The 63,715-nt window shown below is 44.3% G+C and overlaps 2 protein-coding genes across 2 annotated transcripts; one reads left to right on the plus strand and one right to left on the minus strand.

Moving 5' to 3' along the window:
* The first annotated feature begins 6,904 nt into the window (after positions 1-6,904).
* On the plus strand, positions 6,905-20,477 carry LOC122565408 (sphingosine 1-phosphate receptor 3-like). Its single transcript, XM_043721354.2, has 2 exons — positions 6,905-7,201; positions 17,778-20,477. The coding sequence occupies exon 2, from the start codon at positions 17,968-17,970 to the stop codon at positions 19,087-19,089; it is 1,122 nt and encodes a 373-aa protein (XP_043577289.1). The 5' UTR covers positions 6,905-7,201; positions 17,778-17,967; the 3' UTR covers positions 19,090-20,477.
* Positions 20,478-52,476: 31,999 nt separating this feature from the next.
* LOC122565110 (WAP, Kazal, immunoglobulin, Kunitz and NTR domain-containing protein 1-like) lies at positions 52,477-58,080 on the minus strand. The gene is made up of 2 exons (XM_043720744.2): positions 57,820-58,080; positions 52,477-54,937 (listed from the first exon to the last, which is right to left on the minus strand). Exons 1-2 carry the CDS (start codon positions 58,078-58,080, stop codon positions 53,447-53,449), a joined length of 1,752 nt encoding a protein of 583 aa, XP_043576679.2. The 3' UTR covers positions 52,477-53,446.
* Between the last annotated feature and the right edge of the window lie 5,635 nt (positions 58,081-63,715).

The raw sequence follows: 63,715 nt of genomic DNA on the forward strand, positions 1-63,715 counted from the left end.
ATCAGGTGTGAGGCACTCTCTCTGTTGTACATGGTGCAGTTCTGGCCCATTCCCAGAATCTTTAATAGAATCTCTACGGTGTGGAAACTGGCCCTTCGGCCTATCAAGTCCACACCAGCCCTCCGAACAAGCTCCCACCCAGATCCATTCCCCTATTACTCTCCATTTACCTCTGACTAATGCACCTGTTTGGATTGTGGGAGGAAACAGGAGCACCCGGAGGAAACCCACGCAGACATGGTGAGAATGTGCAAACTCCACACAGACAGTCACGCAAGGCTGGAATTGAACCTGGGTCCCTGGTGCTGTATCAATCACCTGAGCCAGCGTCACTTCATTTAGAGGTCTAAGATGGACTGTGTCTGCAGGGACACCACGTACAAAACTCTGGATAACGAGGGGGGAACAAACGTACCCAATGATGTCCTCATTCTGACAGCCACCTTTGTGTGCAGCTGCATCAAGCTGTGTGTAGACTCTCAGCATGCAAACACCAAGTGTCTCTATGTAGTGAAGCTCTCCCTGTACCTGAGGTTGTGAAGGATGGGGCTGGCTTCATTGCCACGGAACACTCCAAGCAGTCGGACTACTCTGTATCACCTGTCCTTCATGGAGAAATCTGCAAAGAAAAACACCTTTTACCAAAGTCCATCAGGAAGTGGTCTGCACATAGTGTCCTCAAGACCCTGTGGGAAAAGGAGAGGGCGGATCCTGTTGGATTGTTCCCAGAACAGACTGTTAAAGTCATTTGGCAGAATACCTCATTGCCAGAACTTCCAAATAAATACCAAGACATTGCTTGGCTGGTGGTGAGAGGGCACTGCCTATCAGATCCTTCATATATGCCCAGACTCTCTGTGCCACAGCAAGCTGCCCTTGAAGGAGCTGTAGGAGAGTAGAGACTCTCTCACATCTGCTGCTGGAATGTGCCTTTACAAAGGAAGTTGAGAGAGAGATTCAATGGTTTTTTTGCTGAGGTTCATCCTGAGCATCTCCATGACACAGGACTCTGTGTTCTACAGTCTGTTCCCCCGAGACAAACATTTACTGTGCCTGGAGGACTATCAACTCAGTGAAAGATGTGCTTTGACCTGTCTGAAACATGTTGGTCTTCCAGAACAAGGAGTTGACCTCGACCGAGTGTTTCTTTCCAAAGGTCAGGACTACATGCTGTGAGACACACTAAAGCTTGGGGGGACTGCTGCCAAATCACATTGAGGAAAGGCCCAACGTCTTTCAATTGAAGTTAAGTGGTGGTCCATTCAATTATTAGACCCTCCTGATGCTTCAATTATATGATCTTGTATAAGTAGGCGATGTCTTGGGTTTGTTTGTTGGATAGAGTCAAACTCCAATGTTTGTCTGTTTTTTTCATATGCTACTGTACAGAACTAAACTACAATCATAGGGTCATAGAGACGTAGATGGAAACAGACTCTTCAGTCCAACTCGTCCATGCTGACCAGGTATCCCAACCCAATCTAGTCCCACCTGCCAGCAACAGGCCTATATCCCTCCAAACTCTTCCTATTCATATACCCATCCAGATGCCTTTTAAATGTTGCAATCGTACTAGCCTCTGGCAGCTCATTCCATACACGTACCACCCTTTGCGTGGAAAAGTTGCCCCTTAGGTCTCTTTTATATCGTTCCCTTCTCACCCTAAACCTATGCCCTCTAGTTCTGGACTCCCCCACCCCAGGGAAAAGACTTTGTCTATTTATCCTATCCATGCCCCTCATAATTTTATAAACCTCTATAAGCTCACCCCTCAGACTCCGACGCTCCAGGGAAAACAGCCCTAGCCTATTCAACCTCTCCTTATAGCTCAAATCCTCCAACCCTGGCAACATCCTTGTAAATCTTTTCTGACCCCTGTCAAGTTTGACAACATCCATTCAATAGGAAGGAGACCAGAATTGCATGCTACATTCCCAAAGTGGCCTAACCAATGTTCTGTAGAACCACAACATGACCTCCCAACTCCTGTACTCAATACTCTGACCAATAAAGGAAAGCATACCAAATGCCTTCTTCACTACCCTATCTATCTACGACTTTACTTTCAAGGAGCTATGAACCTGCACTCCAAGGTCTCTTTGTTCAGCAACACTCCCTAGGACCTTACCATTAAGTGTATAAGTCCTGCTAAGATTTGCTTTCCCAAAATGCAGCACCTCACATTTATCTAAATTAAACTCTATCTGCCACTCCTCAGCCCATTGGCCCATCTGATCAAGATTCTGTTGTAATTCAAGGTAACTTTCTTCGCTGTCCATTACCCCTTCAATTTTGGTGTTGTCTGCAAACTTACTAACTATACCTCTTAAGCTCACATGCAAATCATTTATTTAAATGACAAAAAGTAGTGGACGAGCACTGATCCTTGCTGCTTCAGTGACTATGTATGTACATAAAAATATGTTTTATGAGTAAAAGCATATTTTTTAAATAAAAAGAAACAAGTGACTATGAAATACTTCGTAACTGTAACACTCTTTTAATTCATGGAAGATGTGCTACAGATGCAAACATTTTCTTTATTTCTTTCCAGATTTCTTATTAATGCTCTGCTTCACTCAGTCATCTGAGCCCTAGGGCTTGGCAAGGTTTCATGTTCCTACCATTGGTGAATAATTGAAGTCAGAACACCAAGACCTGTACCAACAAGCTGAGATAAATGCAAATTAGCTTTCAACCTGAATTGTTCTCCAATAGAATCCCATTATTACAGTCAAGCGGCAGGTGAATCCATTACATTCCAGTGGCCTGCAACACTGCTGAGTGTGACAAAAAGGAACCTGTAGATCCTGGAGTCCAAAGTACACAGGCAGGCGGCTGGAAGAACATAACCAGGCAGTCAGCCTCAGGAGTGTGGCATTGAGGAATTGCAAGAAAATTAGTGACAAACCTCAATGGATAGTTAAAAAGTCAATGTATTGAAAACATGGCAGCTTTACACTGTCATATCAAGCATACAATCTATGCACACAGTTACAGATAAAAGCAGTGCCAGGCATTCAAGCAGGTTTGTCAGTTTTATTTGATATTTCAATTTTGTGCATTGTCTTCTGATGTTCATTAGTTAAGGAGAGCTAAGACATAAGTGCAAGTTTTCTAGGTGAGGTCGTTGGATGTGCTCCTTTTGTTGAGGGATTGTCAGGAACCTGTCCAACAGGTTGTGGCTGGTGAAGAAATTCTTTGACAGTGAATGAGAGAAGAAAGTGAGGACTGCAGATGCTGGAGATCAGAGCTGAAAATGTGTTGCTGGAAAAGCGCAGCAGGTCAGGCAGCATCCAAGGAACAGAAGAATCGACGTTTCGGGCATAAGCCCTTCTTCAGGAATGAGAGAAGGTAAGTGTGCAAGGTAATTTGTAGAGATGTAATATATACAAGGAGTTGGATGAGGAGGAATGTTACCAAATGGTAAGGGATTAGGTACCCAAGTGGGTGGGTATGGGTTTGGGGTGTCAAGATGGTAAGTGAATAGAGTAGTAAGTAGCTGAGGAGTTAGGGAGTTAGGTGAGTGATGGTGTTTGTTCCAAGTGAATGGAGGGAATGTGTTGGTAGGTGGCTGAAGGGGGTACAGAGGGTAGGTGGAGAAGGTGGTGAGGTAGGAAATAGATGAAAGGTTAGGAAGGTTGTGGGGGTGGTTGAGTGAGTGAAGGGTTAAGGTGTGAGATCAGGCAGTAGGGTAGCAGGTTAGTGCTGCATGTTGGGTAAGGGGTTACAGATGGCAAGTAAATGACTGAGAATTTGGGGTGGCTCAGGTGCCTGGAAAGGACCTAGATGTTCTGGGGGTGAGCATCAGGTGGGGGTCAATTGAGTGCTCATGGTGGTTGGGAGGTCAGGTGTCATTAGATGGGGTGAGGTGCTGAATTCCTGAGGGAACATAGAAAGTTCTGAATCACTTAGCTTAATAGCTGAAACAAACACTGAGAATATTGGAGAAACTCAGCAGGTCTGGCAGCATCTGGAAAGAGAGAGAAGCAGAGTTAATGTTTCCAGTCTGGTATGACTCTTCTTCTGAACTTAATGATTGAGCAGGAAACGTTAGAGGAACTAAACCTTCTCTAAATTCTGACAAAACTGGACCCTCCCTCCCCTCCCATTTCTCACTGGAACTCCCACAGTGACTCTGCTATGGAAGTTGACCTCTGACTAACTTGGAGTTGTGGACTTTATTGGAAGACCAGTTTACTGCTGATTGGCAGCTTAAATTTCCCAGGTGATCACCATTTGGCCGGTATACTGAGACTTCCAACAGGTCCTGAAACATATCTTTCTGTTTAATTCATGTCACTGACTCAGAGATACCAAAACCAGTGACACGGAATTTCCCAAGTGCACAATTACTTGGCCAGAGATTGCGGACGATGGTGACATTAATGATGGTTGCTGAATCTCTGGAGAATGGAAGATTTGTGCCATTGGTTGAAGTCCATTCACCTGGGATCCTTTCTAACAACGTGAAATATAGAAACATGGAAAATAAGTGCAGGAGTAGGACATTTGGCACGAGCAATCAATATGATCATGCAATTTCGGTCTCCCATTCCAGCTGTCTCTCCATACCCCGCGATCCCTTTAGCTGCTCGGGCCATGTCTAGAATCTATCTAATGAACTGGCCTCAACAGCTTCCTGTGGGAGAGAATTCCACAGATTCACAACTCTCTGAGTGAAGAAATTCTTCCACATCTCAGTCCTGAATGGCTTACCCATTATTCTTCGACTGAAGGGCCCTGTTGGGTAAAACTCCACTAACGCAACAAATATCATCCTTCTTGCAGCATTGTGGGAGACAAGTCAACTCATTTTGTGATAGAGGTAAAAACAATGACTGCAGATGCTGGAAACCAGATTCTGGATCAGTGGTGCTGGAAGAGCATAGCAGTTCAGGCAGCATCCGAGGACAGGCAAAATCGACGTTTCGGGCAAAAACCCTTCATCAGGAATAAAGGCAGAGAGCCTGAAGCGTGGAGAGATAAGCTAGAGGAGGGTGGGGGTGGGGAGAGAGTAGCATAGAGTACAATAGGTCAGTGGGGGAGGAGATGAAGGTGATAGGTCAGGGAGGAGAGGCACTTTTAGGGATTTAATGCTTGACCAGACAAGATCCCCCACCCCCCCCCCCACCCCCCCCCACCCCAAGGGGAATGGCTGTTGCTAGCTAAACCAGCATTTATTGCCCAGAGGGCAGTTAAGAGTTAATCATTTTGTTGTGGGTTTGGTGTCACTTGTAGGCCAAATCGTAAGGACAGTAGATTTCCTTCTCTAAAGGACATTTGTGAATCAGATGGCTTTTTGGATCAATTGGCAGTGATTACATGGTCAGGGTTAGACTAGCTTTTCACATCAGCTTTTTATTTAATTTCAATTTTACCCATCTGTTACAGTGGGATTCAAACCCACATCCCCAGGGTATTAGCCTCGAGTTCTGGATTACTAGTCTGGTGGCATTAATGCTACCTCCTTTGATTCAAAGCATAATATTGTGGAAGCTGGAAATCAGAAATAAAAACTGCAAGTGTTGGAGAAACTCTGTAGGTCTGGTAACATCTGTGGACAGAGAAACAGAGTTAACATTTCAATATGATTCCTCTTCGGAACCCCTTTGAATGAGCATTTCTAGAAAACTGCCATCAACATTCCTATAATTAGGAAGGTCACTTACTCTCTTAGCACCTCCTGTCTCTGCCAGAGGCTCCAAAGGAAAACGAAAGACTTGCATTTATATAGCATCTCATTCCCATGCACGTGACACTAAAATCTAATTCTAAATCACTAGACATCTCAAAGTGCCTTACAGCTTTTGTAGGATTGTCACTTATGATGAAGAAAGTGAGGGACTGCAGATGCTGGAGATCAGAGTCGAGAGTGTGGTGCTGGAAAAGCACAGCAGGTCAGGCAGCATCTGAGGAGCGGGAGAATTAATGTTTCGGGCATAAGCCCTTCCAGCGCCACACTCTCGACCCTTATCACTTATGATGTAGGATGTGCAGCAAGATCTCACAAAATGCCAATTGAGGAATAAATGTAGCCCAGGGTACTTTAAATTAGATTAGATTATTTACAGTGTGGAACAGGCCATTCAGCCCAACAAGTCCACACAGACCTTCTGAAGAGTAACCCACCCAGACCCATTTCTCTCTGACTAATGCATCTAACACTATGGATGGGGAGACGTCTCACTGACCCACATCCCCACCTCCCCCTCAATTGCCTCAGCCTCTTTTGTAAAAATGATGGCAAGGAGCTTGTTTAACAGCTACCCAAACTGGGAGAGAACATCTGTGGGCGGCACGGTGGCACAGTGGTTAGCACTGCTGCCTCACAGCGCCTGAGACCCGGGTTCAATTCCCGCCTCAGGCGACTGACTGTGTGGAGTTTGCACGTTCTCCCCGTGTCTGCGTGGGTTTCCTCCGGGTGCTCCGGTTTCCTCCCACAGTCCAAAAGATGTGCAGGGTCAGGTGAATTGGCCATGCTAAATTGCCCGTAGTGTTAGGTAAGGGGTAAATGTAGGGGTATGGGTGGGTTTCGCTTCGGCGGGTCGGTGTGGACTTGTTGGGCCGAAGGGCCTGTTTCTACACTGTAATGTAATGTAATCTAATCTAATCTAATCTCAGACAGTGCAGCACTCCCTCCTTCCTGCACTGCCAGCCTTGCTCAGATTCTGAAGGGACACTTGAAACCAGATCCCAGTGTCTGAATACTCAGAGCCACAGCTTTACTTTCAAAGTTTCTCCTGCAGGAAGTAAGCATTTCACTGGAAGGCGTGTTTAACTATTCACAAGGGCTCTGGGCTGGAGATGAACATCGTCCTGAGTGAATACCTGAGACCGAAATGATTGGGCTGTCTTTTGATGAGTGGAGCTGTGTTTTGTTTTGAGGATTGCTCCCATGGGATGTCCCGCCCCCTTCAGACAGAATAAGAAAGAGCTGACGTGCATCCTTTACAATTATTCACTGCGGTCCCTGCTCCCTGTGAACAGGAAACTGCTCAAAAACCATGTAAGGCATTTAATTTGACCGCGACTCCACAACCAGAGGACAAGAAAAGCAGCACTTTGGCGGATCCAAACTACCTGGAGTGAGTGTGCTTGTACTCACAGTGATCCCTATTGTAACCAGCAGACTTTAAGAGAAGAGTTTGGTCGCCTCTCAACAGTTCTGAGGCTGCGTTCATCGTGCAACTTTCTTCAGGTACGTCTGAACTTATTAGCAGTGAGTTGGCGACAGAGCACTCTCCAGTTATTGCAATATACCTAACTTTAATTTCACTGGAAGATAAATGGGGTGCTATAAGTGCGGGTGTCATAGCAGAGAAGTCGGATAAAACTCTAAACAGTAGATGCATTTAATTATCTTCTCTTGGCCGGTAAAGTTCCTGCCTTTGTAGGGATTAACATTATCGTGAAAGAAAAAAAACAGCCAGATACACACACACAAACAGAGAGAGAGGCACACACCAGAACAGAAAGATGAGGAATAGACCGAGGAGGAAATCGCGACAGATAGAGACATAGGCACAGTATGAGAGAGGGATACACACACACGCGGACAGATAAAAGGGGAAGTAAGAGAGGTGAAAGTGAGGGAAATTAATCCATAAGGAGACAGAAGTGAGATGGGGAAACTGAGGAGAGAGAGCGGAGGCGGTGCTGGGGACAAAATGCTTTCCAGGACTCAATCTTAGCTGCTCGACGCTAGAACTCTCCTCAAGCGGCTGGCGGGTAAAGAGAGTTTAGAATTACGTTTTGATCACCGGTCCTCAAAAGGCGGAGTAAATAACAAAGATCCCTGACCCTTTTAACTGGTGCCAAACGAATTCATTTCCATGTGTGTTTTGTGATGGTACTATAACATCACTAATAGTGCTGAAAATGCACAGGTTACTTCGCCTGGTTAATGCAGATCCCAGGGTACAGCGTGTTGAGAAATCCCACATTTTTGTTTTTGTCTTTGCAAGGGCTGGTCATTTTCCATCGCACAGTAATAAGTGGAGCCGCTCCCTCTCTAAAACTGCTTCTCCCTCAATTGCCTGGGACACGTTGTCACTTTTCCCAATCTCACTCAAATTCCCAGTTGAAAGTTGCCCCAACATGATGCCATTTCACGCCATGAGAAACGGAGTGGAAATTCGCAGGAAAACAGCGTTGGATGAATACTCGAAGGCAGATGCCCACTGTGTCTGTTAATAAAAGCAAAATATTACGGATGCTGGAAATCTGAAACAAAACACACAGAAAGTGCTGGAGAAACTCAACATCTGTGGAGAGAGAAACAGAGAGCCGAAACGTTAAATCTTCTTCTCGCTCCACAAATGCTGCAGGACCTGCTGAGTTTCTCCAGCGCTTTCTATTTTTAGAGGCTACCCGCCTTTATGCTGACCCGCGCCTCTCGCGACTGCCCCGCAGAACTGGAGGCAAGATTTTCATTTATCAAGCGCCTTTCACGACTATGGTACCTTCACAAACGCTTTGCTTTCGTGGGAGGAATGAAATGGGCGCTGTAGGAAATAATCTTCGAGGGGAAAGTGAGGGCTGCAGATGCTGGAGATCAGAGCTGAAAATGTGTTGCTGGAAAAGCGCAGCAGGTCAGGCAGCATCCAAGGAGCAGGAGAATCGACGTTTCGGGCATAAGCCCTTCTTCAGGAATCCTGAAGAAGGGCTTATGCCCGAAACGTCGATTCTCCTGTTCCTTGGATGCTGCCTGACCTGCTGTGCTTTTCCAGCAACACATTTTCAGCTGTAGGAAATAGTCTTGCAGGGTCATAGGACTAGAGCAGGGCAATGGGTCTGACTGGATATCTCCAGACGGACAGAGTGTAGACTCGATGGGCCAAATGGTCTCCTTCTGTACTAGAATGAGCATGTGACTCTAGTTTTTTTTTTAAAAAGTGGTCAGTTTTGTGATGCAGATAATGGGAAGAGCATCAAATCGTAATCTAGCATCATAAAGTGTCAACCAGAGAGAAAACGGATCATTTAGCTTTTAATGTTAGAAATAAAATAGATTAAAAAGAACATTAAACAGAATCATTGCACAATAGACCCCAACCCTTTTCCTCCCTGTAACTCTGCAGGTTCTTCTGCCTTAGATAATAATCCAATTCCTTCCTGACTGCTTCAGTTGAATTTGCCTCCATCACATTTTCATATTCCAGCTGCTAAATGCTCACTATGAGAAAGCATCTTTCCTCATGTCTCCATTGTTTCCTTTGTCAAATATCATAAAACAGTTTCCTCTGGCCCTGTTTCTCCTTTTCCAGCCTGTCTGGACCCCTCATGATTTTTAATCTACTTATCAAAACTGTGAGAAAGTGAGGACGGCAGATGCTGGAGAGTCAAAGTCAAAAAGGGTGGTGCTGGAAAAGCACAGCAAGTCAGGCAGAATCTGAGGGGCAGGAGGGGCCATGTTTTGGGAATAAGCCCTTCATCAGGAATGTGTGTGTGTGGCGGGGGGTGTGCGGGAGGGTGGGGGGGTGGGATGAGAGATTAAATGGGGTGTGGGGGTGGGGCTGCAGTGCAGTTGCTCTTCTCTCAGGAAAGCAGTCTAATATTCTCCAACATATCCATACAACCAAAGTTCCTCATCCCTAAGATTACCCTGGTGAATCATTTTTGCACTTTCTCTCTAATGCCATCACGTCCTCTCCAAAATGTGTTACCTGGAACTGGATGCAATACTTCATCTGAGGGTGACACTGTGTTTTCTATAAGCTTGGCGTAGCTCTCCTTTTGTATTTTGTGTCCCTACTAATAAAGCCCAGGATGTCATATGCTTTATGAGCCACTGTCTCAACTTGTCCTGGCAACTTCAATGATTTATATACCAATTGACTCAGGCCAATTGATCCTGCAGCCCCTTTACAATTGTACCCCCATTAACTTATTTGACTCTCTGCGTTCTTTGTATCAAAATAATCACTTCATACATCTCTGCATGAAATTCTGTCTGTCACTCATTCCCCCTTATCAATAACCTGTATTTGTTTTTATTTGTTCACTTGTGGGATGTGGGCATCGCTTGCTGGTGAGTGTTCATTGCCCGTCCCTAGTTAAGGTGGAGGTGGGCTGTTTTCTTGAACTACTGCAGTTCACTTGCTGTACAGGTACCCACAATGCACATAGGGAGGGAATTCCAGGATTTTGACCCAGTGACAGCGAAGGGACAGCAATGTATTTCCAAGTCAGGATGGTGAGTGGCTTGGAGGGGCATTTGCAGACTGTGGTGTACCCAAATATCTGCTTTCCTTATCCTCCTAGTTGGAAGTTTGGAAAGGTGCTGTCTGAGGAGCTTTGGTGAATTTCTGCAGTGCATCTTGTAGATAGTACACACTGCTGCTACTGAGTGTAGGTGGTGAAGGGGATGGATGCTTGTGAATGTGGTGCCAATCAAGCATCCAGCTTTGTCCTGGATGATGTCAAGTTTCTTGAGTATTATTGGGGCTGCTCCTATCCAGGCAAGTGTGGATATCTATCACACACCTGATTTGTGCCTTGTAGATGATGGATCGGCTTTGGGGAGTCAGGAGGTGATTTACTCATTGCAGTATTCCTAGCCTCTGATCTGCTCATGTCGCCATTGTGTTTATGAGGCAAGTCCATTTGAATCCAAGCTCAATGACCGTTTAAAGTTCTACACCTTATGGTCCACAATGCTTTGTATAATCCAAATTTTTTGAAATTGTGTCCTGTACACCAAGATCATCAGTCTGTCTCAGGATAAGCAAAAACACTAATTTCAAGCCTGGAAGAAATCCTCTGTGAACCTTTCCCCAGTCTGAAAAAAAACAACTACTAGCTGCTGATCTGTTTCCTGTCTCTCAGACCATTTTGTATCCATGATGCTATTCTCCCTGATATTCCCTGAATTCCAATTTGCTGTTACGTCTGTGTATGGCATTTTGTCAGATGTCTTTGGAATGCATGTAGAACAGATTTACAGCATTATCCTCACCAACCCACTTTTGTTATCTCATCAAAGAATATACAAATTAGTTAAATATTAAACAGTTAAATAAATCTGTGCTAGCCTTCATTATCCTGATTTTTTCCAATGTGACTATTCATTTTACCTTGAATTATTGCTTCTGGAAGCTTCTCAACCACCAAGTTTGTTGGGATTCTCTTTTTCTTAAGCAAAGGTGTAATATTTGCAATTTTCGAGTGCTCTGGCATTACTCAAGAGTTTAAGTAAGATTAGAAAATGATGGCTACTGACTGCAATTTTCATTCTCACCTCCCTCACTATTCTTTAATATATTTCATCTGGTTCTAGAGCCTTGTCAACTTTGATTACAGCCAGCCTATCTCGTACCCCCTCCCTATCAACTGTAAACCTTGTGACTGTCTAAACAACCTTTTCTTTTACTGTGACCCATGCAGCATCTTTTTCCTGCTGAAGATTGATGCAAAGTATTAGAGTCATAGAGTAACACAGCATGGAAACAGGCCCTTCGGCCCAAATTAAACTGTACTGACCATGGTGCCCGTTCAGCTAGTTCCGGTTGCCCACGTTTAGTCTATATCCCCCGAAACCCTTCCCATCCATGTACTTGTCCAAATGTTTTTAAATGTTTAATGTACAATTTACCGTCACAGCCTTGCCTCCAAGTCTCCTTTTGATCCCAGTCTTACTGTTTACCACCTTTAACAATTTAAATTCAAAACAAGACTTCTGGATTTCTTTTTGTGTTAGCTACCAGCCCTTTCTGTTGCTTCTCTTCTTTGTTTTTTCAATGCCACTCTCAATGTACCATATTTTGTCTGGTTTTTAGTTTTATTATCCACCTGACCTCTGGTCTAAGCATAGCTTTTCTTTGTTTGTTCTTCATCTCAATCACTGTGTCTTTTGTCATTCCAGGGAGCTCTTGATCTCTTTGCCTTCTGTAGGAATATGCTTTGACTGTACCTGAACCATTTCACCTTTAAAGACATTACGTTATTCGATTATCTGTCAACTTTTTGATTCTGATTCTTCAGGGTCACCTTCATTCTTACACCTTTTGAAGTTGGCTTTCCCCCAGCTAATTATTCTCACTGATTTGTTCCTTATCCTTTTTGGTAACCAACCTAAACGTTATAATACAACGATCATGAGCTCATTAATGGTCTCTTCTTGAGACTCAAGCCACTTGGCCTATGTCATTCCCAAGAATCATACCTAGCAATGTTCCCTTTCTCATTGGACTGAACATATTGCTTTAAAAAGTTCTCATGACCATACTCTTGAATCTTTCCCTTCTTTAGCTTTTACACCCACTACTTTCTTCCTCTATATTTGGATAATTAAAAATACATTATAATGGCTATATTACGTTTGCACACCTCTCTGAAATTTCCATGCAAAATTGTTTCTCGACCGCTTGTTTGTGACCTATAGACTACTCCGAGCAGCGCTTTTCATTCCTCAGCTCTAGCCAATTGATTCTGCCCTCCAGGGTGTCCACTCCACTGTCTTTTGCTCTCCTTAATCACTGTCACTACCTCTCCCTTCCTGCTGTTCTTATTTTCCTGAACATATTCTAAGCAATATATTTTTTCTCACCCAGTCCTGCCTTGCTTTGAGTTAGGTCTCTGTTATAGTTACAACATTATGTTTCTGCATTGATATTTGTCATCTGCAATCCACCAAACTTTTCTACCACATTCTGTGCACTCACATGTATGCAGAGTAAACCTTGTTTTAACTTAATTGCTTTTCCTCCACCTACTTCTTGACTCTGACTTTACCAAATCAACTTACTATCTGGTTCTGTAGTGTAACTATATTTCTCCGTATTTTGTGCACGTTGAGATTCTAGTCTACAGGATGACTTCCTTGTTCTCACAACCCTAAACTCTCCCCATTTGCAGCAGCAAACTTCCCCTTGATGCGTTGGTTGCATTTTTCCTTTGCAAGTTATCAAATTGTGATTTTAGTTGAGTGTGAAACTGTAAAAGACTCTGAGCAATTTATTGTGGTTGGATCTGGCTACTTGTTTGAAATCATTATCAGCTTGACGTCATTTAACAACAGCATGTTATGTATAGCTCTGCTCGCACTTGTCCAAACAGCGGTGCAGTCAAACACTTGCAGAGGACTAAATGCCTAACTAGGCTAGGCTCTGGTAAAACCTCACTGACACGAAAGCAGAATGTTGTGGACACTAAACCACTGTAGCCATGTGCAAGCTGAAATCTAAAAATGGAAACAGAAAATACTACAATTACTTAGCCACCTGAGTAATATCCTTGAGGAACTAAACAAGTTTCATGTTTCACCTTAAGCCTCTTTGGTCAGAGCTAGTAGATATTAGAAAGATTAAAAAAGGGTGGAGGAAATGATGCTTTCCTTCTCTTATTCATTTTAATGTCCTTTCAGATGGATTCAGCATCCCACCATTCACAACAACTCTAGGTGTATATTTTGTTTCTTTCCTGGTCCTGTTATCGCTCCCTTTGGCCTTACTTCATTAAATCTTTAGTTATTTAATCTCTCCTGCTTTCCACTGTGCCACAGAATTGCCCTTTCACTCTTCAGTGTGCCCTCTTCTCCTTTCACTTATTCATAAAATTCCTACAGTGTGAAAACAGGTCATTCAGGTCCACAGTGACCCTCTGAAGAGCATCCCACCCAGACACTCTCCCCTACCCCATCCCTGTATTTCCCAGGCCTAATCCACCTGGCCTATTCATCCCTGCATACCATGGGCAATCCACCTAACCTGCACATCTTTGCACTGTGGGAGGAAACTGGAGCACCTAGAGGAAACCCAGGCAGACACAGGGAGAATGTGCAGACTGTACACAGACAGTCACCTGAGGGTAGAGTCGAATGCAGGTCCCTGGCACTGTGAGGCAGCAGTGCTAACCTCTGGCCAATCATGCCTACAACATTTCCCCCTCTGGAATCATGAATTTTCTTCTCCTCTCCACATCTGAGTGCCGACAGCAGATTTTCTTTCTGTTAAATCTTCATTGAGTTGCCTTGTCTGAACCTCTTCAACATTGCACATGGCTTCAATTCTAGTGTCATATCTGGATGACATTAGGCAGCTTATGCTGGTTTGAAGGCACATTTCAATTGGCATGAACTTTGTAGTATGTAAACCATATAAAGTGTTATGGAGTTTTAGAATTGGAGGGGTAATGCTCAGTTGTACCAAAACACAACACAAGCGTTATCATATATAATGAAAATTAACTTGGATAGGCACCAAGACCTCAATATAATCCCTGCTTTAAGAACTATTATTGTTTTTTGAAGTGCATGGTTCAATTTTTCAAATATTATAATTTGGGAAATTATTAGTGTTGGGATATCAGCTGTCAAGCATTAGTTGAAATTTAAAAACAAACCTGAAATAAAATCTGAAGATACTGCATGTAGCCAGCAGGTTAGTTAACTGCTGGAGAGACAGATTGTTTCAAATGTAGCCCCTAGTCAGAACTCAATTCTGTCAAAGACTCCAGGGCACCTTTACTCTTTCCAAATGCTGGAAACTGCTCTGTATTAACAGAATTTTGTTTCAAAATCACTTATTATGTTGGATGCGACTAAAGGCAGTAGTGTACAATGGATAGAGTGACCCACTAACTCCACTGTAACTGTTACCTTTGCTGACTATCTCAGTAGGCGGAGATAGTGGTAATGTCACCTTTTTGTTCATCCAGGCAAATGGTAGGGGAATTTTGTGGTGCAGTGGTAGTGTCCTCTCCTCTGAGCCAGGCTATAGAGGGAATCATAATACATCTGAGTAGATTATCTTTTAAAGAAATAGATCATGGAGTATGATTCCCATTTGGGGCCATATTATGAATTAAAGTGTGAGAGGTCTTGCATTCAATTCTAGACAAGTCCTGCTATACTAGTTCAAGCCAATAGCTATACTAGTCTGAAAATACCCAATCTTGGAAGCTGTGTAGACTCAGGCCTGATTAGGACTTGGGAATACCAGGGCTATTGTGGCACAGCGTCCATAGTTTAGCCTATGTTCAAGTCTCACTTCCTCCAGAGGGAAGAGGTTGATCAAAAATATCTGCAATTCTAGGGGGGTCCACAAGATTCAACTTTAGACGATTTTATGTCCTTCAATGAGATGTTAATTCAAGGCTCCCTTGTATCTTCTTGAGGATACATAACAAATTCTATGGCGAAGTTTTGAAGAATCATGGAGGTGGGCTCCCTGGAGTTATTGATGAAGGGCTTTTGCCCGAAACGTCGATTTTGCCTGTCCTCGGATGCTGTCTGAATTGCTGTGCTCTTCCAGCACCACTGATCCAGTCCCTGGAGTTATTGCTAAACTTACCTCCTAATCAACATTTAAGAAGGCATTATCTGTCCACTATCGCATTGCTATATATGGGTCCTTGCTGTGTATGAATTGCCTATTGTGCCTCCTGCACTTCAAAAGTACTTCCTCACCTGGTAGGGGCGTTGAGAGTCATTTCATACATACATGTGAATTAGGAACTTAAATAGCCCATCTGTCCCTTCAAGTCTGCTCCATCATTCAATAAGATCTGTCTGTGTTCCAAATTCCAAACTTCCATTTAGTCCAATTACCTCTGATTTCTTGGCCTACCAAAAATCTCTCTACTTTCACCTTGAAGATATTCAGTGATCCCACTTCCAGAACCTACTGAAGTACAGGGTTCCAAGGCCACAGAATCCTCTGAAAGAAATGTTTCTCTGCATTTGTTTAATTTAATTCATTTTAATGTTTCCTACATATTTGTACATTAGTGAGCTGCTTTCTCAAGTAATGGTACATAGGATATTACAGTGTGTATGGACTTGAAGTCAAATATGTTGAGTCAGATGCTATAATGTATTCAGCAAGGAAGTGACCTTCACTGACAGCAGATTACAGGATTGAGTGTTAATAAGGTTGACCATATTAAAGAAATTATCTTCCAAGTTAAAGATTAATTACCTGATCATTCTGCTGAGCATTCATTGAGGTATTTATAGAATCAGAATCATACTGTACAAGAAAGGCCCTTCAGCCCATTCAGTCTGCACTGACTAAAACAAATCATCAGCTACTTACACTAGCCTACTTTCCAACACTTAGCCAATAGCCTTGAGTATTACGCCATTTCAAGTGCCCATCCACTTTTTAAAGATTGAGGTTTTCCTGCCTCTAGGTAGTTAAAACAAATATTCTCATTTTATTTATTTGTTTTTTTTTGACATATTAGTTTTATAAAAGTATTGGAATTGGGGGAAATGCTGTGTTGATGGGACAGTAGCAGGAGGGCTGTGGGGGTATTATTGGGGTTGCTGTTCTCAGATTGGGCAACCCTGGTCTCAGAGTGGACAATGGTTAGTTTTCAAGGGAGCCCAGTGTTTGAATAGATGAATTGCTGAGTCAGGGTTTGGTCAGGTTCTGAGGAAGAGCCATATTGAAATGGAAAGGTCAGCTTTTACTTCTCTCCACAGATGCTGCTGCTGACTTTCCCTAGCATTCTGTGTGTTTGTTTTTGGAGCTGACCAACATGTTGTCTCTTATTGAGCAGGATGCGATTAAAGACAGTGGTATACAATGCATAGAGCAACCCACTAACTCCGCTGTGATTGTTACCTTTGGTGACTATCTCAATGTACAGCTTGGGATAGGTGGAAATAGTGGTAATGTCACCGTTTTGTTCATCCAGGCAAATGGTAGGGGAGTTTTTGGTGCAGTGGTAGTGTCCTCACCTCTGAGCCAGGCTATAGAAGGAATCATAATACATCTGAATGAATTAACTTTAAAAGAAATAGATCATGGAGTACGATTTCCACTTGGGGCCATGTTATGAATTAATGTGAGAAGTCTTGCATTCAAAGAGTTTTGGGTGTTCATTGTGTCACATAGCTAGTCCCTTTTTTTCTAAAAGCTGTTCCTTGGCTCAAGGAGACTCTGTCCTTGATTTTTTTTCAGAGGGGCAATAAACCAGGCCGGGCTCTGATCAGTCTGGTTTTGTGCAGAGTTGAAAAGGATTTTGAGAGGTCTTTTGTTTATATGTAAACAAATAAGACTTCAGGCCAAAGTGGTCATGTTTTAGAAGTGACCTGTATAATGAAAGGGGTGTGGTCAGCTCTCTAGCTGAGCTGAAATGAGCAGTTTTAGTTCAGTCCTGAACTGGGAAGTTCAACAGGGAGCTGTATGGAAACTCTCTCTTTCTGCCCTTCAACTTCAACCTGGAAGCATGTGTTCCAGTTATATCGGGTTTTAAAGGGAGTTTGCTTATTGGGACTGTTGTGTATATTCAGAACATCATAATTAAGTCTAGGTGGATAGGTTGAGTTCCGTAGGAGTTCTTTATTCTGTTGTGTTTCATTGTGTAATTTTGTGAATACATTTTTTGTCTGTTTTAAAATCTAGTCATGATTTGGAGATACCGGTGTTGGATTGGGGTGTACAAAGTTAAAAATTACACAACACCAGATTGTCAACTACCTGATGAAGGAGCAGCGCTCCGAAATCTAGTGCCCTCCAATTAAACCTGTTGGACTATAACCTGGTGTTGTGTAATTTTTAACTTAAAATCTAGTAGTCAACCTAGCTATCTTACTCCGGGTAATTTTCACTGTACACTCACTGAAACAAATTGTAAAGCCAGGTCTAGGGCTGCCTGCTTCAGAAGATTTTGAGTGATCTGGCTTAGTCCATAACAATTGCACTGTTTGCTTATTTTTCCTTGCACCAGTTAATCATTTTAATTGTGGATTCTGAAACATTGAACTTTTGGCATTACAAAGATCTGACATTTTGTCTTAATACAACTTTTTACATATTTTCCCCCAGGTTAGAGACTCCAATTGAAGAGGTGTGACTGAAAGTCTATGTGTGATTCCCCAGCTCCTCCTTGGACAGGCTCCAACAGTGAACTGGGCCAGACGTACTGACAGCGCCCTCTATTGTTTAAAATGCTTCAGTACGCAGAGTAGACACTGGGCAGTCTCTTTGGGACATTCCTGGTAACTCAGTGGTAGCAATGGCTTTGTTCAGTGACTATGAGGGGGATGAGATCATCATCAGGCATTATAACTTTACAGGAAGATTGTTCAACAGGACAGAGGGTGTTTCCAGCAGTGCCAAGACTGCAGTCTTCCTCCTGGCCTGTATATTGATCGTCATTGAGAATCTGATGGTGCTTGTGGCTATTTGGAAAAACAAGAAGTTTCACACGCAGATGTACTATTTAATTGGGAATCTTGCCCTTTCAGATCTCTTGGCCGGGGTGACTTATGTGTTTAACATCCTCATGTCTGGACACCGCACTCTGACCCTGACACCGACAGAATGGTTCATCAGGGAAGGCAGTATGTTTGTTGCCTTGTGTGCATCGACCTTCAGTTTGTTAGCGATTGCCATTGAAAGGCACATGACCATGGTAAAAATGAGACCGTACGACTCTAAGAAGCAGTACAGGCTTTTCCTGCTGCTGGGTGCTTGCTGGATGATCTCCATTCTCCTGGGGCTCTTGCCGCAAATTGGATGGAGCTGCATCGACAGACTCAAGTCCTGTTCGACCATGCTGCCACTGTTTGCCAAAAGCTACGTGGCCTTTTGCATCACCATCTTAACCGCCATCTTGTTCTCCGTTGTGATCTTGTATGTCCGCATCTACCGGCTGGTCAGCTCAAGCAGCCGCAAGATGAAGGTGAGGAAGAACACCAAGGGCAGCCAATCGGAGAGGGCCATGGTTCTCCTGCGCACAGTGATGATCGTTGTGGGTGTCTTCATAGCCTGCTGGTCCCCTCTCTTCATCTTCCTGATGCTGGATGTCGCCTGTAGTCCCAGGCAGTGCAACATCCTCTACAAGGCAGACTGGTCCGTTGCCCTAGCGGTGCTGAACTCAGCCCTGAACCCCATCATTTACACCCTATCCAGCAGGGAGATGCGAGGGGCCTTCTTTAAGTTGCTCTGCTGCTGTTTGGTGGGCTCAGACGTAGCCAGGAGCTTGCCGATAGCACCGACTGCAGACAACAGCCGGAGTAAGTCCAGCGGGAGCAACTTTAACAAACCCCGGGATGAGGTGGACTCCCCGACAATGCTCATTTCAGCCTGTATAGTCAAGTCGAGTGAGATTTCACTGGAAAAGGGCAAGTCTTGAATTCTGTGGCGTTTCCCAGAATAATCCAAGGAAAGCATCTTGACTCCTATCAGGATTGTGAAGTAAAGACAGTTGATGTCAGTGTTTCTGTTTTTAATACATACAGACTTCCGTTATCTTGTACAAAATATCACCGTAATGTTGATAAGCACTCAATGACTATAGTGAAGGTTATTGGTTTGCTGCACCACAAATCCACAGAAGTCCTGATCATTGGTTTATTGTTAGATCACTGCCATAATTTACTTTCGTGCCCACAAGTTAGTGAAGGTAGGGGTAAAAAGCAGGGTGGGTGTTGTCTGGTTACAGAGAAGTAAGACAGTCAGCCAAAGCCATCTTGTTGAGTGAAACCTGCCCTAAAGTGTGGTCGGTGTATGAGAATCGGAATTGCCACTGTTGCCATCATTTCTCCTCCCCTGGGAGTTAATCACTCACCCACCCAGCAGGGCTCTGGGGAACTGGCAGTAAATGGGAGCCAGATCCCATTCCCAGCAGAAATCCCATTTGTGAGCTCCCTAGAGTTATTTCTGATCTGTCCTCAGATTGAGGGTCAACCTTTTCAGAAGCAGATGAGGAAGACTTCCTGCCACTAAAGACTTCCAATACTTTGGAATTCTTCCCCCAGCAGAGCTCCATCACTGACTATATTCAGAATGAGTATCAGACTGAAAGAACAGAGGAGTATGGGGATATTCGGGAAGGTAAAGTGAGTTAGAAAATCAGTCATGATCCTGTTGAAGCATAGAGAAGTCCGAAAGGGTCAAAGGCCAACTCCAGCTCCTATTTGTTATGTTCTGAAGGTTATCCTGAGATTTCTGTTCCTGCCTCCAAAATGTCCCCTACTCTGTCTCAGTCATTTCTGCTCCTTAACTTTAAAATGGCCTTGAAACCTGTTTGTTTTATTTTTAAAATACTTGCCTAAACTTGCTCCCTCTTAAGTCCTCTCTCTCTCTCTATGTATCTATCTCTCTCTCTATCTCTCTCTCTATCTCTCTCTCTATCTCTATCTCTCTATCTCTCTCTATCTCTCTCTCTCTCTCTCTCTCTCTCTATCTCTCTCCCCTCAGTTCTCTGCATTTTAGGTTACTCTGACACAAAGGAGCTTGCAAAATATCAGCATGCCTGAGGGCTGGCCTATCACCACTGCCAATAAAGGAAGGCCCAGGTTACCAGCTAACTCTGACCTTGGGTGCCAAAGCTATAACCTGTAGGTGATAGACTGGCGATGTAGCAATAGACTCAACCAACAATAGAAGATCAATGTAAATGTTTTTTATATAATCCGTTAAAGAACCTGTATTTTTGTGCACTATTTATTAAATATTGTGATTATATATTTTAAGTTGAGCCATGAAGAAATAAACCGTTGATGCTTTCATTAGAAAATGTATACTTTGATTTGTTTATGTATTATTAAATACATGTCACAAATTGATGGATTGCTGCTGTGAAACAAAGCACATGATAAATGGGCTGTCTGTGTTCCATATGTGGAGGACTGGAGGGTGTCTAATGTTGTGCCTGGGCAGTATTGTCAAGCAGAGACACCCAAGGGTTCAGGTACATTGGATGGTTAAGAAGGCATTTAGCACACTGATCATTGTTCAGATCAGTGAATATAGGAGTTGGGACATCATGTTGAGATTGTGGGTGAGGCCACTCTTAGAATACTGTGGGCAGTTCTTGGAAGAACATTATTAAATTGGAGGGAGTGCAGAGAACATTGAGTAGGACGGTGCTGGCTCAGGAGGATTTGAGTTGTAAGGAGAGGCAGGATAGGCTGGGACTTTTTTCACTGGAGCGTAGGAGGTTGAGGTGTGACCTTGAGAGGTTTATAAAATCATGCGGAGCATGGATGAGATGAATAACCAAGGTTTTTTCCCTAAGATGGGGGAGTTCAAAACTAGAGTGCATAGGTTTAAGGTGAGAGGAGAAAGATTTAAAAGGGATCTGAGGGTCAATGCTTTCACACAGAGAGTGGTTCAAATGTGGAATGAGCTGCCAGACAAAGTGGTGGACGCAGCCAAGGTTACAGCATTTAAAAGACATTTGGGCAGGTACATGAATAGGAAAGGTACAGAGGGATATGGAAAAATGTGGGAAAATGGGACTAGATTAGTTTGGGAAACCTAGTTGGCATGGATGAGTTGGAATGAAGGGTCTGTTTCTGTGTTGTAAGACTCTTATAGCAGGGTCTCTGGATTAACAGTCTAGTAGTTATACTAATAATGCCATCAACTACCTTAACATAACTTGGGGTTACCACAGCTCCCCATCTAGTAATCTCCAGTACGCTGAGCAGAATGGTACCTTGATTTCAAGGGTTAAGCAGAGAGCGCGTGGTGCTGAAAAAGCACAGCAGGTCAGGCAGCATCTGAGGAGCAGGAGAATCAACGTTTCGGGCATAAGCCTTTCATCAGGAAGGGCCTTTCCAGCACCATACTCTCAACTCTGATCTCTCCTTCAAAGGTTAAGCTCCAAGGAGTGAATCTGTTCCCCACTCATAAAAAGATCACGAACCAGAGAATGTGGACTAAAAATGATTTGTAAAAAAGAGCAAATCGGATGTGAGTAAAAACTTTTCACACAGCGAATAGTTTGGTTTGTTTTTATTCATTTGTGGGATGTGGGCGTCACTGGCTGGGTAAGTATTTATTGCCCGTCCCTAGTTGCCCTTGAGAAGGTGCTGGTGAGTTACCTTCTTGAACTATGGCAGTCCACTGGCTGTGGGTTTACCCACAATGCCCTTAGGCAGGAAGTTCCAGGTTGACCCAGCAACAGCGAAGGAACAACAATATGTTTCCAAGTCAGAATGGTGAGTGGCTTGGAGGGGACCTTGAAGATGGTGGTGTTTCCATGTGTCTGCTGCCCTTGTTCGTCGAGATGGAAGTAGTCATGGGTTTGGAAAATGCTGTCTGAGGGTCTTTGGTGAACTTCTGCAGTACATCTTGTAGATATTACACACTGCTGTGTTGGTGGTGGAGGGAGTGGATGCTTGTGGATATAATGCTAATCCAGCGGGCTGTTTTGTCCTGGATAGTGTCAAGCTTCTTGTGATGTTGGAGTTGCACCCATCCAGGCATCCATTCTGAAATGGATTCTGGAAATAAGTCGCATTTAAGGCATTCAAGAGGGGATTGGATGCTTAATTGGACAAAAATATTGTGCAAAGGTATGGGGGAGAAAAACAAGAGATTGGCACAAGGTAATGAAACTCATTTGGAGAGCTGGGGTAGACACAAGCTGAATGTCTATTTCTGTGTTGTCATGATTCTGAGAAATTGTTTAAATAGTTTCATGAAATTTAGAGCAAACGCCGAGAGTACTGGAGAAACTGAGCAGGTCTGGCAGCATCTGTGAAGAGACAAACAGTTAACATTCAACTCCAGGGTATGAGCACATGGTGAGGACAGTGCAGGAGAGAGAGAGAGAGAGAGAACCTGCACAGTTACTGCCTTTGCTGTTTTTGAATTCATGTGTCGCTGGACATCGGAGTGCATCTGGGAAAATTAACAAACAGTGAATTTCACAACTAATCTTGGAGGAACCGGTTTGGGCGAAGTTCACAGCACAGAATCAGATAAGTTCATTGTTGTTTTAAGTCTGTCCAAGAGAAAGGCTGTATTAGTGAATACAGTGGGTTCTTTCTTGGTTGGAGAGAAGTCTCTTGATTAAACTTATAGCTATGGCTTATATTTTTACTTTAACCTGGGACAGTGTTTGTAGAGGAAGAAGATGGTGTTATTTTCTGGGTCTGTAGATTGTGAAGGAGCAAAAATGGTCTTTGCAGTGAGATGTACTTCTTGTCAGATGTGGGAGTTTAAAGAGATTTTTAGGGTTACTGTGGATGATATCTGCCATAAATGCTGTTGGATGCGAGTGGATCGGTTGGAGAGACAGATAGAAGCGATGAGGAATTTGCAACAGCAACAGTATGTGATGGATGGCAGTTATAGAAAGGGGGGAAAATCTCAGATACAGTCACGTAGATAGGTTAACTCCAGGAAGGGTAAGAGAGGTAGGCACCTAGGGCAGGAGTCTTTTGTGGATATACCCATTTCAAACAGGTATGCTGTTTTGGAAAATGTAGGGGGTGATGGATTCTCAGGGGAATGTAGCACGAACAGCCAAGTTTCTGGGATTGAGACTGGCTCTAATGCAACGAGGGGTACATTGGCTACCAAGAGATCAATTGTGTTAGGGGATTCTGTAGTCAAAAGTACAGACAGATGTTTCTGTGGCCAGCAGAGAAAAGGCAGAATGGTGTTGTTTCCCTGGTGCCAGGATCAAGGATGCCTCAGAGAGGGTGCAGAATGGTTCTCACGGGGGAGAGGGGCCAGCAGGAGGTCATTGTCCACATTGGAACCAATGACATTGGAAGGGAAAAGGTTGAGATTCTGAAGGGAGATTACAGAGAGTTGGGCAGAAATTTAAAAAGGAGGTCTTCAAGGGTAGTAATATCTGGATTACTCCCAGTGCTACGAGTTAGTGAGGGCAGGAATAGGAGGATAGAGCAGATGAATGCATGGCTGAGGAGCTGGTGTATGGGAGAAGGATTCACATTTTTGGATCATTGGAATCTCTTTTGGGGTAGACGTGACCTGTACAAGAAGGACGGATTGCACCTAAATTGGAAGGGGTCTAATATACTGGCAGGGAAATTTGCTAGAACTGCTTGGGAGGATTTAAACTAGTAAAGTGAGGGGGGGTGGGGGGTGGGGGGGGGGGAGGTGGGACCCAGGGAGATAGTGAGGAAAGAGATTGATCTGAGACTGGTACAGTTGAGAACAGAAGTGAGTCAAACAGTCAGGGCAGGACTAATAATTAAACTGCATTTATTTCAATGCAAGGGGCCTAACAGATTAACTCAGGGCATGGTTAGGAACATGGGACTGGAATATCATAGCAATTACAGAAACATGGCTCAGTGATGGACAGGACTGGCAGCTTAGTGTTCCAGGATACAAATGCTACAGGAAGGATAGAAAGGGAGGCAAAAGAGGAGGGTGAGTGGCATTTTTGATAAGGGATAGCATTACAGCTGTGCTGAGGGAGGATATTACCGGAAATACATCCAGGGAAGTTATTTGGGTGGAACTGAGAAATAAGGGATGATCACCTTATTCGGCAAATATTCGCAGGTAAAGGGATGGCTAGAAAATGGGAAGCCTTCAGAAATGAGATAACAAGAATCCAGAGGAAGTATATTCCTGTCAGGGTGAAAGGGAAGGCTGGTAGGTATAGGGAATGCTGGATGACTGAAGAAATTGAGGGTTTGGTTAAGAAAACGAAGGAAGCATATGTCAGGTATAGACATGATAGATCGAGTGAATCCTGAGATGAGTATAAAGGAAGTAAGAGTTTACTTAAGAGGGAAATCAGGAGGGCAAAGAGGGGACATGAGATAGCTTTGGCAAATAGAATTAAGGAGAATCCAAAGAGTTTTTAAGAATATATTAAGAACAAAAGGGTAACTAGGGAGAGAATAGGGCCCCTCAAAGATCAGCAAGGCGACCTTTGTGTGGAGCCGCAGAAAATGAGGGAGATACTAAATGAATTCTTTGCATCAGTATATAGTGTGGAAAAGGATATGGAAGATATAGACTGTAGGGAAATAGATGGTGATATCTTGCAAAATGTCCAGATTACAGAGGAGGGAGTGCTGGATGTCTTGAAACAGTTAAAGGTGGATAAATCCCCAGGACCTGATCAGGTGTACCCGAGAACTCTGTGGGAAGCTAGAGAAGTGAGTGCTGGGCCTCTTGCTGAGATATTTGTATCATCGATAGTCACAGGTGAGATGCCGGAAGACTGGAGGTTGGCAAACGTGGTGTCACTGTTTAAGAAGGGTGGTAAAGACAAGCCAGGGAACTATAGACTGGTGAGCCGGACCTCAGTGGTGGGCAAGTTGTTGGAGGGAATCCTGAGGGGCAGGATGTACATGTATTTGGAAAGGCAAGGACTGATTAGGGATAGTCAACATGGCTTTGTGTGTGGGAAATCATGTCTCACAAACTTGATTGAGTTTTTTGAAGATGTAACAAAGAAGATTGATGAGGGCAGAGCAGTAGATGTGATCTATATGGACTTCAGTAAGGCATTCAACAAGGTTCCCCATGGGAGACTGATTAGCAAGGTTAGATCTCATAGAATACAGGGAGAACTAGCCATTTGGATACAGAACTGGCTCAAAGGTAGAAGACAGAGGGTGATGGTGGCGGGTTGTTTTTCAGACTGAAGGCCTGTGACCAGTGGAGTGCCACAAGGATCGGTGCTGGGCCCTCTATTTTTTGTCATTTACATAAATGATTTGGATGTGAGCATAAGAGGTACAGTTAGTAAGCTTGCAGATGACACCAAAATTGTAGGTGTAGTGGACAGCGAAGACGGATACCTCAGATTACAACAGGATCTGGACCAGATTGGTCAATGGGCTGAGAAGTGGCAAATGGAGTATAATTCAGATAAATGCAAGGTGCTGCATTTTGGGAAAGCAAATCTTAGCAGGACTTATACACCTTAATAGTAAGGTCCTAGGGAGTGTAGCTGAACAAAGAGACCTTGGAGTGCAGGTTCATAACTCCTTGAAAGTGGAGTCGCAGATAAATAGGATAGTGAAGAAGGTGTTTGGTATGCTTTCCTTTATTGGTCAGAGTATTGAGTGCAGGAGTTAGGAAGTCATGTTGCATCTGGACAGGATATTGGTTAGGCCACTGTTGGAATATTGCGTGCAATTCTGGTCTCCTTCCTATTGTAAAGATGTTGTGAAGCTTGAAAGGATTCAGAAAACATTTACAAGGATGTTGCCAGGGTTGGAGGATTTGAGCTATAGGGAGAGGCTGAATGGGCTGGGGCTGTTTTCCCAGGAGCTTCGGAGGCTGAGGGGTGACCTTATAGAGGTTGACAAAATTATGAGGGGCATGGATAGGATAAATAGGCAAAGCTTTCCCCTGGGGTCAGGGAATCCAGAACGAGAGGGAATGAGCTGCCAGAGGATGTGGTGGAGGCTAGTACAATTGCATCATTTAAGAGGCATTTGGATGGGTATATGAATAGGAAGAGTTTGGAGGGATGTGGGCCGGGTGCTGGCAGGTGGGACTAGATTGGGTTGGGATATCTGGTCGGCATGGACGGGTTGGATGTAGGGTCTGTTTCCATGCTGTACATCTCTATGACTCCATGACTGTTTAGAATGAGTTACCTTCAGAACTACATCCTGGAAATTTAGCAGGTTGGGAGTGGTTTGATTGTAGTTTCCAGATTAAACAGACTTCATAGTTTCTGCCTATCTTATTTCCGTTGATTGGAGACTCCAGGATTCACACAGCGTCTAAAGTTTAGATTCAGATCTTGTCAGGAGTGCAATTCTCAAACACAATAACACGCAAGGTGGTCGAAGACTGTCACGCCCCCACAAGTGACAACAGACGCTAGATTAATTGCAAAGCGTTTTAAAATGAGACATATAGATTTGGGCGGCTATTAAGAGATATTAAGGGATTCTGGATTGAAAGTGTGCATGTGAAACTAGGTCACAGATCAGTCACAAACTCATGGATAAGACTTGAGAACCACAAGGAAAAACGCAGGAAAGTGAAGTTGAGGATTATTATAGCAGCTATGATCTCATTAGATTAGATTAGATTACTTACAGTGTGGAAACAGGCACTTCGGCCCAACACGTCCACACCGTCCCGCCGAAGCGCAACCCACCCCTCCATTTACCCCTTTAACCTAACACTATGGGCAATTTAGCATGGCCAATTCACCTGACCCGCACATCTTTGGACTGTGGGAGGAAACCGGAGCACCCGGAGGAAACCCATGCAGACACGGGGAGAATGTGTAAACTCCACACAGTCAGTCGCCTGAGTCAGGAATTGAACCCAGATCTCTGGCGCTATGAGGCAGCAGTGCTAACCACTGTGCCACCGTGCCGCCCGCTCATTGAATGGCAGAGCAGACTCGATGGGCCAAATGGCCTTCTTCTGCTTCTATTTCTAATGGTCTGAACTAGTCTCCTCCTGCTTGTATGATCCCATGTCTTTCTTCTTACTGTGTAGGTGGTTGTGAAAGTGTGTGCACGTTCTGTGTCTGAAGGTGGGTGCATGTTCATTCAGATGTGTGTGCATGTTCTGTATGTGTCTGTAGGTGGGTGCTTGTGTATTCAGATCTGTGTGTACAGTGCTTAGGACACTCCACAAGCACAATAAGACAAAATACTGCAGATGCTGGAAATCTGAAACAAACATAGCAAATGCTGGAGAAAGTTCTGGAAGCATTGGGTTTCCTCCGGGTGCTCCGGTTTCCTCCCACAGTCCAAAGATGTGCAGGTTAGGTGAATTGGCCATGCTAAATTGCTTGTAGTGTTAGATGGATTAGTCAGGGGTAAATATAGGGGGGTGGGTTTCTCTTCGGAGGGTCGGTGTGGACTTGTTGGGGCGAAGGGCCTATTTCCACACTGTAGGTCATCTAATCTAATCTAATCTAATCTGTGGAAAGAGAAACCCAACTAACATCTGTTCCATTAAGGATGACGATTGGGTGTGAAACCTCCAGTGTCAAATAGCTTGCTAAACACCCTCTTTCCTGTTATGTGCAGAAATGGTCTTACACACAACTGACCTGTTTCCCCAAGACCAAACCACCTGTGTTTTCTTTTTCCTTGACGAACTACTGCCAGTAAGTCTCCCATGTTTGCAATTCACATGCAAAGCCTATTTTTCATTCCACTCTCAGTGTGAGACTGCAGGTGGCTGTACAGACTGATGTCGACTACCACAGGCTGTGTTACACTAGGGGTGTGTGGTGGTCATGGGATGGGGTGGGTGGGGCAGTGTGCTCCTTGAAGAACCCTTTAAGGGTAATCAGAGGTAGAGGGGGACGGGGCGAAATGAAAATGGAGTTGGAAGGGGAACACTCACAGTGTTGCCTGACACAGTTGTGCAGCTGACCCCTAAAGAAACATTGGCCAATGGGAATGAGCACTTTCAGAGGAGACCGAGGAAAGAAACCCCATAACTCTCTGTCCCTCAGGATGACTTTAAGCTGCATCAAACTCTTAAGGAGCAGAAAGGACAGCGGCAGAAATATTGCAACTTAGGGCTGAATATTCTTGTGATATTTAAGCTGTGGCATCTCCATCACATTTCACATTTCTCTCTGCTGGTATAGAATCATAGAATCCCTACAGTGTGGAAACAGGCCCTTCAGCCCAACACATCCAGACTGACCTTCCGAAGAGTAACCCACCCAGACCCATTCCTCTACATTTCCTCTGACCCATACATCCCTGAACACGATAGACAATTTAACATGGCCAATTCACCTAATATGCACATCTTTGGATTGTTGGAGGTATCTGGACCACCTTGAGGAAACCCACACAGACATGGGGAGAATTTGCAAACTCCTGAGACAATCACCTGAGGCTGGAATCTAACCCGGGTCCCTGGCGCTGTGAGGCATCAGTGCTAACCACTGAGCCACTGTACTGCCCATACTAGCGGGTTTCTCCCATGCCACCATCCCAGACACATTATGTATCCACCCTCCCAGCCCTAGGGCACCTCTCTCTTGTTTGATGCTAGCCCTGTGGCCCATTCATCACAGCTGGAAGAACTTGCCAGTTTTGGGGCATCCAGAATAGGTCAGGGTCACAGTGCCATCTTCAAACACTAGCCATGCACAAGGCCATTGGCAGTCTAGGGTTGTCATTCACCAATAGGGGCACAGCAGCCAGCAACGGGCAACATGGCACCACTAATAACTCCTTACACGTTCATTCCGCTCCACCCCTGGTCATCACTCAAGCTACCAAGGTGAATAACCTCAAAGTGGACCAATGTGATGGTCAGTTGCAAAAGCAGGAAGGTGATAGATTTTGTTTTTTAATTTATTCATTCATGGAATGAGTGCATCACGCTCTAGGCCAGCAGTTACTGCCCATCCCTAATTGTCCAGTTGAGAGTCAACCACATTGCTGTGGGTCTGCAGTCGCATGTAGGCCAGACCAGGTAAGGATGGCAGTTTCCTTTTTCAAGAACATTAGTGAACCAGATGGATCTTTCCTGACAATTGATTCATGGTCACTATTCAACTCTTTATTCCAGACTTAAAAGTGAATTCAAATTCCACCATCTAACACAATGGGATTTGAACTGGGGTCCCCACAACATTATGCAGGTCTCAAAATTAATAGTCAATTGACAATACCACGGGGCCATCATCTCCCCCTAGAATGGGGAAGGGGTAGGTACAATAAGACCTGGGTGTCCTTGTGCATCCATCACTGAAGCATGCAGGTGCAGCAGGGGGGTAAAGAAGGCCAATGATATATTGGCCTTCATAGTGAGAGGATTAGGGTACAGGAGCAGGGAGGTCTTGCTGCAAATATACAGGGCCAATTGTACACAGAATATTGTGTGCAGTTTTGCTCTCCTTATCTTAGGAAGGATGTTCTGGCGATGGAGGGAATAGAACAAAGGTTTCCCAGACTGATTCCTGGGATGGCAGGTCTGAGGGATGAAGAGATATTGGATCAGTTATACTCACTGGTATTTAGATGAATGAGATGGGGATCTCATAGAAACATATAAAATTCCAACAGGACTGGACAGGAACAAAGGAAGAATGTTCTTGATGATCAGGAAGTTCAGAACCATGGCTCACAGTCTAAGGATAAGGGCTTGGCCATTTTGGACTGAGATGAGGAGAAATATCTTCATCCAGATTGTGGTGATCCTGTGGAATTTTCTGCCATGGTGAGCATTTGAGGCCAAAACATTGCTTGTTTTCAAGGAGTTAGGTATAGTTCTTAGAGCTAACGAGGTCAAAGGGTATGAGAAGAAAGCAGCAACATGGACTGAGTTGGAAGATCAGCCATGATCATATCAAAGGGCCGAATGGCTAACTCCTGTTCTTATTCCCTTTGTTTCTATGAGGTGCCAGGGCACATTAATGCAGAGGGCCATCCCACCTTACAACCTTCTCTCTAAGTTACTGTTACTCTTTTCCAAATGTCCACTGTGGCCCAGAGGCTTCTCAATGTGGGGCTATCACATACAGTCGTAGAGATGGAAACAGACTCTTCAGTCCAACTTATCCATGCCGACCAAATATCCCAACCTAATCTGGACCCATTTGCCAGCATTTGACCCATATCGCTGTAAACTATTCCTGTTCATACACCCATCCAGATGCCTTTTAAATGTTGTCATTATACCAGCCTCCACCACTTCCTCTGGCAGCTCATTCCATACACACACCACCCTCTGCATGAAAATGTTGCCCCTTAGGTCCTTCTTATATCTTTCCCCTCTCACCCTCAACCTACGCCCTCTAGTTCTGCATCCCCCACCCCAGGAAGAAAACCTTGGCTATTTATCCTATCCAAGCTCCTCATGATTTTATAATTTGGAGACGGCGGTGTTGGACTGGGGTGTACAAAATTAAAAATCACACAACACCAGGTCACAACGCGTAGCCCTCCAATTCCTCTGCTCCAATCCCAACCTCACCATCAAGCCAGCGGATAAAGGGGGCGCAGTGGCAGTCTGGCACACTGAAGCCAAACGCCAACTCAAGTACACCTCTCCCTACTACCCCCTCGACCATGACCCCACCCCCCATCACCAAACCATCATCTCCCAGACCATACAGAACCTCATCACCTCAGGAGATCTCCCACCCACAGCTTCCAACCTCATAGTCCGGGAACCCTGCACTGCCCGGTTCTACCTCCTTCCCAAGATCCATAAGCCTGACCACCCTGGCCGACCCATTGTTTCAGCCTGCTCCTGCCCTACTGAACTCATCTCTACCTACCTCGACACTGTCCTAGCCCCCTAGTCCAGGAACTCCCTACATACGTTCGAGACACCACCCACGCCCTCCACCTCCTCCAAGACTTCCGTTTCCCCGGCCCCCAATGCCTCATCTTCACCATGGATATCCAATCCCTCTACACCTCCATCCGCCATGACCAGGGCCTCCAAGCCCTCCGTTTCTTCCTCTCCAGACGTCCCCAACAGTACCCTTCCACCGACACTCTCATTCGTGGAACTGGTCCTCACCCTTAACAATCTTTCTCCTTCGAATCCTCCCACTTCCTCCAGACCAAAGGGGTAGCCATGGGCACACGTATGGGCCCCAGCTATGCCTGTCTCTTTGTTGGCTACGTAGAACAGTTGATCTTCCGTAATTACGCCGACACCACTCCCCACCTTTTCCTCCGTTACATTGATGACTTCATTGGCGCCACCTCGTGCTCCCGCGAGGAGGTTGAGCAAATCATCAACTTCACCAACACATTCCAGCCTGACCTTTAATTCACCTGGACCATCTCTGACACCTCCCTCCCCTTCCTGGACCTCTCCATCTCTATTAATGACGACTGACTTGACACTGACATTTTTTACAAACCCACCAATTCCCACAGCTACCTGGATTACACCTCTTCCCCCCCTACCTCTTGCAAAAATGCCATCCCGTATTCCCAATTCCTCCACCTCCGCCATATCTGCTCCCAGGAGGATCAGTTCCACCACAGAACACACCAGATGGCCTCCTTCTTTAGAGACTGCAATTTCCCTTCCCACGTGGTTAAAGATGCCCTCCAACGCATCTCGTCCACCTCCCACACCTCCGCCCTCAGACCCCACCCCTCCAACCATAACAAGGACAGAACGCCCCTGGTGCTCACCTTCCACCCTACCAACCTTCGCATAAACCAAATCATCCGCCGACATTTCCGCCACCTCCAAAAAGACCCCACCACCAGGGATATATTTCCCTCCCCACCCCTTTCCGCCTTCCTCAAAGACCGTTTCCTCCGTGACTACCTGGTCAGGTCCACGCCCCCTACAACCCACCCTCCCATCCTGGCACCTTCACCTGCCACCGCAGGAACTGTAAAACCTGCGCCCACACCTCCTCTCTCACCTCTATCCAAGGCCCTAAAGGAGCCTTTCACATCCATCAAAGTTTTACCTGCACATCCACCAATATCATTTATTGTATCCATTGCTCCTGATGTGGTCTCCTCTACATTGGGGAGACTGGGCGCCTCCTAGCAGAGCGCTTTAGGGAACATCTCCGGGACACCCGCACCAATCAACCACACCGCCCTGTGGCCCAACATTTCAACTCCCCCTCCCACTCTGCCGAGGACATGGAGGTCCTGGGCCTCCTTCACCGCCGCTCCCTCACCACCAGACGCCTGGAGGAAGAATGCCTCATCTTTCGCCTCGGAACACTTCAACCCCAGGGCATCAATGTGGACTTCAACAGTTTCCTCATTTCCCCTTCCCCCACCTCATCCTAGTTCCAAACTTCCAGCTCAGCACTGTCCCCATGACTTGTCCGGACTTGTCCTACCTCCCTATCTCCTTTTCCACCGATCCACTCCACCCTCTCCTCCCTGACCTATCACCTTCATCCCCTCCCCCACTCACCTATTGTACTCTATGCTACTTTCTCCCCACCCCCACCCTCCTCTAGCTTATCTCTCCACTCTTCAGGCTCTCTGCCCTTATTCCTAATGAAGGGCTTTTGCCCGAAATGTTGATTTCGCTGCTCCTCGGATGCTGCCTGAACTGCTGTGCTCTTCCAGCACCACTAATCCAGAAAACAAGTTTATGTTCCAACAGGTTTAATTGGAAGCACTAGCTTTCGGAGCGCCACTCCTTCAACAGGTGGTTGTGGAGGGCTCAATCCTAACACACAGAATTTATAGCAAAAATTTACAGTGTGATGTAACTGAAATTATATATTGAAAAAGACCTGAATTGTTTGGTGAGTCTCTCATCTTTTAGAATGAGCACATTGGTTTCAATTCTTTCATATGTAAATTCCAGAACTTTCTAAAGATGCATTCTCAAGTGAGCTTTAACAATAGGTATCATGTCAGCCCAGATAAGGCATTGAAGTTGTGAGGTGCCCTGTGTGAGGCTGTCTGTGCCACAATGTTCAGACTGATTCTAATCTAAAAAAGGAATTTACAGAATCTTACATGGGTTCCTGCAGTTTTTAAGCAAAATATAGTATAATTCTGCAAATACAAATTCATCCCACAAACTTATGTGTGTGTTCACGTGGGTGTGGGTGTTTGGGAGGGGTGAGTATGAGTGTGTGTTGAGAGAGTGTGTGTATGTGTATCTGCGTGAGTGTAAACGGGTATCAGTGTCTGTGAGAGGGTGCGTGTATGAGTGTGGGAGTGTATATGGGAGCGTATAAGAGAGACCTTGTGCATGAGAGAGGGTCTGCGTGAGTGGGTCTGCAGGAGTGTGCGTGCGTGTGTAGTGCAGTGCAGTGGGGTCACCTGTAGTGTGACATGAACCCAAGGACCCCATTTGAGGCCATCCCCATGGGTACTGAACTTGGCTATCAGCCTCTGCTTAGCCACCTTTTCAATATATAATTTCAGTTACATCACACTGTAAACATTTGTTTTTAATTCTGTGTCTTACGATCTTATACTCCACAACCACCTTATGAAGGGGCAGCGCTCTAAAAGCTAGTGCTTCCAAATAAGCCTGTTGGACTGTAACCTGGAATACAAATCATGCTTTTTCAAACTGCGTCCACAAGGTGGAAGTATAGTTCAAGCATTATCAATTGTTCGGTGCCAGTATTTGTAATTAATGTTGCATGAGAGCTTGTATTTGCAGATAATCTATAGATATCAAATTAAAGCTGTTATCACTTTTAACTAATGCATTTCAGCCATTGTAGAATAACTGTAGTATTGCCAATTACAACTCAAGGCTAAACTATTAAAATATCAATTACAAACTGGAAACATTCCACAATATAAACTTGTCTTCCTTTAGTCGAACAGGTTTATTTGAAATCACAAGCCTTCAGAGCATAGCCCCCACATCAGGATGACGTTCATCTGATGAAGGACTGCACTCTGAAAGCTTGTGATATCAAATAAACCTGTTGGCTATAACCTGGTGTGATGTGACTTCTGTCTTTGTTCACCCCAGTCCAACACCGGCACCTCCACAGCTTGCCTTGTTTTAATTGTGATCCACACCATCTCCTTTCTTTGCTAACCTGCTCAGTCTTCCCTGAGGTTTCAGGCTTTCATGAGCAGCTACCAAAGTCTTTTCCTCACTGTCTATAAAATCGGCTGATCTTTTACCAACTCATGTCTAGTCCTGTTCACACATCACCTCTGGACTTGCTGGCTTACTTTGTGCTTTTGCTTGTCCTTATTGCCATGTGTGCCATCTTCAAGATGCATGGTAGCAACTTACCAAGAGTCCTTAGATAGCATCCTTTCAAAGCCACAACCTCTACCACCAGGGTGAACAAGGGCAGCAGATACATGGGAACACCATCACTTGCAAGTTCCCCTCTGAGCCACTCACCATCTTGACATTGTCATTCCTTCACTGTGGCTGGGTCCATGTCCCAGAATCCCCTGCCTAAGGGCATTGTGAGTCAACCTGCAGCACATGGAACTGCACTGATTCAAGAACACAGCTCACAAGGGCAACTAGGGATGGGAATAAATGCTGACCCAGCCAGTAACCCCATGAATGAATAAATTAAGTGCCAGAGCAAATTTGCCACTCACAATCCAGGTGCTGCACCTCCAACATTGCAAGTGATTGCACTTCAGAAAGGAAGTACTTAACCAGAACATTCAGGGACCATAGGCGGCTATATATAAATACAATTCTCTTTTTAAACCAACTGAGTCTTTCCTGAGAGAAAGTGAGAACTGCAGATGCGAGAGAGTCAGAGTTGAAAAGTGTGGTGCTGGAAAAGCACTGCAGGTCAAGTAGCATCTGAGGAGCAGGAGAGTCGATGTTTCGGGTATAAGCTCATCATCACATTCCTGATGAAAGGCTTATGCCTGAAACATCGACTCTCCTGCTCCTTGGATGCTGCCTGACTTGCTATGATTTTCTAGGGCCACACTTTTTGACTGAGTCTTTCCTGAGTCTAATGATGGAAAATTCAAAATGTGATTCATTTTGGCCTATCCCTAACAAAAGACTGTCATGGTTTGAAGAGGGTGGTGTGTAATTGGTTCATTAAATGTTTGTTGGACTGGATGCCTGTGATGAGTGGTGTGCCTCAAGGATCAGTATTGGGCCCATTGCTGTTTGTCATCTATATCAATAGTATCAATGGGATAGTGTAGGGGGACGAGCTGAGAATAGTTCACAGGTTGGCACAACATAGAGGGCCGAAGGGCCTGTTCTGCGCTGTATTGTTCTATGTTCTATGTTCAATGATTTGGATGAGACTGTCCAAGGCATGATTAGTAAGTTTGTCAATGATTCTAAAGTAGGCAGTATTGTGGACAATGAGGAAGGGTACCAGAAATTGTAGCAGGGCCATGATCAGTTGGGGAACTGGGCTCAGAAATGGCAAATGGAGTTTAATATAGATAACTGTGAGGTCTTGCATTTTGGGACATCAAATCAAGGTAGGAGTTTCATGGTGAGTGGATGGGCCTTAAGAAGTCTAGTAGAACAGAGGGACCTTGGGGTTCAAGTGCGCTGGTCCCTGAAAGTGGAGTCACAGGTAGATAGGACAGTGAAGAAGGCTTTTGGCACACTAGCCTTCATAAGTCAGGGCAATGAGTAAAGAAGTTGGGAAGTTATGTTGTAGTTGTACAGGACTTTGGTGAGGCCGCACTTGAAGTCTTGCATTCAGCTTTGGCCAGTTTGCTGTAGGAAGGATGTTATTAAACTGGAAAGAGTGCAGAAGAAATTTACAAGGACGTTGCCAGGACTCAAGGGTCTGAGTTACAGGGAGAGGTTGGACAAGCTAGGACTTTTTTATTTAGAGCGTAGGAGACTGGAGGGGGGGGGGACCTTATACAAGTGTATAAGATCATGGAAAGCATGGACAGGGTGAATGCATTCAGTCTTTTTTCCCAGGATTGGGGAATCACGGACTAGAGGCCATCAGTTTAAGGTTAGAGGGGAAAGAATAAAAGGGAACCTGAGGGGCAACGTTTTTACACAGAGGGTGGTACGCATATGGAATGAGATGCCAGCGGAAGTGGTTGAGGTGGGTACAGTAGCAACATTTAAAAGGCATTTGGACAAATACATGGAAAGGAAAGGTTTAAAAGGAAATGGGCCAAGTGCAGGGAATTGAGGTTAGCGTGGATGGACATTTTGGTCGGCATAGATCAATTTGGGCCAAAGGGCTTGTCTCTGTGCTGTAGGACTCTATGACTCAAAATTGTCCATCACCCTGGATTGGGGAGGGAGGGAAGTGATGTATAACACAAGACACTACAACGGATAAAATGAAACAACTCCACAAAAATAAAGATAATGCCTACAAAAGACCACATGAAAGCTGTAAGTTGAGAGAGTTCTGGAAATTATTGACATATTTTAATACTTGCGTAGTTTAATTAGCCCTCTTGCTGCTCTTTAATTTCTGGAAATTGCAGATACTTCTTTCCAAAAGCAGTCAAAATGTTCTGGGAAAGAAAAAGGACATAAACATCCCAATTGTCATGACACTGGGGCTGATTTTCATAAACTGGGCACTGATGTGACATGTGTCAGACTTCAATTGGGTACACAATTCACTTGTGCTATTTTTGCTCAGCTGTACAGGATTCAGAGCAGCCCATCCCTTTTATGGCTTGATTTTATAAAATGGTTCCTCATGATAGTACAACAATCGGCAATAGAACCGGGAAGGGGAGACGGGGAGACCTTTTGCTTATTACGACCTACACTCCACCTGCCTGGAAGGGCAGCAGAAATCAATTCAAAAGTAACTTTCCAATGGGAATTTGAGTGTAGACTCGAAAAAGATTTTTTTTAAAAAAAGCTGGAAAGTGTGAAAGGGTGACATGATGAGGATAGCACAAATAAAGAGCTGACACAATGACAATGGGCTGATTGGACTCCTGGACTGCAGGAGCAATTCATGTTGCAAACAAAATTAAACCTGTGAACTCAGTACCAAATGGGACAAAGACAGAAATTGCTGGAGAAACTCAACATGTCTGGCAGCATCTGTGGGGAGACAGAAACAGAGTTGACCTTTCGAGTCCAGTTACCCTCTTTAGAAAATTTAGCTTTTTTTTCTACTTTCATAGGAAGCTACTGTTCTGCTTAGTTGAAGGCTCAGTCACAGGGGGCATTATTTTACAGTGAAGGGCAGGGGATTTAAGGAAAAATATTTTCACCCAGAGGGTGGTGGGATGGTAGTTGAGGCAGGAGTGCACATGGATAAGCACTTAAAATGTTGTAACATTTTAAGGTTATGAGCTTAGTGCTGGAAAGTGGACTTAGTGTAGACAGGTCAGTGTAGACTCGATGGGGCAAAGGACCTCTTCTATGCTGTATGACACGTGGACATGAATATCATTGGTAAGGCCAGTATTTGTTACATATCCTTAATTGCCCTTGAACTCAGTGACCTCCCTGGCCATTTCAGAGGACGTTAAGAGTCAACCACATTACCGAAGATCTGGAGTCATATGACACAGAATGTTAGAATCATAAAGGTCTCCAGCATAGAAAAAGGCCCTTCAGCCCATCATATGCAAAAACATCTACCTCATTATTCTAACCCTATTTTCCAGCTCTTGGCCCATAGCCTTCTATGCCTTGGCATCACAACTGTACATCTAAATATCCTTTAAATGTTATGAGGGTTTCTGCCTTTACCACCCTGACAGGCAATGATTCAGATTCAAAGATTTTACTTACATCTCCTTCAAACATTTTGCCCACTATCTTAAATCCATGCTCCCCTGTCATTAATCACGCCATCAAGGGGATACGTTTCTTCCTGTCTATCCTATATATACCCCTCCTAATTTTATCCATCTCAATCATGGCCCTTATCAATCTTCCCCGCTCAGATCGTCCACTTACTCTTCATGACTGATGTAGGTCAGGCCACATAGAACGGCAGATTTCCTTCCATTTTAAAAACAATTGCTTAGAGGACATGGGAATGCTGGCCAAGCCAGCATTTATTACCCACCCCTAATTGCCCAGGGGGCAGTTAGGAATCAACCACTTTGTTGTGGGTCTGGAGTCACATGTAGGCCAGACCAGGTAAGGATGGCAGTTTCGGTCCTTATAGAGATTCGTGAACCAGATAGGTATTTCCCCAACAATAGTTTCAAGGTCATCATTAGACACTTACTCCTAGACCTTTACTGAATTCAAATTTCAACCTTCAGCTGTGGTAGGATTTGAATCTGCATCCCCAGAGTGTTACCTGGGTCTCTGATTTGATTTGACTTATTATCGTCATCTGTACCTAGGTTCAGTGAAAGGTTTTGTTTTGCGTGCAGTACAGGCAGATCATACCAATGCAAAGTGTGATAGGGTAACAGAACAGAACGAGGAATACATTGTTACAGCTGCAGAGAAGGTGCACAAAGAGAGAAATCAACATTTTGTTTAAAATTTGAGAGGTCCATTCTGAGGTCTAATAGCAGCAGGGAAGAAACTGTTCTTGAATCTGTTCTTACATGTATACCAATGTTTCTATCTTCTTTCTGATGGAAGAGGGTGGAAGACAGTATTAACGGGGTGGGAGAGGTCTTTGATTGTGTTGGCTGCTTCCCCAACGCAGTGGGACATGTAGATGAAGTCAATGGATAGAAGGTTGTTTATGTGATGGACTGGGCTGTGTTCACAACTCTCTATAGTTTCCTATGATCTTGGGCAGAGCAGATGCCATACCAAGCTGTGATGCATCCGGATAGGATGCTTTCTATAGTGCATCTATAAAAATTGGTAAGAGGTAACTGGATTAATATTTTGGTAATTATACCACTGAGCCAGCACCTTCCTTTAGATGGGTGAAGTCAATGGGTTTTTACAATAAACGATGAGGTCACAGTTACTGAGATTAGCTTGCAGTTCCAGGTGGCTTCACTGTCATGGTGAGATTTGAAGCAATGTCCTCAGGGTATAAGCCTGGGTTCTCTGGATTATTAGTCCAGTGACACATCACTCTCTTTCCTATTTCAGTTATGCTTTATTGTTTTATGGTTTATAGATCATTATCAATTTGGACTTGCTGAAAAGATTGTATTTTTTTTGTTGCATGATTCTAGACCTGTGCTATCTATTAGTTTTCATTTGGAAAGGCACTCCCTGGGTATAAATAGTAGAAGATGATTCCACTCTCAATTGGAAGAATTGGGATGCCCAATCAGAAACAGCTGGGCTCTCTGATCTGCATGTGGACATGTCATTGGTCGGTAGAAACTCAAAAAACAAATTTTCATTAGCATGGGGTTAGCTAAGGGTCAGTGGGAAACAAACCCTCTGAAACGATTGTAACTATGTTAATCTGACCAAACCAAGTAGCTCTGGCTGACAGATATAAACAGCAGTGTCAGAGGTTGTGTTCACTCTAGGTGCTAGCTCTGAGCTAGCTGGGTCAGTGTAATGTACTATACATGTGTAAATAAACAGTGACTCAGTGATGGGATACTGGCCTTTCATGGAGTTATTTCCCCTCCCACTTCCAATCTATTCCTCTGGGTCCCTGGGCAGTCAGCCTCATATCCTTGAAGTGCTGTGGGCCTGACCTAAATTTCACGTTTTGAATTTTATTGGCTGCCATAATGCAACAATAATTTCATTTCAACTTCCCACCTCCAAAGACCTTAGAATCAATCACACCCAATTAGAACTCGCTTACACATTAAAGATAATATGTAAATATAACTGGTGGTGATCCTTAAACCTTTTAACTTCCGCAAACCGTTGCACCTCCATATCTCCATTTTTGAGGTGATGCTAATTTTTGTTTGATTACATACATACCTGTGAAGCAGTTGGGAAAGGTACTATATAAATGTAAGTCGTTATTGAATGAAAATGTTGATCCGGTATCTAGATTTGATTTGATGCATTTATTGTCATGTGTACCTGAGTACAGTGAAGAGTTTTGTCTATGAGATCATAGTAAGCAAGGACATACAGAACATAGGGTAAGAATAGAAACTTAGACAGAAGCATTAAAGGGTTATGTTGCACAGAGCCTGCACAAGGTGAGATCAGTGTTAGCAAGATCAGCAGTATTTGCAATTAGAGAGTCCATTCATCAGACTAATAACGGCTAGGAAGAAGCTGTTTCTGAACCTCGTGTGTGTGTGTGTGTTCAAGCTTCTGTATCTTTCTGCCTGATTGAATAGGTTGTAGGAGATCATTACATCTGCAAGCAAGCACAAGATAGAAACATCCAAAAGAAAAATCAGGAAAAACCAGCATGACTGTAAGGTTTGAAATTTCCGAGCAAACAGACACAAGGGATATTCAAGTGCTACAACTTTACTGAAAGCTGGGCAAGAATATGCAGAGACCACACACTATGTAGGCGAAGATATGGTGCTTAATATTAACACATTATTGACAACCACAAGAAACATTCTCCAAGCATGATCTGGCTGAAGTGCAGAGAACATGAATCAATAACAGCAATAACGAGGGGCCCTCTGGTGGTGCAGTGGTAGTGTCCTACCCTGTATCAGGAGGCTCAGGCTGAAGGCACACCTATTCCAATAGTGTATGACAGCAACTTTGAGCAGATTGCTTAAAGAAAACACTTAAGAGAAGGGAATGGCTTTCAGGGCAGGGTGCAGAAAGCTTAGGAAGCACGATCAAAGGTTTGGTCAGAACTTTGGGTTTTGAGAAAGGTTTTCTGAAGGCAAAGATGACAGTGAGGTGGCGAAAGTTGAAAGGCTTTGGCTGGGGGAGGGGGAATGGGGGATGGGGTTTTGAGAAAGGCTGATGGCACTGTTACTCAATGTAGGACATAGCAGGCGTGTGTGGCAATAAAAAGGAGTTGGAGGAGTAATTATTGTGGGAGGAGGGACAAGAACAGAGGAAGAATCTTACATTATAGTGTCAGTGTGAAGGCTCATAATTTGTCTTCTTACAGAAGCTTTCAATAAAAAAGAAATATGAATGGAGGTCATAAGGAGCGATCTCCAACAAAAGCATCTATGTAAATATGAAATAAAACACACATCATATCTGGTCCATCCACTCCGTTCATTAGGCAAAAACATATTTGATAAGCGCTCAGTGGTGGAAAATCTTAAACATTGAATGTTCTGTTTATTCACAGTAAGGTTTGTAATAAGTTAAAAAGCACACAACACCAGGTTACAGTCCAACAGGTTTATTTGGAAGCACTAGCTTTCAGAGAGCTGCTCCTTCATCATTGTGGAGAAGCAGCACTCCGAAAGCTAATGCTTTCAACTGACCGGGGTTTTTGTGGCAGCAGACGGGACTTAAGGATAGTGTGTTGCCTTTCTGGTGCCAGGGTTAAAGACATCATAGACAGAGTGCAGGAATTCCTCAAGGACGAAGGTGAAGAGCCAGAGATGGTGGTACATGTCGGCACAAATGACGTCGGGAAGAAGAGGAGGAGGAACATACTACAGCTGGACTTCGGAGAACTAGGAAGAAGGCTGAAAAGCAGGACGTCCAGGGTGGTTATCTCTGGTTTGCTTCCAGTTCCTTGGGCTGGTGAGGCCAGAAACAGGAAGATAATGGACTTGAACGTGTGGCTGGGGACCTGATGCAGGAAGCAAGGATTTAAATTCTTGGATCACTGGGGTATGTTTTGTGGTAAGCATAAATTATACAAGATAGACGGTTTGCACCTTAATAGGTTGGGACCAGCATTCTGGCAGGCAGGTTTGCTACTGCAACACCGCTACGTTTAAACTAAGTAGCGGGGGGGAGGGGACAAACTGGATGTTTAAGAAGGAAATTGAAGGGAAAGTTAGAACAAGGGAAGTCAAGAAAGGCAACTGTATCAATGAGGCAGAAAACTCAGAAAGGGATCATGCTGTAAGGTTGAGTGAAATAGGAGTTGATGGGAAGGGTGAGGGCAGTAATAAATTAAAAATACTATACACGAATGCACGAAGCATTAAAAATAAGATGGATGAGCTTGAGGCTCTTTTGGAAATTGGCAGGTACAATATTGTGGGGATAACTGAGACATGGCTTCAAGTGGACAGGGCCTGGAAATGAATATTGAAGGCTACACATGCTATCGTAAGGACAGACTGACGGGCAGAGGGGGTGAGGTGGCCACGTTGGTAAGGGATGATTTCAGTCCCTTGCGCGGGGGGACCTAGAATCAGGGGATGTAGAGTCAGTGTGGATAGAGCTGAGAAATACTAAGACCCTCTTGGGAGTTATCTACAGGCCCCCAAACAGTAGTCTGGATGTCGGATGTAAGTTGAATCAGGAGCTGAAATTGGCCTGTACCAATAATGTTACTACAGTTGTTATGGGGGATTTCAACATGCAGGTAGACTGGGAGAATCAGGATGGTATTGGACCTCAAGAAAGAGACTTTGTGGAGTGCCTCAGAGATGGATTCTTAGAACAGCTGGTGCTGGAGCCGACCAGGGAGAAGGCAATTCTGGATCTGGTATTGTGCAACGAAACAGAATTGGTCAGGGACCTCGAAGTGAAGGAGCCATTGGGAAGTAGTGACCATAATACAATAAGCTTCAATCTGCAATTTGAGAGGGAGAGGGTACAATCGGAAGTGACAATATTTCTGTTGAATAAAGGGAACTATGGAGCTATGAGGGAGGAGCTGGCCAAGGTTCAATGCTGCAATACCTTAGCAGGGATGATAGTGGAGGAACAATGGCGGATATTTCTCTGTATAATGCAGAAGATGCAGGATCAGTTCATTCCAAAAAGGAAGAAAGAACCTAGGAAGAGGCATGGGTGGCCGTGGCTGACGAAGGAAGTTAAGAAACATATAAAGTTAAAAGAGAAAAAGTATAACAAAGCAAAGATAAGTGGGAAAACTGAGGACTGGGAAGCTTTTAAAGAACAACAGAGGATTACTAAGAAGGAAATACGCAGAGGAAAAATGAGGTACAAAGGTAAACTGGCCAAAAATATAAAGGAGGATAGTAAAAGCTTTTTTAGGTATGTGAAAAGCAAAAAAATGGTTAAGACTAAAATTGGGCGCTTGAAGACAGAAACAGGGGAATATATTACGGGGAACAAAGAAATGGCAGAAGAATTGAATTGGTACTTCAGATCTGTGTTCACTGGGGAAGACACAACCAATCTCCCGGAGGTAACAGTGGCTGAAGAACCTGAACTTAAGGGAATTTATATTTGCCAGGAATTGGTGTTGGAGAGACTGTTAGGTCTGAAGGTTGATAAGTCCCCGGGGCCTGATGCTCTACATCCCAGGGTACTGAAGGAGGTGGCTCGAGAAATTGTGGATGTGTTGGTGATTATTTTCCAGAGTTCAATAGATTCGAGGGTGGCTAATCTTATACCACTTTTTAAGAAAGGTGGGAGAGAGAAAGCAGGAAATTATAGACCAGTTAGTCTGACCTCAGTGGTGGGAAAGATGCTGGAGTCTATTATAAAGGATGAAATTACGACACATCTGGATAGTAGTAACAGGATAGGTCAGAGTCAGCATGGATTTATGAAGGGGAAATCATGCTTGACTAATCTTCTGGAATTTTTTAAGGATGTAACTCTGAAGATGGACGAGGGAGATCCAGTAGATGTGTTGTACCTGGACTTTCAGAAAGCTTTTGATAAAGTCCCACATAGGAGGTTAGTGAGCAAAATTAGGGCGCATGGTATTAGGAGCAAAGTACTAACTTGGATTGAAAGTTGGTTGGCTGTTAGGAAACAAAGAGTAGTGATAAACGGCTCCATTTCGGAATGGCAGGCAGTGACCAGTGGGGTACCGCAGGGAACAGTACTGGGACAGCAGCTTTTTATAATATATGTTAATGATATAGAAGATGATATTAGCAATAATATTGGCAAATTTGCTGATGATACTAAGCTGGTGGCAGGGTGAAATGTGATGAGGATGTTAGGAGATTACAGGGTGACCTGGACAGGTTAGGTGAGTGGTCAGATGCATGGCAGATGCAGTTTACTGTGGATAAATGTATGGTTATTCACTTTGGTGGCAAGAACAGATTACTACCTAAATGGAATCAATTTAGGTAAAAGGGCAGTACAGAGAGATCTGGGTGTTCTTGTACATCAGTCAATGAAGGTAAGCATGCAGGTACAGCAGGTAGTGAAGAAGGCTAATAGTATGCTGGCCTTCATAACAAGAGGGATTGAGTATAGAAGCAAAGAGGTTCTTCTGCAGCTGTACAGGGCCCTGGTGAGACCACACTTGGAGTACTGTGTGAGTTCTGGTCTCCAAATTTGAGGAAAGACATTCTGGCTATTGAGGGAGTGCAGCGTAGGTTCACGAGGTCAATTCCTGGAAGGGCGGGATTACCTTACACTGAAAGACTGGAGCAACTGGGCTTGTATATCCTTGAGTTTAGAAGACTGAGAGGGGATCTGATTGAGACATATAAGATTATTAAAGGATTGAACACTCTGGAGGCAGGAAACATGTTTCCGCTGATGGGTGAGTGCCGAACCAGAGGACACAGCTTAAAAATACAGGGTAGACCATTTAGGACAGAGATGAGGAGAAACTTCTTCACCCAGAGAGTGGTGGCTGAGTGGAATGCCCTGCCCCAGAGGGCAGTGGAGGCCCAGTCACTGGATTCATTTAAGAAAGAGTTGGATAGAGGTCTCAAGGATTGTGGAATCAAGGGTTATGGAGATAAGGCAGGAACAGGATACTGATTAAGGATGATCAGCCATGATCATATTGAATGGTGGTGCAGGCTTGAAGGGCAGAATGGCCTACTCCTGCACCTATTGTCTATTGTCTATTGTCAATTAAACCTGTTGGACTATAACCTGGTGTTGTGTGATTTTTAACTTTGTACACCCCAGCCCAACACCAGCATCTCCAAATCAAGTTTGTAATATGTATTGGAATATAATCTAGAGGAAAAAAAGACATTTTTAAAGCACCTCATTGGATGTGGCTCAGAACAGGAAAACAGACTTGAGGTAAATCAACCGTGATCTCACAGAATTGTAGAGTTGGTTCAGGAATCTGTGTGTGGCCTGTTCCTATTTCTTACATTCTTATCTCTCAAGTGTCTCGACGATGAATTACTCTGAACTGTAGTGATTGCTGCGGTGAATCACACAGAGATAGCTGCAAAGTCAATTGAAGTGTTTAAAAGGAAGATAAATGCTTCTTTGAGATTGAAGGGGGCATTCAGGGATGTGGAGAAAAGGTAGCAAACTGGGACTGAAAAGAAAGCCCAGTGATCAACAATGAAGTGTGCAGAAGAGACTCAATGGGATGAATAGACGGCAGCTGTCGCTGCACTGGACTCAAGATAGAGACACAGAAAGAATCGTTTGCGCTTGCTGTTGAGACCAGAACTTTCAGCAATAGATATAAGATAGTCATTAATGAACCCAACAGGGAAATTCTTTTCCCAGAGAACAGTTTGAATATAGAACTTGCTGTCACAAAGAGCAATTGAGGTGAACGGTATAGCAGCATTTAAGAGAAATCTAGTCAAAACAAAACGAAGGAGAATAGAAGGACATGATACTGCAATTAAATGAAGAGGAGTGGGGGCCGGGTTTGTTAGATTCTGATGGGCTGAATGGCCTATTTGGTACTATTAAAATTGTTACACTGTGAATAAGCCACATTATCAATGATTGATAAAGACGTCTGTTTGATTCGAATGTAATCGCTCCATTGCACTGCTGATTGCTATACTCCCAGTTTCACTGCACATCAATACTGCACTAATTAAATATAGAACATGGTGGAAGCCACTTACTGTGAATGTGGAAATACAGATGAAACAATTAAGAATTCTCTCAAGGACGATGGAGTGCTTCTACTCACACTCTATCCAACTCATGTTATCTCTGAAGAAAGATCACCTTTTATTCAGTGAATAAACAGAATATTCAATGCATTACTGAGCCACATGGGGCTCAGGGTCTTAACTTGCACCTTATCTGATCTCAGCCCAGACAGGATGTGGGGTTCTTCAGGTGGCCTCAGGACCCTTGTTTAGAGATGAGTGGGAAGCAGATGAACTTGTGTGATCATTAATCACTTGCACAGTTTGATAAGGATAGCATTGGGTAGTGCTGGGATTCTCTTCACAGCCACTTTTAATAGGGTTACATTTTTTCTATTCACTCATAGGATGTGGTCGTCACTGACTCCACCAGTATTTATTGCCCATCCCTAATTGCTAAGAGGAAAGTTAAGAGCCAACCGCAGTGCTGTGGGCCTGGCGTTACATGTAGGCCAGACCAGGTAAGGATGGCAGATTCCTTCCTCAAAGTGAAGCAGATGGGCCTTCCTCCATTTCACCCCAACTGTTTCACAGTCATCGTTAGATTCCCAAATTTTATTGAATTCAAATTCCACCATAGCAGAGATTTGAAATTTGGTCCCCAGAACATTACCTGGGTCTCTGGGTTAATCATCCAGTGGTAATACTACTAGGCCATCACCTCTCCCTATGTGTGGAGAGGGTACTGCTGTGACTTAGTAGGTAGCAACCCTACCTTTGACTCAGAAGTGTGTGACCTCAAGATCCGCATGGACACCCGCGTGGACACGGAGAAGATGTGCAAACTCCTCACAGTGTCTCTGTCTAATAGTGAAGGAGTCATTCCCCTCCTCACAAACATTTTGCACCCAATTGCACCTCTGCTTCAGGATAGATGTGTGCCTTTAGAATGTTCTAACATAATACCTCATCTGGCTGAATAATTTGAGGACGAGGAGTTAACCTGGGTGAAGCAATACCCCAACAGCAATTGAAGCCTCATTAGATCATGGTGTTAGACCTACTTTATAACATGGAGGTTTGAATTCAGATTCAAAGGACAATTTCCATCAGGCAGCTCCTGGAGGTTGCACTGCTAATCCCTTCCCATGATCAAGGGCCGACAGATCCAGGCCTACATAACTCAATGGAGTAAATATCAGGAGATTTTATATGAAGTGCTTTTTACAAATGTAAGATATCCCAAATGGTTATGCTGTCTATGAAACAGCCTGCAGATATAGCCCCAGTTATAAAACAGGGAATAAAGTGGCAGACAACTTAGTTACACAGCCACTCAGCTCCAGACCTCATTACAGACTTGGTTCAAATATGGACAACAGTGTCTAACTCCAGAGGTGAGATAAGAGTGACTGTCGTTGACATCAATGGTGTTTTTGATTGATGTAGCATCAAGGAACTCTAGCAAACCCAGAGTCGATGGGAGTCTGCTAATTGGAGTCATACCTAGCACAAAGGTTGTGCTCATTGGAGGTCAGTCATCTCAGCTCCAGGACTTTGCTGCATGAGTTCCTCACAGTAGTATCCTAGGTCCTTTCGTCTTCAGCTACTTCAATGACCTTCCCTTTATCAGAAAGTCAGAAGCAGGGATGCTTGTTGGTAATTGTTCATTGGTCCAGACAATCACAAAGGCCAACCTCCCATCCATAGAATCCATCTACCAGGCCCGCTGTCAAGGAAAGGCTGCCAGCATTCTCAAAGATTCACCCCACCCTGGCAATGGTTTTCTACAACCTCCACCATAGGGGAGATGGTACAGAAGCCTGAACACACGCACCTGCCGGTTTCGTTACAGTTTCTACCCTACTGTTGTTAGAATATTGAATGGACTCTCAAACTCTTAATATTCGCCTGTACCTGTGTTTTTGTTTTTGCCGCTGTTTACTCTGTGGTTAGCACTGCTGCCTCACAGCGCCAGAGACCCGGGTTCAATTCCCGCCTCAGGCGACTGACTGTGTGGAGTTTGCACGTTCTCCCTGTGTCTGTGTGGGTTTCCTCCGGGTGCTCCGGTTTCCTCCCACAGTCCAAAGATGTGCAGGGCAGGTGAATTGGCCATACTAAATTGCCCGTAGTGTTAGGTAAGGGGTAAATGTAGGGGTATGGGTGGGTTGCGCTTCGGCGGGGCGGTGTGGACTTGTTAGGCCGAAGGGCCTGTTTCCACACTGTAAGTAATCTAATCTAATCTAATCTAATCTAATCTAATCTAATCTAATCTAATCTATGCTACTTAACTGTGATCTACTTGTATTGCTCACAAGACAAAGCTTATCACTGTGCCTCGGTACACAGGACAATAAATTCAATTCAATTGTTCAGCATTATTCGTGATCTCTCAGATACTGAAATAGCCCATGACCATATGCAGCAAGATCTGGGCAACACACAGATTTTGGCTCATGTGTGATGTGAAAGTTATTTGCTACTTCAGTGCTAGGCAATAACCACCTCCAACATGTGAGAATCTAACCATCTTGCCCGCCCTTGATGTACAGCAGCATCACTATTACGAGTCTTCCCTATCAACATCCTCAGTAACTCCCATTGATCAGAAACTGAACTGTACCAGCGATATAAATACTGCGGCTACAAGAGCAAATCAGAGGCAGAGAGCTCTGCAATGATTAACTCACTATCTCCTAATGCTTGTGAACAAGTCAGGAATGCAAGTGAATACTCCCCACTTAACTAGATAAATGCAGCTCCAAGAACATTTAAGAAGCTTGACACTATACAGGACAACAAAGGCCACTTGAATGGCACCCCATCCACCATATTCAATATTCACTCTCTGCATCATTGATGCACAGTGGACCATCTGTAAGATTCATTGCAGCAGCTCAGCAAGGCTTCTCCAACAGCATCTTCCAAACCCACAACCTCGACCACCTAGAAGAACAAAGGGAGTGGATACATGGTATCACCAGTGCCTGCGAGTTCCTCTTGAAACCACATTCCATCCTGACTTGCAACTATCTCATCATTCCTTCACTGTTGCTGGGTCAAAATCCTGGAATGTCCACATTAAGGGTGAACCTACCTTGCAGGGACTGCAGCGTTTCAAAAAGGCAGCTCATCATCTTCTCCACAGCAATCCGTTGGGCAATAAATGCTGGCCAAGCAAAAGATGCTCACATCCATGAATTAAATTTTTTTTAAAAAACACCGCTCATATTCAGCAATGTAATAATGATTAGATAATTAGCTTTTTAGTGATGGTGGCTAAATGATAACTATAAGCCCTAGGAACTTGATTTTCTAGGTAGTGCTACTGAATGTCTGTGCTCTCTTGAGAAGGCAGGTCATAGAGTCATAGAGATGTACAGCGTGGAAATAGACCCTTGTTCCAACTCGTCCATACCGACCAGATATCCTAAATTAATCTAGTCCCTTTGCCAGCATTTGGCCCATATCCCTCCAAATCCTTCCTATTCATATACCCATCCAGATGCCTTTTAAATATTGTAATTGTACTAGCCTCCTCTGGTAACTCATTCCATACATGTACCACCCTCTACATGAAAAGGTTGCCCCTTAATACCTTCTTATAGGTTTCCCCTCTCACCTTAAACCTCTGCCCTGCAGTTCTGGACTCCCCCACCACAGAGAAAAAAACCTTGGCTATCCACCGCATCCATGGCCCTCAGGATTTGAAGGCCTCACGTTAATGTTTTGGCCAAAGTCTGAGATATTATCCTCAGGTATGGAGCCCAATCACACCATGTCAATACAGGTATTCAACTGTGACCGATCACATTGTGCAGAAGCTCTATATTCAATCAGTTAAAAATCACACAACACTAGGTTATAGTCCAACAGGTTTATTTGGAAGCACTAGCTTTCGGAGAGCTGTTCCTTCATCAGGTGGTTGTAGAGCCACCTGACGAAGAGGCAGTGCTTTGAAAGCTAGAGCTTCCAAATAAACCTGTTGGACGAGCCTGTTGTGTGATTTTTAACTTTATCCATGCCAGTCCAACACCGGCATCTCCAAATTATGTTCAAATGATAAGAAATGTTTGGAGGGATATGTGCCAGGAGCAGGCAGTTGGGTCTAGTTTAGTTTGGCATTATGTTCGGCATGGACTGATTAGACTGAAGAATCTATTTCTTTGCTGAATGACTCTGTGACTTTATAAGAATGTAGTCACAGTTTCCATGAGGTTTTTAATGACCTCAGTGTATAACTATCCCTATTATGGTTAGTCTCAAGCAGCACTTGCTTCATAAGGTAACAGTAATTACTTTGGCTGTAGGAAATAGAGACCTCTTTTTGAAACTCTAATTTTGCCTGAGGCTTTCCAGTTGTGTTCTCAGCACTTTCTAGTTAGTTCAAGTGAAACAGCATAGGCCAAACACACATTTCGAGCTAATTCACTATAAGGCATAGAGACAGATCTTAAAAGTGTAAGCCCTTCATTTTCAATATAATTTCACAAAAGGAAGTCAGTGTTCAACATTGATTTGGCCCCTCAGATGTACAAAACAAAATGCATTATGTCCTGTTGTAAAATGCTTAACAATTAACTAATTAAATTCACAATTATGTACAAGCACTCCATTTGGCCTAAGAAAAGTCAACAATTTCAGAGTTTTTACATACACTTGGATAAAAGCTAAAAGAACCTGTGCAATGCTACTCTGTTTGAATGGGAAGGTGCAAGATTTGATTTACTGTCTTAGTTAAATTGGCTGAATTCAACCTCGGCAGTGGAGACACTATTTATATTACCTTCTCAAGAAAAAGTGGACAGACTGACCTGGTTTTCACTGCAGTTCAGAAGAGTGAGGGTGTGACTTGATCAAAGTGGGTAAGATTCTTGAATTGTCTTGACAAAGTGGACATGGAAAGGATGTTTTCTCTTGTGGGCAAATTCAGAACAAGGTAACATTGTTTTAAAACTAAGCATCATCGTTTTAGGGTCAAGAGTGTGGTGCTGGAAAAGCACAGCAGGTCAGGCAGCATCCGAGGAGCAGGAGAATCGACGTTTAAGGGAAGAGCTCTTGCCCGAAACATCGATTCTCCTGCCCCTCGGATGCTGCCTGACCTACAGTGCTTTTACAGCACCACGCTCTCGACTCTGATCTCCAGCATCTGCAGTCCTCACTTTCTCCAACATCATCCTTTTAAGACAGAGATGAAGAGAATTTTCATCCCGGAGGTTTGTGAGACTTTGGAACTCTGCCTTAGAAGGCAGTGGAAGTGGGATCATTGAATATTTTTAAGGTAGAGATAGCTAGATTCTTGTTAGGCGAAGGAATCGAAGGTTATGGGGATAGATGGGAATGTGGAACTTGGAATGTCAAAAGCCCGGCCACGATTGGCAGAGCAGGTTTGAGGCACTAAATGGCCTAAATCAGCATCTAATTCGCATGTTCGTATCCAGTTCTGTCCTTGTTTTGAATCCCTTTACCACGTCTTTTCTCATTCATTATTCCTGCAGTGGGAAAATGTACAAATCCATGAGTTTTCTTGCAACTTTTAAGTCCAAAAATCAGATTAATTACACTTCTCTCAGCCACCAGTATCAAGGCAGTGTCCCGTGAAGAATTTCCCAGTGTTGTTTCACTCAGCACATCATCTCCCCAAGCAAACTTGTGTCGAGCAGGCACTTTGGACTTTGATTAAAGAAAGAACTTGCATTTTTATAGCACCTTTCACAACTTCAGGACTTCCTCATATGTTTTTACAGTCAATGACATACATCAATGTTGTCATGGTTATCATTTAGGAAAGCCAATTTGTGCTCAATTTCTGCAAAAAGAAAGTGAGATAATAAGTAAAATATTTGTTCTAGTGATGTTGATTTAAGGGTCAAGGATTATATAGAGCTGGAGAGGGTTCAGAAGAGATTTACCAGGATGTTGCTGGGTATGGAAGGTTTGAGTTATAAAGAAAGGCTGGATACGTTGGGACTGTTTTCATTGGAGCATAGGAGGTTGAGAGGTGACCTGATCGAAGTTTATAAAATAATGACAGGTATAGATAGCGTTAATGGTAATTGTCTTTTCCCTTGGATGGGGAATTTCAAGACGAGGGCGCACAGTTTTAAGGTGAGAGGAGAGAGATTAAAACAGACATGAAGAGCAAGTTCTTTTATACACAGGGTGGTTCGCATGTGGAATGAACTTCCTGAGGAAGTGGTGGATGTGGGTATGGTTACAATGTTTAAAAGACATTTGGATAAGTATGTGAATTGGAAAGGTTTGGAGGGATATCAACCAGGACCAGTCAGGTGGGACTCGTTTAGATTGGGATTCTGATCAATATGGAATGAAGGATCTGTTTCCGTGCTGTATGACTCCATGACTCTAAGTTTCGGACTGAATACCAAAGAAAAAGCTCCTGTTTTCTGCATAGTAGTGAAATAAGGTCAATTATGCCCACCTGAAAGTGTGGGCAGGGCATCAATTTAACATCTCAAGTGAGAGACAAGATCTTCATTACCGCCTTGTTGCTGCATTGGAGCAATTGCTTCAGGTTTGTGCTCAGGTCTCTGAACTCACAAGCTGATAACCGCAAGGCAAGATTGGCATCACTGACCACTGCCCAAGTATACAGACCGAGCTAATTCAGCAGGAAGCATAGACACAGAACTTAAAGATTTAAGCACATCATTTTCAGTAACATATGCTTCATGACAGAATGTCAGAGTTTAATATTGATTTGGCTCCTCAAATGTACAAAAAAATGCATTATGCCCTGTTGTAAAATGCTTAACAATTAATTCTAATTAAATTCACAATTGTGTACAAACACTACATTCAGCCCAAGAACAGTCAACAATTTCAGAATTTTTACATAGACTTGGATAAAAGCTAAAAGAACCTGTGCAATGCTTGTTTGATCTAAGTTCTGAGTTAAATAAGTTGATTAGGCAGTAACTGAGGCACTACATTTTGCCCTCAGTAATCCTGAGAGTGGAAACTGAAACTAATCTTCGTTCATTTTGATTGCTACTCAGCGACTTAAGCTGCTGGAATGCCATAGCTAACACTAGTGATAATAACACAAAAGATAGTAGCAAAAGCAACATGGACAGATCCACATCCAATGAAGTGACATGAGTAGAAGCAATTCTAAGACTACCAAGGCTTGTTGGCCAAATTGTAGGGAAGTATTCTGGTTGGTGATAACAACGAATCAGTCAAACGGGAATTCACAGTAAAATTAGGTCAAAGTGCCAAGTTGGCAAAATTCCAATGAATTATGGGCAGCATCACACTTGGCAAGACGGTGTATGGAACCAGTGGGACGTCTCAACACGGCAGGATTTAACTATGCCATCTGGGCTCCTGGCAGGGAAAGTTGATGCATTATCACAGAGACAGCAAGGAAACGCAACAGGGCAATGGGTCCCTTGTGCACAGCCTGGCACTAATGGACAGATTAGTTTTTGCCAATACCATGTGTGAAACTAATTTAGGAATCAGCTGTTAGCCTGAAGTCTTGACCAATAAATGCTACACCTGTGACGTGTGATCAAAGCATGACAGGAAATAAAGTAACTGTAGACTGCATGAAATATAAATAAAATTGCAAAACATTTACCAACATCTTCCATTCGATTCTAAGTATAACAAGATATAATAAAGAATACGTCATGACATTGCAATGTCTGCGGGTCAGTCTTGAAAGCGGTGTAGGAGTTCGCAGGTCTTTTTCCCAATGATTTCGTACATCTTTTTAATGCGTTTGTCAGTTACAGTCCGCACATAGCTCTCAGCATCCAGCACAGCCATTCCATCATAGACATCACCCATTATAAGGAGGGGTCCATCTGTCAGGTTAATGTTTGGACAAGGGCAGTTCCAGTCCATGTTGATCATTATCACTTCCAAATGTTTGAAATCAAAAAACTTTAGTCCCATTTTCTCGTCCTTGAGCACCTCGTCCAGTGTAAATCTGGCAACTCCAGAGTCCTGTTCCTCCACAATCTCCGTCACCCTTCCCACAATGGCGTAGTCACTTCTGCAGAAGCTGGGCACGATCTTGTGACGGGGTCTGCACACTTTGCACTGCTGGCTTTTCGGGAACGGGCAGGTCTCCTCACATACTTCCTTGCTCTCAAAGTTATTCTTGTTGCCCTCGCAGCCACCATAGACGAAAGCGTGGCACTGCTTCATCAGCGAGTTGTAGGCCCACCGAGCCTCCCACATCTTGCAAGGACCCTGCACAGCAGGAAAGGTACAGATATTGACTGACTCGTTGATACAAGCCAATCGGCACTCTTCGTAGGTCTCAAACTGGTTCTTGCTCCCCTCACAGCCTCCAAACAGGAATGTGGAGCACCTGCCCTTCTTGTGGTCATAAAACCACCTGACATATTGACGGCCACATTCCCTCTTGTCTGGATCTTTGAAGCACTCTCCAGATGGTAAAGGCTGGATTTTCCTGGTAGTGCTCTCTCCAGAATGTTCCCGTCTGATGACTGACAATGGGAAGTCCGCTCTCAGGAGGCCAGCAGCGTTCCTTGCGGTGCACGTATAGATACCTGCATCCTCTTGCTGGGTGTTGTAAATAACCAGTTGGCCAATATTGGTGACCACCACATTGGCGTACATTTGATCAGGTCTCATGATGATGTTTTCCAGGTAGTCACTCTGCTTCTCCCAGGTGATGTCCGGCCTTGGACGCCCACTGACATCGCAGTGAAAGCTCACCGTGCCTCCGATATAGACGGACTGGTGGAAGGGGTTGGTGTAGAGAGCTGGAGGGATGGAGTCTTCCAAGGAGGTGGTTGATGTTGGGTTCACTGTGGTTTCTAAAGGCTGTGGGCTGGTGTTGGGCCAAGTGATGTGATACCGACAAGTCACCACTGTCAAGCTGATGCCCCTGATGCACGCCTCTGCATCCATGTAACATTTATTATAGTAGGTCAGGCCATCGGAGGCACAGGTGAAATTGGGCTCCTTCTCACACCTGTCTTTGCACTTACAGATGGGCTGTCCATCCCAGATATCACACTCCGAGCCCTGCTGCGTGCACACAATCCTCTCACACGTCGCCTCTTTGGGTAAGTCCAAGGACGCTAAGCTGCCATCTGCAAACCTCGCTGCCACACAGCTCTTCAGGCCACACACATTCGTACAGCACTTCTCAAAGCTCTGACAATCCTGAAATCAGCAATGGACACAGAGGTTACTTCAACAGAAATGGGCTGGTCACTGACCAGGGACAGGTTCCCAACAATACCCTTTCTTGAGGTCTTACATTTACCGACTGAGACTCATACAACCTTAGAGTAATCTTGCTCTCATTAAAAGATTCAACTGGCTAATGCAGTGGTTTTAAGTTGAGTGTAATCTGTAGGCATTAGTGTTCACATGTAAAGTGTAAATCTCACGCAATTCCTCCACCATAAATTTTCGGATTATTTTGCCCATCATCCAGTACTGGATGTCCGCCTCTATAAGATTGTCCAATTCTACCCCTGTCAGCTCATCTATTACTAGGCTACACTACACCCACTCCCTTTCCTGAAGAAGGATTATACTGGAAACATCGACTTTCTGCCTCCTGATGCTGCCTGGCTTGCTGTTTTCTTCCAGCCTCCTGCCTGTCTACAATTGTTACTAGGAGGAGAAAGTGAGGTCTGCAGATGCTGGAGATCAAAGTTGAAACTTTATTGCTGGAACAGCACAGCAGGTCAGGCAGCATCCAGGGAACAGGAGATTCGACGTTTCGGGCACAGGCCCTTCTTCCTGAAGAAGGGCCTGTGCCCGAAACGTCGAATCTCCTGTTCCCTGGATGCTGCCTGACCTGCTGTGCTATTCCAGCAATACAATTGTTACTAGGCTTGACTATTCTAACACACACTTGATCTCCCCATTACATTCTACACTCTGCACACATGAAGTGGTCCAAAACTCTGATGCCTCTGTCTTAACTATGTGTTTGACTTTTGACTGCCCTCTAGCAATTAGGGATGAATAATCAATGCTGGCCTCACTGAAGACACCTACATTCCATAAGTGACTAAATAAATACTCTCACCAAGTCCCAATCACCTATCACTCCTGGCTCTATGCTCACTGACCCCTGGCTCCTGGTCAAGTAATGTCTTCTCTTTAAAATTCTCATCGTTGTTTTCACGTCGTTCATAGCCACTTCACTCCCTTCCTCTGCAGTTTCCTTTTCCCTTACAACCATCAGAAGAGCTACATCTAAGCTCTTTTAATGCTGGCCTTCCATATCTCATTGACTTAAATTGTCATTACCACTCGTGCCTTCAGTTGCCCAGGCCCCAAGCTACAGAATGTCTTCCCTGCACCTGTGTACCTCTCTCCTTCACATCCCTCCTTAATTCAGTCATTCAAACCTACCTCCTTTACTGACAACTGCAGAACTGGACACCACGCTATAGAAAGGAAGTGCTTTTCGCTAGAGAGTGCAGAGGAGATCCACCAAGACTTTGTTTGGGCTGGAGGATTCAGCTATTAACAGAGACTGAAAAGGCTAAGCAAAAACTGAAAGAACTGTGAATGCTGGAAACCTGAAACAAAAACAGAAACAGCTGGAGGAACTCACCAGGTCTGGCAGCATCTGTGGAGAGAAAGCAGAGTTAGCATTTTGGGTCCGGTCACCCTTCCTCAGAACCCTGTGCCTGCTGAGTTTCACAGAGTATTTCTGTTTTTGTGTCTAATCAGGCTGAGGTTGTTTTACTTTCTACAGAGAAGGTTGAGGGGGATCCTGATTGAGATATACCAGTCTATAAGGGGCATAGATATCGTAGATAGGGAGAAACATTGTAATCATACAAGGCTCAGTAACCAGGCAGCACAGGTAAGGAGCAAGATGTTTACAGGGAACTGGAGTATATTTTCCTTTGCATCCAGATGGTGGTGAGTGTAAGACCATAAGACATAGGAGCAGAAATTAGGCCATTTGGCCCGTTGCATCTGCTCCACCATTCAATCGTGGCTGATCAATTTCTCAACCCCATCCTCCCCATAACCATTGATCCCCTTAACAATCAAAAACCTGGAACTCATTGCTGAAAAAGGCCACAGAGCTGGGAATCCTCACAACATTTATGAAATATTTAGAGGAGCACTTGAAATGCCACAGCCTACAAAGCGATGGGCAAAGTGCACAGAAAATGGGATTAGATATGAGATGACTGGCATGAGTACAATGGGCTGAAGGATCTTTTTCCATGCTGGAAACATTCCATCATCTGTACAGCGTCTTGTTTTATAATGTGGGGACCAACAAATGTAAGTTGTTGTTGTCCAGCCCATCCAGAAACAGGCACAAAGCCATCTCAGGCAAGGTAGGGGAAACTGGAGCCCTAACTCAAGGAGGACTGTACATTCCAATTATTTTTACCCCTGCTCTTCAGACATACTATGACACACCTCCAGGGCAGGTGGGAGGTGAACCTTGATCCTTTAGGCTCGAGGCAGGGACACTATCAGTGTGTCACAATGCAGGATACCTCTGGCATCTGAGAGGAAACTCAATGCGGGATTAAACACTGCTGAAGGTTATCCGACAGGAATTTAATTGGTGCATGGCTGGGAACAGCATTCATTTAGGAAAAAGAACAACGGTATTCCTAGTTACAACTTTCACGGCTGGGGGGGGGGGGGGGGTGAGGTGCAGAAGCGAAATTGAAGTTCGGATTCTGCAGTAGTTTGTCGAAAAGTGACCTCATCCTTAATTTGTCGAAATAAAGGTTGAGTTTGGAACTAGCCTATTGTTAAGGCAGTTGCAATAAACGACCATCTCACGATAGCAACAAAGAGGAAAAGCATGTGGGCAATGAGTGGGGGGCGAAAACTGACCACCCTTGTCAGTCTCCCCAAACCAAAACAGCCAGAAGTGATATCACCAAAAGAAATCCGGTTTGGTGAAAGATTGCCAAAATTTGGAATGACTCTTTTGAGAAGAAATTCCAGCCTTCCCCCACCCCACCAAAACAAAACTTTCTCTTATGATCATCAATCGCCACTTTGATGACAATAAATACAATCTCATTGTTTCTGTTCTGTACCTCATCGATGTTGCATTCCCTCTCGCAGGTGCTTTGAGCATCGACCCACAAGTTGGGGTTCAGTTGATTTGGACAGGCGCCGGGGTAAGAGAGCTTTCCGCGGGTTAGACTGGCGCCTGCAGTCAGTCTCAGTAACCCTAGCACCATCACCAGTGTCCTGGACTGTAAGCAGCCTGCCTTGGCTTTGCTTTCAGGCAGCAGTCCCAATCCTCTCTGGCAGCACTTTAAGAAGTAAGCACATCTGTGCAAAAACGCCAGCATTTTTGCCCCCACCCCCGCCCCTCCTCGGGTTAAAAAAAAAACGTCCAATTCCCCCTCCCCAATAAGAACGAAAATCAATCAATAAATAATTTTCCAGGGGAATTGAAAGTCAACGATGAGGCAGTGGAGAGAAAAAAAGGGGCCATTCATTAAGCTTTCGGACATAAAGGACATTCTGTAACCTGATCAGACTTCATTCACATGGTGAATGTGGGAGGCGGCTATTTCAACATCAAATACTTTCTGACCCAGACCACGGCCCCGTCTGGTCAAGGCAACTGGGCAAACATCATTGCGGGACCCAGCACTTAAGACGCAGATTTTAGCCAAACAAACAATGGCTTCACGGAATACTAGGGGAGAGGTCAGTGCACATAGCAACCAGTTTGCAGTTTAAATGCATAGGTGTGGCTTCTTTAAATCTCTGGAGCAGGAGTGAAGAGGGAAGTCTAACAGAGGCCTTTAAGGGAATGTTTTTTTTCCCTCAGACACAACACTGTCTGAAGTTAAGGGTATCAAAAGATTATTTTTTCTCTCTGCGTCTCAGAATGTGAGTGACAGAAACGTGCAAGCGATTAGCAGCCAACACATACCGTGACAGCTTCTCATAAACATAGGTTTGGATGAATTCCTGTAAGTGCACGGGGATTAGGGACTGTTGGTTCCAGACTGGAGGTAACCGGAGGGGAGACTTTGGGAAGGCTGAAGTGGGGGCCCCTTGTCCGAATACTACAGTTATCCAGCCTTTGGTCAAATTCATCGGGGACGAGTCAAATGTAGAAAATGTGCTGTTTTTAAGGTGAAAGTTATAGCTGAATTATTGAGGTGAAGTTGAGGTGGGGAATTGGTGCGGGTTCGACGCCCAACAAAACTGCTTTTGTCAATAAAATGTCATTTTTTTTCTGTCCGCCTTAAACTGCTGCATTGTGTTAATAGTCATTAGCCCATGCGAGACAATAATAGCATCCAATTTCTCACAACCTCATTACCCCACACGAAGTCAAACCCCCAGGTTTCTTTAGAATGCTAAAGTGGGTGAATAGGACAATGTGTTGAATGTGTTACAAAGTTGCACTGTTGTATAAACATCCGCACAGATACAATGCAATAACTTCAAGTCTGTTGCTCCAGGTTGCAATTTCGGTCCTTATCTGCAATATTATAACCCCCTCTTCCGATTTCCAACCTTTAATAGTGACTGCTTCCAGTGTCTCGCTGGAGCTGAAAAGTTAACTCTGCTTTCTCTCCCCAGATGCTGCCAGACGTGCTGAGCTTTTCCAGCAATTTCTGTTTTTGTGTCTGATTTACAACGTCCTCAGTTCGTTCGGGTTTTATGCAGATTAAAAGTACTTCACTGCCTGTAAAGCACTTTGAGGTGACTAACGGTCAGGAAAGGTGCTATATAAATGCAAATCTTTATTTCTCTTTACTTCTCTAAATGTCCCTCAATTTTTGTTCGGGCAGTAGGTCGTCTGCTGTTGAAGCGCTCAAACAAAAACAGAGAGTGATTTGCATTTATGTAGGCTGTCCTCAGTGTCCCCTCAAAGTGTTTTACATCCAATTTAAGCTCAGAATGTCATTGCGGTATTGTCAGTGTAGAGCAACTTTCTGTTGAGGCCTTCATGTACCTTGGCCTTGTACCTCAGATGAGCAAAACTGAACAGCTTTCAGTCAGTTCTGGCACTGAAGTGGACACATGACAGCAGCAAAAGTGAAGGACGTGGCGGAGAATTTCAGGTGGCAGAACACAAAGGTATTTGAGCCCACTGCAGATCTCAAAGGGCACTGACACTGCCTCATCATAGCTGACCTTAGCCATCATGTTGTCATGGAAAGGGGAGATCACATTGAGCATCTTCGGAGGGCAGCCAACTTTCTCCAGCAGCTCAATCAGACTGCCTTTGCTCACCGAGTCAAATTACTGGCTGAGATCAGGAAAGGCAAGAGAGACATTTTCTAATCAGTCTGTTCACAGACGTCATGACACATCTCTGGAGTAAGTGTGACTTAAACCTGGGTCTCCTACTGACCAGAGGTAGGAACCCTACACTATGCTACAGAAGCCCTTTAAAAATAATATATACTGATCTCCTTCATTTATGGCATTCCTTTAACTGCAGCCGGGCTGTGAAGACCACGTTAATTGTGGATCTTTGAATTCCAAAATCAGACTGGGGTTCAGGATAGATCAGGTACAAGAACAAACACAGGTAAATACTTTCCCCACAATACTCTGCAGGGAGATGCCTCAATAATTGCTGTAAACACTATGGTCACCCTTGTTCCTGTACAAGGTCATAATCCTTGCACCACTCACAGCCTGGGACACTGCCCTCTCCTTCCAGCAGACTCAGAATGGGTTGTGTCAATGCTGCAGAGATGCTGTAGGTTCCCTGTGTTTGATGAGTTCAGGCAATACAGTATCAATGAGTGCAACTTTGCCTGTGGCAAATCAGGTAACTGTCAAAGTCCATAAGTAGGTGCATTCTTCATGGGAACACCTCTCGTAAGCAGACTTTACTTGCCAATCAGTTCAAACTCTCCTCAAATGCTGTATAAAGTTTGCTTTTCCCCTTGACTTGGTATTCTTGCAAATTGTCCTGATGAATGCAAGACAAAAAGCTTTCACAAAATATGCCTTGACCAGTTCTGTTTTGCTAAAGGCAGCACTGCTACCTCACAGCACCAGGGACCCGGATTCAATTCCAGCCTTGGGTGACTGTCTTGTGCAGTTTGTACATTCTCCCCCTGTGCCTGTGTGGTTTTCTCCCACAGTCCAAAGATGTAGAAGTTAGGTGGATTGGCCGTGCTAAATTGCCCATAGTGTCCAGGGAAGTGCAGGTTAGGTGGATTGACTATGGGGAATGCAGGGTTACAGGGGTAGGTAGGGGATGGGAGTAGTCAGTGTGGACTCGATGAGCCAAATGGCTGCTTCCAACTGACTCTTTCCAGATCAAACTCAACCATTCTGCATATTGTTTATCATCTGGAATGTATCTATTATGGGTGGCACGGTGGCACAGTGGTTAGCACTGCTTCCTCACAGTACTAGACACCAGGGTTCAATTCCCGCCTCAGGCAACTGTATGTGTGGAGTTTGCACATTCTCCCCGTGTCTGCGTGGGTTTCCTCCAGGTGCTCCGGTTTCCTCCCACACTCCAAAAATGTGCAGGTTAGATGAATTGGCCACGCTAAATTGCCCATAGTGTTAGGTGAAGGGGTAAATTGGAGGCTGAAGAGATTGGGGAGACACTGAATGAATACTTTTCGTCAGTATTCAATCAGGAACAGGACATTGTTGTCAATGTGAGTACTGAGTCACAATTAAGTAGAATGGATGGCTTTGAGGTATGTAGAGAAGAGGTTTTGGAAATTCTGGAAAGGGTGAAAATAGATAAGTCCCCTGGGCCTGATGGCATTTATCCTAGGATTCTCTGGGAAGCAAGGGAGGAGATTGCAGAGCCATTGGCCTTGATTTTTATGTCCTCGTTGTCTACAGGAGTAGTGCCAGAAGATTGGAGGCTAGCAAATGTGGTTCCCTTGTTCAAGAAGGGGAGTAGGGATAACCCTACTAACTATAGGCCGGTGAGTCTCACTTCTGTTGTGGGCAAAATCTTAGAGAGAATTGTAAGGGATAGGATTTATGAACATCTGGATAGGAATAATGTGATCAAGGATAGTCAGCATGGTTTTGTGAAGGGCAGGTCGTGCCTCACAAACCTTATTGAATTCGTTGAGAAGGTGACTAAGGAGGTGGATGAGGGGAAAGCGATAGATGTGGTGTATATGGATTTTAGTAAGGCGTTTGATAAGGTTCCCCATGGTAGACTACTGCAAAAAATATGGAGGTATGGCATTGAGGGTGAGTTGGAGGTTTGGATTAGGAGTTGGCTGGCTGGAAGAAGACAGAGGGTAGTAGTTGATGGCAAAGGTTCATCTTGGAGTGCCGTCACTAGCGGTGTTCCGCAAGGATCTGTTTTGGGACCATTGCTGTTTGTCATTTTTATAAATGACCTGGAGGAGGGGTTGGAAGGTTGGGTGAGCAAGTTTGCGGATGATACGAAAGTCGGAGGAGTTGTAGACAGTGAGGAAGGATATGGCAGGTTACAGCGGGATATAGATAAGCTGCAGAACTGGGCAGAAAGGTGGCAAATGGAGTTCAATGTAGCTAAGTGTGAGGTGATTCACTTTGGTAAGAGTAATAAAAAGATGGGGTACTGGGCTAATGGTCGGATACTTGGTAGTGTGGATGAGCAGAGGGATCTTGGTGTCCATGTACACAGATCTTTGAAAGTTGCCACCCACGTAAATAGTGCGGTGAAAAAGGCATATGGCGTACTGGCTTTTATTGGTAGAGGAATTGAGTTCCGGAGTACTGAGGTCATGTTGCAGTTGTATAAGACTCTGGTGCGGCCCCGTCTGGAGTATTGTGTGCAGTTTTGGTCGCCATATTATAGGAAGGATGTGGAGGCACTGGAACGGGTGCAGAGGAGGTTTACCAGGATGTTGCCTGGTATGGTAGAAAGATCCTATGAGGAAAGGCTGAGGCACTTGGGGTTGTTTTCATTGGAGAAAAGAAGGTTTAGGGGTGACTTGATAGAGGTGTACAAGATGATTAGGGGTTTAGATAGGGTCGACAGTGAGAATCTTTTTCCACGTATGGAGTCAGCTATTACAAGGGGGCTTTAAATTAAGGGGGGGTAGGTATAGGACAGATGTTAGGGGTAGGTTCTTTACTCAGCGAGTCGTGAGTTCATGGAATGCCCTGCCAGTAGCAGTGGTGGACTCTCCCTCATTATGGGCATTTAAGCGGGCATTGGATAGGCATATGGAGGATAGTGGGCTAGTGTAGGTTAGGTGGGCTTGGATCGGCGCAACATCGAGGGCCGAAGGGCCTGTACTGCGCTGTATTCTTCTATGTTCTATGTTCTATGTTCTAAATGTAGGGGAATGGGTCTGGCTGGGTTGCTGTTTGGAGGGTCGGTGCAGACGTGTTGGGCTGAAGGGCCTGTTTCCACACTGTAAGTAATCTAATCTATCAGAACTAGGCACAGGGCCCTATTGTCCCCGCTTGATCAATTAAACCTAACATCTTCTTCCTTTTTGTCAACTTGAGAATAACTGGTGGCGACCAATGGAATTTAATGGTCCATGCCACTATTGTGAACAGCCAATAGTAGTACCTATTCGCTTTCCTAATCAATTTGAGCTCATTACTCTTAACTGCTGTCTCTTGTGATGTCTTAATGCTCCATAGCAATGCTGGAGTGACCTCTCTCGGGTAAAAGCTTGGGCAGAATTCATGGAGACCCTGGGCTTCCCAATCATCAGGGTCTCAGCTGAATCCAGAGGAAAGCAGAGTTCTGGGTTTAGCATTCGTTTGGTTACAAGGGTTGCCAGAGAAATGAAACACTTAAACATCAGTCCACCTTTGGGTTTTGCTCCAGATTTTTGGTCAGTGCTTACTCCCTTAGCTTTCAAATTCCCCAAGGTATCCACAAGATAGCAGAGTGTTTGTCCACTTCTGGGAGTTTAGTTCATGAGTGTCAGGGTGGGTCTCCAGGCTAGGGTATGCCTGTTTATGTAGTGGCTGAACGTCTTCTGAGGTTCTCCTCAAATGCAGTATAAAGTTTGA

This window comes from Chiloscyllium plagiosum, unplaced genomic scaffold (genome assembly GCF_037043375.1).
Source record: "Chiloscyllium plagiosum isolate Xiang-an unplaced genomic scaffold, Cpla_swu_hap1 HiC_scaffold_28, whole genome shotgun sequence".
NCBI classification, from domain to species: Eukaryota; Metazoa; Chordata; class Chondrichthyes; order Orectolobiformes; family Hemiscylliidae; genus Chiloscyllium; species Chiloscyllium plagiosum.

Coding starts and splice junctions, on each gene's coding strand:
- LOC122565110 (XM_043720744.2), bottom strand. CDS start 58,080: ATGCTGGCGTTTTTGCACAGATGTGCTTACTTCTTAAAGTGCTGCCAG. Junction 54,938..57,819: donor GGGAATGCAACATCGATGAG/GTACAGAACAGA, acceptor TGCTGATTTCAG/GATTGTCAGAGCTTTGAGAA.
- LOC122565408 (XM_043721354.2), top strand. CDS start 17,968: ATGGCTTTGTTCAGTGACTATGAGGGGGATGAGATCATCATCAGGCAT.